The sequence below is a fragment of the Chrysemys picta genome, chromosome 1 (assembly GCF_011386835.1).
Source record: "Chrysemys picta bellii isolate R12L10 chromosome 1, ASM1138683v2, whole genome shotgun sequence".
Taxonomy (NCBI): domain Eukaryota; kingdom Metazoa; phylum Chordata; order Testudines; family Emydidae; genus Chrysemys; species Chrysemys picta.
In genome coordinates, this window is record NC_088791.1 from 42,607,355 (window position 1) to 42,674,978 (window position 67,624).

The 67,624-nt window shown below is 42.7% G+C and overlaps 1 protein-coding gene across 1 annotated transcript; it reads left to right on the plus strand.

Annotated features, from left to right (window-relative positions):
* Positions 1 to 23,576: 23,576 nt before the first annotated feature.
* LOC135981001 (uncharacterized) lies at positions 23,577 to 38,994 on the plus strand. Its single transcript, XM_065581947.1, has 3 exons — positions 23,577 to 24,514; positions 25,584 to 25,826; positions 38,915 to 38,994. The coding sequence occupies exons 1-3, from the start codon at positions 23,959 to 23,961 to the stop codon at positions 38,992 to 38,994; spliced, it is 879 nt and encodes a 292-aa protein (XP_065438019.1). The 5' UTR covers positions 23,577 to 23,958.
* The last annotated feature ends 28,630 nt before the right edge of the window (positions 38,995 to 67,624 follow it).

Here is a 67,624-nt window from a genome sequence, read left to right on the forward strand (position 1 = left end):
GGTTTGAGCATTGGCCTGCTAAACCCAGGGTTGTGAGTTCAATCCTTGAGGGGGCCATTTTAGGGATCTGGGGCAAAAATCAGTACTTGGTCCTGCTACTGAAGGCAGGGGGGCTGGACTTGATGACCTTTCAGTTCTATGAGATAATATATGGAGATATACCTATTATAACATGCATCTCTCCTTGCCTAAACCTTCTGTTACACTAACTTGCATTTTCACAAGCCTCCAAATTCTCTGATCCATGCTCCATCCCCGCTTACATTGAACCCTCACAGATCCTGCACACTTCTCTGCTTATAATTTTGAATATTATACGAATCAGCCACCTTAGGCCCACGCAATTAAACTTAATTAGTTGAATCCTTTATTTCTGAACCTCTGTCTCCAGAGAGATTTTATTTTAGAATTTAAAGCTACAGTAGCTAAAAGTGCCATTTCCCTCACATAGTCGTGGCAGTCAAACAGTAGTCTGGGAATCCTGCAAGAACTCATCCTTAAATTTCACTAGGGTTTTACCTCCTGACAAATCAGTCTCTGAATTCAAGGACAGATTGAAAGTACACCAAACTACAGTCCAATTTTTTAAGACAATGGCCATCAAATTTCACTTCACTTGGTGTTAAAGTTTATTTGCTGAAAATCTCTTGATGCTCACTCATATCCTTTCCCTCCTCTTTCTTAGCTCTCCACAGGTTTTTAAGTTCACGGTGGGTTTGACTGGAGCAGCTGCTGTATATCATGTCTAATGGGAAATCCTGCCAGCTGTTCAGGATTTTTTTCCTTGAAGCCAGCCACGGATCTCACTGCCTTAGGGAGTGTTCTAGGACTGTGCTATCTTAAGGAAATGTAGTTTCTATTTAGTGGACTGGTCACAATTTCCGGCAACCATACCTAATGCTAAGATGTTGAAATGTTGAGTTACCAGCCAGTGGATTTCTTGGTCCAGAAATGGACTCTAGGTGGAAGGATGACTGCATGGAGATAGGTTCCGGGTGTTTCTCCAAACAGCTGGCTCACTTCTACTGCCATACACTGTGGATACACTCTCAGAAGATGGGCTCTTTTTGTGTTACATCACAAATGACATCATAATACAAATCAAGTGCTGCTACATCTGAACATGCCTTCCCTCTCTAGTCTGCTTCTGCTCACTATGTTTTTACCAATGTCCTTACTGCTCCTTCATCACTTTCTCCCACTGTTAACTATCATCCAGCACCTGCTCCAGAATAGTTTCCAGTTTCCTGTCTGCCAAGTACCCTCTCTTTCCTTCCAGACCTGTTTTAACAACCATCCCCCCCACCCACCCCACGAGTATTTCCTGCCTTAGTCTCTTCATCAACAATCTAAAGTGCTGCCCTGTCTGTTATTGCATCTAATCGATTTTGGATAGTTACAGTTTCCTATTCTACATTTTTAACATGTCATGCATCATGAAAGCACCATATAAGTTATTTGTTCTAATAATCATGTTGCGATGTTTGGGTCTGCAAAACCTTGAGGTGCTTTTTGGATGGAGTTTGGACCTTCAACAGGGCTTGAATGGGTTTATATATTTTCAGAATCATTTGTCCAGTCATAGATCATTCCCCTTCACTGTCCCCACCATAATAATAGCTCTTCTAGACTCATCAGATCATTCCTTCCAGTATTGAACTCATTCAGCTCACCACTTGCATGTGGAACCTTGTGGTGCTGCCATTTTGAACCCATGTGAACATGTTTGGTATGTTTGCAGCACATTAAAACATCAGCTCTAGCCTGTGCATCATACTGTCAATGCTCTATGGCAGGGATCTCAAACTCAAATCACCACGAGGGCCACATGAGGACTAGTATATTGGCCCGAGGACCACATCACTGAAACCTTTTCATACAACGATACAAAAGTATAGTCAAAAATGAAAAAAACTGAAGAGTAATATAGTATTCTATTAAAAGTCGATGTATTAACTTTTTAAAACTGTAATGTGAAAAGTCAGTGATAATTTTGATAGTCATTTCATTTTTGGCCACTTAGCTGGCAGCGTTTTGCATCACCCAGAGCATCAATATTAGGTTTGATATCCTGAGACGAAACTGATCTCAGTGTTACTTTCAAATGTTCATCAGTGAGCCTTGACATTAACGCAGATTTGTTAATTTTCATGGAAGAGAAAAACTGTTCACATATATATGTACTTCCAAACATTGCCATTACCCTTGCGGAAGCAGAGAATAACATGGGAAATCTTTCTTGTGAAAGAAACCGATAGAATTCTGGAATTCCAACATCTGTATACTTCTGCTTCAAAATGGTATCACACTGAAGCTCCACTATCTCCATCTGCATTTCCTCTGCAACATTGTCAATTTCCACAGCAAATGGTGTGGAAAAAAGTTGAAAATGTGGTTCAAGTGCCTTGAAATCTTTAAACCGCACATCAAACTGTTTGTGTAAGTTAGAAATGATATTTACATATTCTTTCAAGGATTTGGGTTCAACTTTTCCTAAGGAATTCAGAGTCGAGAAATGGACCAAATTGCCAGCAGTCAACTGTTTCCCCCACAAAGTAAGCTTGACTTGAATGACTTAACACTGTCATACATCTGTGTTATCGCCAGTTTTCTACCCTGAAACTTCAAGTTCAGTGCATTCAGGTGATCAGTTACATCTGTTAGAAAAGCAAGGTCGCAGATCAAAGTGGAATCAGCAAGCTGTGGAACCTCCTTGTTTTTTATTTTCATGAAGGAATCAATCTCCTCCCTAAGTGCAAAAAAGAACGCTTCAAAACGTTTCCACAACTCAGCCATTGAACTTGAGTGTGATACAGAAGTCCTCCATATTCGCTGTCCATACTTGCTAGAAAAGAAGTGAACTCTCTGGGATTCAGCCCTCGTGCACGTATAAAATTAATGGTTTTAACAACTATGTCCATAACTTCCTTCATTTGTAGATTTTTACTACACAGGGTTTCTTGGTGCAAAATGCAATGTATACTGGTGAAGCTAATTCCTGGTATATTGAGGCTGTTCAGTTTGGTCTTCAATAATCCAACCACACCAACGTTTTCAGAGCACATTGATGGCGCACCGTCCGTAGCCAAAGATACGAGTTTGTTTCATGGCAGTGCAGCTTTTTCAATGCACTCTTCAGTCCTTGAAATAGGTCACATCCCGTTGTAGTACCCTTCAGTGGCATTAAGTCTAGCAATTCTTTAGTTATATTCCAAATTGCAATCCACACCTCTAATGAGCACTGCACACTGTGCGGTATCTGATATATCTGTACTCTCATCAAGAGCAATTGAAAATGCTTCTAAGTTTTTTGCCATTTGAATCAATTGTTTTTTTTGCACATTATCTGCTAAATCTGTTATTCTGCAGGCAACTGTATTGGCAGACAAGTTTATGCCTTCAAAAACTTTCTTCCTATCAGGACATAAAACTTCACTGGCCTTCACAAGACATTCTTTTACGAATAGGCCCTCTGTAAAAAGTTGCGATGATTTAGCTATCATTTCGCTTATCACAAAACTTGCGCTTACTAAATCTTCGCTAGACTTGTTAATCTCTGAAAAGAAATTTCTTTGCTTGGAAAATGCTGCTTTAAGTTGCTGAACTTTTTCCTCTCGGATTTTTCCGGTGAATGCATCATATTTTTCATGGTGCATCGTGTCGTAGTGCTGACGCACGTTATACTCCTTGGGAACAGCAATCGTTTGCTGACAAATAAGGCATTGAATTTTATCTTTTACCTCTGTGAAAAAATATAAATTCTCCCATTTGTCTTGGAAAACTCTCTTTTCTTCCAGGAGTGTTCTTTTTTTGACAAAGTCATTTCCGAGCGGTTTTAATAAAATATAAACACTCAGTAATGCACCTGACTCAAAGGACAAAACATGCAGGTACTTTTAGAATTACTTCTGTTAAAGGCCCCCCTCTGCCCCGGCCCCGCCCACTCCACCCCTTGCATGAGGCCTCACCCCTGCCCCGCCTCTTCCAACCCCTTTCCCACCCCCATTCCAACCCCTTTCCCAAAGTCCCCACCCCAACTCCACCCCTTCCCGGCCCCTATTCCAACCCCTTCTCCAAATCCCTGCCCTGGCCCTGCCTCTTCTCTGCCTTCTCCCCTGAGCGCGCGGCTTCCCACTCCTCCCCCCTCCCTCCTGGAAAGCACTAAGCATCTGGAGGTAGACAGAGGAGCGGTGACGTGGCGCTCCGGGGCGGGGAAGCTTGGCGGCTGCAGCAAATAACTCCATGGGTCACCTGCGGTCCGCGTGTTTGAGACCCCTGCTCTATGGAGTCACCCACAATATTCAGATTTCCTGGATATTTTACATATTTGTTTCTAATTCCATTTTAAAAAACTCAGCTGTGGTTACAAGGTACACTGGGGGAATCCTCCCCTCCTAGAACTCAGGTAGGTTTTTGCTTTAATTAAGCTAATTGACAGTAAGTTAAAACTCCCATCTTAATTATAATTGTAAACATTTTGTAAGAAGAAAATGCCCAAATATTAAACCCATCTCCTGATAATAGTCTTAAAGACTTTTAAAAGGTAGGAGTCTAAAGTGGAGAAGGAAATCCAGTACTAAATCCAGTTCTTTTGAATCACATACTGTATTTATTTATTAGCCCCTCCCCTCCAATGGAATAGTTTACTTGGGCAAGAAGGCTTACCTTTGCATACCTTCTAACAGTTTGTGACTCACCCACCTGTGACCCATCTTCTGCAGATTCTTCCCAAATCTGCACTGGCCTATTACCACCACTCACCTGCCACAGGGACCTGATTTTAATAAGGCCTTCACGTTCTTGGTAGCTGCTTATCTTAAACAGGAAACTTGAATCCCTTCACACCATCTCCCAGCAGCTATATGTTTCCAGAATAGCTGCATATCCCTCTTTTTTTGCACCATATCTGTCCCCACCTACTCCTCCTGCAAAGTCAGAAGCACTGAGGCCAAGCTACTAAATTTTTAAATCACAGTCTCTGGGGTTATACACAGCAGCACTGCATGCTCAGCAGCCTACTGGATTGTAATTAAGATGCAGTTTGGAACCTCGCAGGGAGGATGCTGGAGATGCTGGGTCACACAACAAGATCAATGAAAGGTTAGAAAAAGTTAACAAGGGAAGTAGGTTAAAACAGTGGGTGTCCCACAGTTCTGGACTAAGACTAATGCTTGTTCATCCCCTCTTCCAGGTTATTAACAGAGAGGTGGTCCAGTTTATGGAGGACACAGAATTATTTCGATTAAATCAAGTCTAACTAGTCAAATGTAATGAGGATTATGAGAAATTTCAGAAGGCTCTAACAAAGCTAGGAAACTGGAAGACACAATGACAGATTAAATTCACTCTAGACAGGTGCAAAGTAAGGCACTCTGGAATAATTTGAACTAATCATATACACCGATGGGTTCTATATTAACTATAAGCACTCAGGAAAAAGCATAGAAATTCATACACTGTGTAGAGGCAGTAAAGGTGTATGTGTGTATATATATGTTAGGTTGTATTAATAAAAGACTAGAGTATAATACTAAAATATTTATAATGCTATTATATAAATGTGTGGTATGTCCCTGCCTTGAATACTGAGTTCAGATTTGTTCGCCTCATCTCTTAAAGGTGACACCAATATCTGAAAATATCCATTGGAGGGCAATGAAAATAACTAAAGGCAAGAAGAGACTTGTACAGGAGAAGATTTAAAAGATTGACATTATTTAGGTAAGAGAGGAGACAAAGGGTAACCTAACCGTTATGTGAAATAGTGCACACCAGAGAGGCCAGTCAATTGCTACTATTTACCCCCTCTCTAACATAAAAACAAAGGGGCCACCTAAACGAACTAAAAAGCAACATATTTAAAACTGTTTAGAAGAAATATTGTGTTTTAGAAATGCAGAGAACCCACAGCTTCAACTGAGGGTCCAGGCCAATGTGAGCTAGAAGTGCTCATTCCCTTTGAAAAATAAGGTGCTAAGTGTCTAAGAGCTGGGCACCCAGAATTGAAGGCACCTAATATTACAGTTTGCTTTTGAAAATATGGTCCTTGGTTTCTTACCCCCCTTCCTGATTTAAGGCAAAGTTCCTCTCACTCTTAATCTCTTTCTATTTAAATGACTCTACATCCTCTTATTTTTATCTGAATGATCTTTGGCAGTGAGAATTTATGCAAAGCATTTTTATCAATCCCTTTGTGAGTTTGAAAGATTCTATTTTTCTCTGATAATTGGTTCAGGTCCCTTTAGCTATCAAGAGCCTTTTATAAATCTGGTCTCATTCTGGTTGCTCTATGAAGCATCCCCTCAAGAGCAATTATCTACCTTCTAAGATATTGCACCTAGTGATGAACACACATAGGGAGATGTAAATATTGCTTGTCAGAATAATGTCAGCTCTTGATTTATGAGTTGTTCTACCTATGCCACAACTCAAGAATTGTAGTTGCTTCCTGTAGTACAGTGCACGCTGCGGTCATGGGAAGAAATAGTAACATTCAAAACTCTTTCCTGGGACTTATATTGTGGTACTTTTGAGTAAACCTATTATGGGTTTTCTGCTTGGCATGTTTCTGCGGAGTCTAATTGAGTGTTGCATTCTTTGCTTAAAATATTCAGCTATTATTTGCTACATTTGGAGGTTACCTTGTGTGGTGAAAAAAATAACTTTAAATTGGAAATAATAGTGTTACCCACTTACCAAGTAATGCAAAGTAACCCTCATTTATGGGATGGTACCTAACATGGAAAATATGTTTGTTTCACTTACAAAGAAGACACCTGAAAGTTAGTAATTTTGTGTTCAGAGCAGGGTTTGAATAGTGTGCAGTAAATAAAGCGTAGGATCATGCGCTGAACAACGAAGAGAAAAACTATTGAATAGCTGCTCACCAATGAGCACCATTTATCCTGTGCACTGAATGAGGCAGGTGTACTGTAGAAAAAAATTGTAGAATAATGATTATATAGGGTGATTATATATAGAGAAAAATAATAGTGATTATATAATTAAAGACTATCATAATGAACATGCACAAGGAGCCAGCAGCATTTTGCCTATAAAGTTGCACAAGTAACTTTAATTCTGGCATTTCCTAAATTCTGAGTGCTTGACTTTGCAACCTTAATATTCTTTTAACATAGGAAATTATCCACAAAAACTAGGTTTTTAAAAAAGCAAGCTGGAAAAAAAATTCAGGAATCATGTATTCCATTCCAAGCTCTGGAAGGGAATGTGTTAATTGGTTACAGATTCCTCTGCCCAGCCTCTCCAACTTGTCCTTGTACCAGACCTGTCTCTTTTCTACCCCAAGTCCCCATCCCAGTCCTAGTCTCTTCACATAGCCAGTCCCAGTCACCAATCCTCAGGCTTTTCCTCCCAGTCTCAGTCCTCTTGCTCAGTCACTCCAAGTTCTCCCACACTCCAGCGCCTCATCAAATCTGTTTTCCCCCCCATCTCCTTCTCCCCATCCCCACTAGTTTCCAGTCCCAGTCTCCCTATGCTACCAGCCCTACCTATAATCCACTAAAACAGTTGTGAACAGTTTATAATTGAGTGTGTATAATGCACAACACTGCACAGTTTAGAACAGAAAATAAAAATATTATAATGGATGTTAGAGGGTGAGTTTTAGGTAGGCAAGATATAGTGTATTAATTCCTATTCCTACAAAAAGTGTAATGGGATCTTTAATTATCAAAAGTTCGAAGACCCTCAGTCTTAAGACTCATTTGAAAGGTGCCATCTCCAGCAACAGAGTTTCAGCTAGCACCCTGCTGGGGGTTTATTCAACAGGGACCCAGAAGGAAGTGTGATGCCTGTTGAATCTTGAGGCACATGGGTTTTCCTTGGAGTTCTCCCAACCAAGTAACAGTCCCAATTATTCCTAATTTATGCTGTCAGATGAGATCACAGACCGTGCAGAATGATTATTATACAAGCAACTGGATCAACTTGCAGTATTTAAACCTTTATGGGGCAAGATAAAATGACTGAGCATCTTTTCCAAAGCATAGGCATTTTTGGATGAACTGGGTGACATTATCAGTTTGCACTCTCTATAAATTTAGAGGTAAAAACTTCTTTGTGGGTGTGTGGATTTCAATTAATTTGTTTAATCAAGAAATGAGATTTCCTCTTTTCTATTACAGAAAGCGGTAAAGATTCAAATGCCATTTTTAATTTCCAATACTTTACCTCAAAAACTTTCTCAGTAGCATAAGTATCAGAGGGGTAGCCCTCTGATACTTAAAGGTGCCACAGGACCCTCTGTTGCTTTTTTCAGTAGCATAAGTTATTTTAAAATGCATTTTGTTATAAAAAAAATGAAAAGACTGAAGAGATGAGGTAAAACCACATTTTGCTTGTGATATAAACTAGCCAACCTATGATTTTTGGCTTCTTTGGCTGCCACTGACACTGCCAGTCCCACTGCATAGCTGAATTCATGGCCTAGAGAAGGTTATTTTCTGTGGCCCGCGAACTCATCACGACTCCCCCCACCCTCCCCCACCTTCCCCCAGCGGCTCCAGCTCCCCCCCGGAGCCTGCCCTGCCCCCAGTGCCCGTTGGGCCAGAGCCCTCCCCCCGAACCCCTCCTGCAGTCAAACCCCCTGCCCTGAGCCCCTTGCTGCACCCTGCACCCCGACCCCCTGTCACACCCCTCCTGCACCTCAACCCACTGCCTTGAGCCCGCTACCGCACCTCGACCCCCTGCCGTACCCTGCACCCTGACCCCCTGCCCTGAGCTCCCTGCTGCAACCCGCACCTCTCCTGCACCCCAACCCACTGCCCTGAGCCCCCTGCTGCACCCTGATCCCCTGCCCTGACCCCCTGCCGCACCCCTCTTGCACCCCAACCCCTTGCCCTGACCCCCTGCTGCACTCCTCATCCCTCCTGCACCCCCTGGGGGCAGGGAGGGGCAGAGTTGGGGTGGGGATTTCAGGGAAGGGGTTGGAATGGGTGCAGGGAAGGGGTGGGAAGAGGCGGGGCAGTGGCAGGGCTTCATGGAAGGGCTAGAGTGGGGGCGGGACCAAGGGCGGCGGGGAGGAGGTGTCAGTAATGCGGCCCTAGGTCCAATGTACTAGTCCTCATGTGGCCCTCGTGGTCATTTGAGTTTGAGACCCCTGGCCTAGAGCCTTCTCAGTATAAAGGACAATGTCAAAAATAGAAGGTACCGTTTTCTGGAATAATGACCAACTGCTTCACATGTATTTTGCTCTGTTCCATGGGGGTCTCAGTCTCCTGACTTCCAAACCAACTCTTGTACTGTTCCTCCTCCATATGAAATAATAGCCAGGTCTATATTGTATGTTGGCAGTTTTTACTCTAATGTATATCAAACATTTCCCCTTAAAATTAGAATTCATGTACTGTATTTTCTCCTTTATATTTATGATGAGGTAATGATCTTTCAGGTGCTCAGATGACAAACACTGATGTAAAATAAGCCTGATTCTTTACAGAATTATTTTTAAAAAAATTTTGGAACTTCAATTTCAGAATTTCTGATTTTACTCTGTAGTTTCTTGGATTGTTTTAATAATCATTATGTCAAAATAATGAAGGGCAATTGGGTTTCTATGTCTCTGGATTATGTTTTAAAGAGGATAATGTAGATGCTTCTTACATTTATTTTATTTGAATCCAGAGATGTTTTGAGGTCTTTATCTCAAAGATCTCAATTTTTGTTTATACTAGGCTTACAGTTGGTGTCTTGTTTCAATCATAGGTATTAAAAGATGTCAACATTTTAAAAATGATAAACCAGTAACATAAAATCCAAACAATAAATCACGCTGCTTTCAGAATGTCTAAGTGACAATACTCCACAACAGGCACTGAATTGAGGCTTGATCCGTTGAGGTGCTTAGTGTCCTCAACTGCTGTTGAATTCGTTGGGAGCCATGGGTGCTCAGACTTTGCAGAAGGCAGTCTCACAACATTTGACCCTTCCTCTAACAAATACAAATATAAATATTGGCATTTCATCCAGAGAACCATTATGATCACAGAGAGACGAGGATCACAGTTAGAATCTCTACAAAGATTTCCAACTTTGAACTCACCGTGATGACTCATTTTTCATTCCTGCCCCTACACTACTCTCAATACACTAGTGTACCTCATTTAAAATGAAAGCATTGAGCGCAGTGATGCTGGAACTGGAAACATCTTGGAATCCTTTGAAAGCCTGCTATAATTTCAATTCTCTATGTACACCGCTCATAACTGAGCCACATTCATTTTTTATATAATCTTTACCTTCGGTAAAATTCCTCCCCATGGTGATGGAAATAGCACAGCATCGTAAAGAATGTCTGATCAATATCTCAAAGCAATACCTCAAAGATCTCATCCAAGTGAAGAAAAAAAGTCTCATACTAAAGAGTCCTAATAAAAGCCTTTTAATCTCTGAAAAGCCAGGAACAAAACCCTGACAAAAGCACTTTGGTGGAGACACTGAAATTCAAAGCAGGTAGTTTTCAACATCTATTGCTAACTTTTCTTTGTGTGGAGCAGGGGGTGGGACATGTGAGTATTTAGATTACCATTATATTTCTTTCCTAGAAGTCACTCACTTTCTCTGGACACCTTCCAATTCCTTATGACCTACAGCGGTCACCATTATAGAACACTTCTAGCAGGTTTTTATGTTTTCTGATACATTAGTATGAGATTAGCTAAAAAAGAGCTGATTGGGTACTGCAAAGAGGCACTCACAAAGACTCTTAAAAACAGTATTCAACTGTTCTTTGCAAATATTTGCATGACCACAATTTTGTTTATACCGAATTGTTCGTACAAAGGAAAAGTATCCAAGAGATGCATACAAATACATATTTGTTTGTGTATTCAGACTAGCAGTATTCTCCAAGCAATCTTGAAAGGATTTAATGGATTGGGAATTGAGTAGGCGAGGAAGAAGTTTTTGGCGAAGGAACAGGAAGAACAAACAACAAAACAAGCAGCAGTGAGGAGGTGGATCAGGTGGTGCAGGAGGATGTGAGTAAGAGCAGCTCCTGGAATCAGTCGATGCTGAGCCAGGCCATATGACAGTGGATATAACTTTTGTAACTGAGGCCATGAAATAAGAAAACAGGTTGAGATTTTCAAAGGTGACTAATGGATTTAGTAACACTGCTCCTATTGACATTAATGGAGGTTGGGTGGCTAAATCCCCTAGTCAGTTTTGAAAGTCTCACACTGTACATCACAGATTATTCCAATGTGCTGTCATCAGCAAGAGCAGGTGCAGGGCATAATTGCAGGGCCCGTGAAGTGCTCTATGCCTGGAGGTCAGCAGGAGAAATCATCATTCTAGAACACCTACCTTCTGGTACCACCTGGACAGGTAGCATCCTAGGCCTATGCTGTACTGTGTTCAGATGGGCCCTCCCCAGTGGTACAGAGATCTGCTCATTACATGGAGTGGGGTGAGAAGGAGCAGCACCACCACCAGAGGATGAGGGGGAAACAATAGCAGTAGGGAGAGCTTATGGAGGCGGACCTACTTGTTGCTTTGGATGCCTATATCTCCCAGGTGTCAGCATTAACTTAGCTCGGGTTGCCTGCTTTGAGAACAAGGGAGCAGGACCTCATGAGCAGAGAGAGGGCAGTCACAGAAGGCAAATTGCTACGGGCAATGCACAAGTAGATGCTAAAAAGGGCTAGATCATGGAAGTGCATAGAGCTTGAAATGAGATTCTGGGTAGGAGTGAGGCTGCAGAGGTGGTCAGATTCTACCCCTTCATCCACACAGACTCATGGATCCTTCTGTGATGGATCCAGAAGAGCAATTGGACCCAATTATTTTTGTTTAAATAGTTGTAGCAGCTGTAGAAAGGAAGGAAAGTTCACTGCTTAGGGTGCTAGCCTGGGACTTGTAAGACCTGGGTTCAATTGCCAGCTCTGCCACAGACTTCTCATGGGCGAGTCATTTAGGGTGGGATCCACAAAGGGACCTGGGTGTTGCAAGACTGAGCATCATGGCACTTAACTTTTATATGACTAGAAAAATTACAGGAACAACTATGATCCACAAAGCCAAGTTTGACACCTAGACTCCCTATACCATGCACCTACGAACGCAGTCCACTAAAAGTCAGCATGCTAGGCAGGGAGATCCCTAAGCTAGGCAGTGTGAGATGCCAACAACAGCGGTGTGTGCTAAACCCTGCCCCCTTTGGGAGGTAGGAGGCCTACCTCTGTTTAGCAAGTCATGAACAGGAACCCAGCACCTAAGACACTTCTTGAAGGAATGAGTTTGGTGCCCACCTTGGCTAGAGGAGGTGGTCATACCCACCTTATAACCTGTTTAAGTATTTATCAATGGAACAGTCATGGGTGGGAGGGCAGGAAGGGAGTGCATGGCTCTATAGCCCAGTGGTTAGGGCTCCCAGCAAGGAGGTGGGAGACCCTGGGTTCAGCCCCCCTGCTTCAATCTTGTTCATTATTTTTCCACAGAGAAACAGCGTCAACAGGAGAGACTGGGGGAATCCCAGAGACGGATCTGAATTTCCATTATTTAGGCATATTACATCAACTGTGCCAGAGTTTCTATCACTTCGAGCAGTGCAGAAGCTGTGACAAGAAGGGCACAATAACCAGGTCTGCCACATGACACCACAGTACAAAGAAAAATGTACCGAGAGAAAGTTACTAAAACATAATGTGACCCTCCGCAAATAGTTATTTGACTACAGAGGAAGTGGTTTCAGAAATGGTACAATGTGGTGACAGGCCTTTTGGCAGGGCTGGCGCTTCCACTAAGCAACCCTAGGTGGTCGCCTAGGGTGGCAGGATGTGGGGGGCGGCATTTCGCCGCCCTCTGCGGAATTTCGGCGGCGAGGGGCTTCTTCCGCTCCGGGTCTTCAGTGGAAATTCGGCGGCGGGACCTTCACTCGCTCCGGGACCCGCCGCTGAAGTGCCCCAAAGACCCGGAGCGGAAGGACCCCCGCCGCCGAGAACGCAGCTTCAGAGGAGGAGCTGCCGCAGATTACTGTGGAGGAGAGCTGCCGCCTAGGGCGGCAAAAACCCTGGCGCCGCTCCTGCCTTTAGGGCTGAGCTTCCTAGAGAGAAAGTCTGCCTGGGGTACTATGAAGCTCTTGTTATGCACAGCCAATTGGAGTGACATAAAGTAAAGCAGAGCTCTTGAAAGCTCCTTATACACCGAGTGTTCACTGCACACCGTATGTTACTTGCAAGTTATTTTCCATTTTGGCAGAATTGTGTGCAGTGTAGAATTAATGGGACTCAAATGCTCCTTAATGGATTAATGCAAATATGTACTATGTGAAAGCAAGAATGAGGGCCCAGGCTGTGGTATCTGTGATTTCTGATTGTGTAAGAGACTCCTAATGTGAAACTGATGGTTCTGAAAACTATAGTCAGGAAAAGCAGTCATCGTATGTTATGAAGTAGCCATCAGAACATGCCAGAAACTGCCTCAAAAATCTCCATGGAAGTGGACCACTAAGCTCTGTTAAACGCTACACATTAATTTTGCAGAAAATGAACAAGTGTGCTTAGCTGTTGCTGATAATTATTTCAGATGGCCAAAAGGGGTATACACAACCAACACTTCTGCTGCTAAATTCTTGTCTACACAAGAAAACAAAATCAGCTGAAATTTGTACCTTTACTTACTTCACTGTAAGTCTGTGTGGCCATTCTTATTCCAAAATATAAACATCCACACCTACACTTGCACCAAAATAAATAGCAGATTGAGGAATGTAGGTAACTTACATGCAACAAATGCTTTCCTTCAGACATACTTTCAGATAATGGTTCTCAATTCATTTGAAGAACTCCAGAGATGACTGAGGAATAATCAGCAAAGCAGCTGGTTAGCATTGCTTATCACTCAAATAAATTAGCAAAATGCTTTAGGCAGATGCTAAAGTGTATTGGAAAAGAAGTGAAGGCAGAAAGCAACAACTTTGTGTTGTAAATACTCTGTCATGTAGGCCTACACAACAGTGTACCACTCAGAAGACTGCAGATTTGTTTTTAAATCATCACATAGAAATTTGATTTAACTGACTTAGACTAGATTCAGCAAAAGAATTGGATGAAAAACAGCACAGAGTAACTGAACCACAGAATATCCCTCGCAGGATCCTATACCCAGAGAATTTGGGTAAGAAATTACAAGGAGAAAAGGAGTGAGGAGGCGAGAAAGGTATTATCAGGAAGATATTGGGATTAGTGACATACCTGGCAGAAATTAAAAAGAAGATGAATGATTGGTCAGTATGTTCCTTCATCAAGGTAAAGGTTAAGAAAAGGGGAAAGTACTAGAAGGGAAATGCTCATGAAAACATTTTTAGTGGAAAGGAAAGTAGTTATGCTTTATAGTAGCCTGCAAAAGATAGAAGTGAAAATGTTACTGAGGAACCGGCATCTCCGCACAGATGAGGCAGCTGGGAGAGCAAGAGACTAAGCCCCATTGATTTCAATAGGAGTTAGGCAACTAAATGTCTTTGAGAATCTGGGCCCAAAGACTTGTTGAAAGTTGGCAGCATTGCCTGAGACACCCACCCTCTTAGGTTAGGTCTACACTTAAAACTGTTGCCTGTAGAGCAATGTCACATAAAGGTGTGGGTTTTTAAAACTACATTTCCACACTGGCAAAAGCTTTAGTGTATCACTAAACCTCTTCTGATACAGACTAGACCTTAGTGACTTAACTTGGCTAACAAGTTCTTAGCTGGAGTACACATTGACTGACCGCAGCTACTGCTCTGTCAGCCACTTTGGCATCACTTCTGTTTTTCAGTCTTTAATTCTCTTTTCTCCAGAAGCAGTCTGAAGAAACCCATTATATATAAGTGGGTGTAAATTGTCTCCAGCTCCTCTTCCAAAGAGGCTCCATGGCCTGGAGTCCAGGCTATTCAGGTCTTAACTAACGTTTCTTTTCCTGGGGGTCTGCTGTACACATACAAGATGCCACTGCCACAAACACCACCATTTCTCTTGTGTTTTCGTCTGTTCATCCAAGATATCCCCCACACAGAGATAGCCCTTCTCTGGGGTACTTACAGCATGCACTTCCAAATTCACTTCTACAGGAAATTCTCAACCAGGCTTTCTCCCCAGATTTGGTTCCACACAGCACTCCTCCCAGCAAGCCTTAATTTTGTCTGCTGGAGGGTTCCTCCCCATTCCTTTAAATCAGGTGGGTTAAGGAGACAGCTTCAGCAACGATTAACCCTTTCTTATCCAGCTTCAATGTCACAATTAACAGCATGGGTGTATTAAGCATCATTGTCAGACAGTACCAATGCCCTATTTATTACATTGTCCAATCAAGGAAAAGAAATATCATGTGTCCAACCACATGGCACAAATATGAAATTGCAACTATTGGATGCCGAAGTGAATAGCCATAGAAGACAGTTTACAATCAACCAATAAGCCTGGAGTTTTTACATAAAGGATTGTCCAGTAACTACAAATAATGAACAAATTCTTAAAAACAAACAAACAAACAAACAAACAAACCCACATATTCACAGATGCTTCACAAAAAGAAAAGAGAGGGCTAAATTTGTGAAATAAAAATTCTCTGTTACAAATTATTTGCCCATCTCTAGCATGAGATTATGATGATGATGAGGTCTGCAATTTTAAGCTCTTGTAGGTTATAAATATACATAGGATGGAGGGTAAGAGATTAGATGTTAAATAAGCAGGAAGGATTCCTATTTTGCAGGCTAAGTCCCTGTTGAGTATCAAATGTCACAGCATGATGTTATTTTTACTGATCTAATATAGATATATATATACATATTAATTAGAGCTGCAGCAATTTAATGGGCCATTGGTTATATGCGTCTCAATCAGCCAAAGTCCAAATGTAGGTCAAAGACCTAGAATCAAGAATGCAAAAATAATATAAGTAAATAAAAAATACTAGTGCAAGGATTTTAAGATGATAGGGTGCTTACATCTGGAGAATTAATATTTTATGTGACTGGTGCATTAGGATACACATTTTCTTTCCATCCCGTCAAAGATCAACAGAGAAGCAGGGAATGAGATGAGGTACTGGCAGGACAGTATACAGTCTAAATGCCTCTTGCCTTCAGCATATTTCCTGAGATCTGCAGGTTTAGGGAACTGAACACCCACCCTCTTCAATTAGAGGGCAAATCTTTGTGACATTTCAGTTTCCTGCTGGAAATAACATTGATATTGAGAGGAATTAGGATTTATCACCCAGTGGAAGAAGCTAAGGGGTTCCAGACTCCATTTGCATGAATTTCAAAGAATCTATGGGGCCAGGTAGCAGATTGAAATCAATTTCAATCTGCTACCTGGCCCCATAGACTCCTGGTAGCCTCTGGCTAGCATGGTCTCTGTAGGACCACAACCTTAGTTTCCCCCAGAGGAGAAAGGGGTGTCCACAGAAGAGTGGCACAAGTCAAGAGTCTGTATGAACTTAGGCTAACTTCTGCTTTTGCCCCCCCCCCTTTGCTTTATGGGGAAAAGAATCTGGAGGTACTCAGCTAGCTTCTTCACAAATACTCCACCTCCATAAAGCCTCAGCAGAGGGGTTACCTTTCGGATGGGAGGGGAAAGGGAGCATGCTGCAGGGGTGGTAGTCCTCTTTTTTCATGCCTACAGATCTGTGGTTGCAAGCACTTCTTCATGCATGGAGATGGAAGAAATCTCAGGGTCCTAAAGAGGATAATGGTGCTTAACCTGACAATGGGTTATGTGGGGCATGACAATGGCAACAAAAGCACACTTACAGTCCTACAACTAGAAGACGACAGCTGTACAGACAGCAAATGAAGTGCATGCTTATTAAAAATAGACAAATAGGAAGCAGTTTTGTGACCGTCTCCGTGCTCCCATCATGCCAGATGAATGCAAGTATTTTGTGGATATTCATTTAAATTTGGTGACCACACTGTGGTTCCCTACATTTTGGGAATGAAGAGATCATTTTAAGAGCTGACCATCTCTAGAAATACATTACAAGTGACAAAGGCATGTTGTCATTCTTTCTGGATTATGTAAAGGAACTGGGGATTTCTGCACTATTCTCCTCTCTGACCTAAACAAATGCAACCTTGCCACACTTATGTGCATTCAGAACACTGCTGCAGAAATCTTTGCCCAGCTTGTCTCTTTGACCATATCAGCCCTCTTTTTGCATCCCTCCAAGCCTCCCCTTTTTCTATCGCATCAAACAAACTATTAGTCTTTACTGTCAAGGCCTTTCATGACCTATCCCTACCCTACCTATCAACTCTTACATGGTGTCACGATGTTGACTTTCACCTCTGTGTGGCCAGTGATGGCAGCCTTCATCGGCCACTTGATACATTTTTAAACAAGCTCCTTTGTGCTTTCTCCTATGCTGCTCCTCAGAGTTGGGATGTGCTCCCCATAAACATCTGCAAAGCCATTGTTCATATCCTTCCTTTAAACTCTCCTTTGTTATTCCTGGGCATCACGACTTGACAAGGTTTAGGCAGCTGGTGTGCTGACCCCACTGCCTACCATGGTGGGCAAGAACGTATTGTCTTGTTTCCTTGTGCTCCCCCTGTCCATTGAATGCACCTGGTGTCTTGCTTATACTTAAATTGTAAGCTATTTGGGGCAGGGACTATCTTCTTTCTATGTGTTTGTACAGTACCTAACACAATTGGGGCTTGGTCCGTGACTGGAGCTCCAAGATGCTGCTGCAATACAAATAAATAATTATAATATTCTCTTGTCCGATTTTGAGTCAAGAGATGTGCTGAGCTTCAAAAAGTGACAGGCACATAGTTGAAGATGGTGCACCGCATCCTTCAAATCCTACACCTGTCAGCTGCAAAATGATAAAGGATTACATATAGATTCCTAAGAGATTTTCCTCACAGAGTTTGAGCTGCGTTGATTCTGCTGGAGGAACTCGTGTGTGCTTTACTCCATCTGTTCACCGGGTTCTTTAAAAATTTCTGATTACCCACAGAAATAGAATTTCTTTTCCTCTTCCACTACCCCCCAGAGCTCAATATTGATTTTAAGAGAGCTTTGCAGCAGTCTGCCACTGCAACAATGGAAAGGTAGTTGAATGAAGTGACAGCATTACAGATAGAGAGCAAACACCAAAAGCTTGTCAGTACTAGTATTTAGTGCAAAGCTTCAGTGTCAAGGATGTGAGTGTAAGAATTCCTAGAGCTTCTGCAGCTGTCAGGCTTCAAATTTTAAAATGCAGATTTTGATTTTAAGACACAAGCACCCAGCTAAGAGATGTTATTCCACTGCATAATAAAATATATGCTTGCTATATTTAGAAGAGTTGATGATTGTGATGCATGGAGTGAACCGATTTATAAACCAGAGTCAAAATATACATTAACTCAGATTTTGATATTAAGACATAAGCACCCAACTAAAAGATTATGTTATTCCTATGCATAATAAAATATGGCTGCTATGTTTAGAATAGCTGATAGTATGGAGTAAAGTGATCTAATATTCTTTGAAAGATTGCATCATGGATTGCGTCTGAAAACAGGCTCAGACTGCATAAAAACTCAAATTATGTTTTGTTTTATGGGCCCACTCTGAAAGTTCCATTTTGTTTATTATCTTCCTAAAGAGCACAAATCCCTTCTTCGCATCTAGGTCCCCAGTGTTCTGCAAGTACATTTTAGTATGTGTATTATTAAGTTAATAAGCTTTTACTTTGACCCCCCATCTGAACAAACCAGGCTCTGCGCTCAATTTCCTCCTGTTTTATGCTCTCTCAAAACCCACAGCATTGTGAATAAAATTATGACCTTCCTGATATGCTCCTCTAGCATTTATACCATGAAGTGTAGCAGCATTGACCAATGAGGAAGCATTTCCAGTTCTATTTCTTCTAGGGTTATTTTCTTTCAGGAAAAATAATAGGAACAATATGGTTTATCCTAGCATCAATGCACTGTGCGCTTGCATGTATAATGCCCATGAATGCTAATGTGGGTTACATATTCTGCATAGTAATATCACTATTACAAAAGGTACCTGATGGGAGCACGGATGGCTCAGGGGGTTGACAGATCTTTAGTTACAGAGATACTGGGGAAAAGGTTTCAGAGTGGTAGCCATGTTAGTCTGTATCAGCAAAAACAATGAGGAGTCCTTGTGGCACCTGAGAGACTAACAAATTTATTTGGGCATAAGCTTTCATGGGCTAAAACCCACTTCATCAGATGCATGGAGAGTTCTCAAAGTCTTGGGCAGATGTGACGGGGGGTTGTTTTGGGGTTTAAGTAAAACAAAAAGCCCATTTTATTTGAAACTATTCAGTTAAGATAAAGGATTTAGTAAATTATTTGTATTAGTATTTTCATGTATGTTAAATAAGTCTGCTTTTTCACATGCATTTTAAATACCGGTAATATTTCCAGAGAATCTGGAAAAATTTCCTGCCTTCCAGGGATAAACCCCATTCCACACAGCCTCTGTGAAGCAACCCCCTATTTTGGGGGTACCCATACACATCAATTTTAATATCAGCTGCCTCCTTTTTTTAAAAAATGAGGATTCCAAACTTTATTATGAGACACAATGTAAATGAATGGGGCAAAGAGGAAAGAAAAAATGAAAAGAAATGCTGCTTTTCAAAGAAAGAAAAGACAACACAAAAGAAAGAGAAAATTAAAAAAAATGTAGTAGGATTCAAAAGACAGATTGGACATCTATAGGGATAACAAGAATATCCAGTTACAATAGTAAGGATTTAGAAAAATAACCAAGGGTTTCATAAGGATGCAAAACCTCATATTTCAGGGCAAACACCAACATCTAACTAATAATGGGAGCTAGGAAGAAGCTTTCCCTTGGGTATGATATCCCATGACTTCCTACTACAAGGGGTTTTGCATCATCCTTTGAAGCATCTGATAGTAGCTACTTTTAGAGACAATATACTGGGCTAGATGGACCACTGCGCTGATCCCATATGGCAATTTCTATGTTACTAAATGGTATGGACATTGGTTGGATAAATCAGAGAAGGAATAAGAGAGAGAGGAGGAAATAAAGAAGATGTAGTGTCTAGGAACTAGACACCATCAATTAGATACACCTCTACCCCAATATAATGCTACCCGATATAACATGAATTCGGATATAACGCGGTAAAGCAGCGCTCCGGGGGGGGGGGCGGGGGGGGGCTGCACACGCTGGCGGATCAAAGCAAGTTCGATATAACACGATTTCACCTATAACGCGGTAAGATTTTTTGGCTCCTGAGGACAGTGTTATATCGGGGTAGAGGTGTACCATCAATTTAGGTTTGAACAGAGACTGGGAATGGCTGAGCCATTACACACATTGAGTCTATTTCCCCATGTTAAGTATCCTCACACGTTCTTGTCAAACTTTCTGTAATGGGCTATCTTGATTAGCACTACAAAAGTTTTTTCTCTTAATTAATTAGCCTCTTAGAGTTAGTAGGGCAACTCCCACCTTTTCATGTTCTCTGTATATGTATATATATATCCTTACTATATGTTCCATTCTATGCATCCGATGAAGTGGGCTGTAGCCCACGAAAGCTTATGCTCAAATAAATTTGTTAGTCTCTAAGGTGCCACAAGTACTCCTGTTCTTTTTAGGAACTAGGAAGTATCTTTTGAAGTAGTTTGTGAGCCCTCTAGTGGCTCTCAGTCTTATAGGCTTCAGAAACCAGCTAAAGCCTGCCAGAGCAGCAGTATGTATATGTAGCTAGGCCTTGCATGCTGTGTATGGTTTGTAATCATAGTTATTTGGACCCCACTGTGCACTTGCGGTTCTTTCATATCATGCAAGTTGTGTAAAGACCAAAAAGCAGAACAATTGTCAATAAGAATGTGATCCTAATCCAGGAATTCAATTAAATAGAGAGTGACGCCAGAGGCTTAGTGAAACAGAAATGCAGCCTGCAGCCATCGGGACTGTGAGTACCTGGCTCATCTAGAAAAAAATGTTCAAAAAGTGTTAAGAATGTCTGGTTGTTTGGGGAAAATGGACTTGTTTGATAGCCCAGTATAGGAGTGGAACAGTGTATAATCGCTAAAAGTGTAACTGGTGAAGAAAAAGTATGAATTTTGTGGAGCATAAAGTGACCTAAATCCTATAACCTGCTTAGCCTAACAGGTTTCAGAGCAGCAGCCGTGTTAGTCTGTATCCACAAAAGGGACAGGAGTACTGTGGCACATTAGAGACTAACAAATTTATTTGAGCATAAGCTTTGATGGGCTACAGCCCACTTCATCAGATGCATAGAATGAAACATATAGTAAGAAGATATATATGCATACAGAGAACATGAAAAAGTGGAAGTTGCCATATCAACTCTAAGAGGCTAATCTTAAGATGAGCTATTATCAGCAGGAGAAAAAAACATAATCAAGATGGCCCATTTCAGACAGTTGACAAGAAGGTGTGAGGATACTTAACATGGGGAAATAGATTCAATTTGTGTAATGACCCAGCCACTCCCAGTCTCTATTCAAGCCCAAGTTAATGGTATCTAGTTTGCAAATTAATTCCAGTTCAGCAGTTTCTCATTGGAGTCTGTTTTCGAAGCTTTTCTGTTGCAAGATTGCCACCTTTAAGTCTGTTACTGAGTGACCAGAGAGGTTGAAGTGTTCTCCTACTGGTTTTTGAATGTTATGATTCCTGATGTCAGATTTGTGTCCATTATTCTTTTGCGTAGAGACTGTCCTATGCCATCATGTGCCAACAATGCCCCTCTGCCATGTACATTGGCCAAACCGGACAGTCTCTGGAGTGGCTGGGTCATTACACAAATGGAATCTATTTCCCCATGTTAAGTATCCTCACACCTTCTTGTCAACTGTCTGAAATGGGCCATCTTGATTATCACTACAAAAGTTTTTTTTTCTCTGCTGATAATAGTTAATCTTAATTAATTAGCCTCTTAGAGTTGGTATGGCAACTTCCACCTTTTCATGTTCTCTGAATGTATATATATCTTCTTACTATATGTTCCATCCTATGCATCTGATGAAGTGGACTGTAGCCCACAAAAGCTTATGCTCAAATAAATTTGTTAGTCTCTAAGATGTCACAAGTACTTCTGTTCTCTTAGCCTAACAGTTACTATTAAACCCACAGACAAAACATTTGCTGAAATTGTGGAAATTCTACAAAGTCGCTTGCCCTCAAAGCCACGGTGATCATCTAATCCAGTGGTTTTCAACCTATTTTCCATTTGTGGACCCCTAAAGAATTTCTAATGGAGGTATGCACCCTTTTGGAAATCCAGGAGTCCATAGGTTGAAAACAACTGATCTATTCTGTTCTACATCAGTTCTTATAGATCCCTCATCACTGTAGCATTTGAGCACCTTCCAGCATCGCATTAAGCAACTTGACTAACACCTGTTACATGTGGGTCATTCTCTTTCTCATCCTCTCCCTAGAAGAAGAATTGTATGTGGAGTGGAGTGTTTTCTTTTGGTAGAGTTTTGGCTTTTCGCTTTTCATGGTTGTTTTTCTAAATGTGCACACTGCTATGTGTTTATCTTAGAGGGCATAAGGTCAAAGTGGGCCTTGCACTTGCAGGTGCAAGGTTTGTGATGGTCCTTACTTCCAGTGGGAGTTTATTCCACAGTCTTGGATCAGCCCCTTAGAATGCTCGGTCTCCTACACTGGCAAGATTTACCCTTAGAGTAGAAAGTTTCATTGTGCCTGAGAAGCTGAGCTGTCAACCACTACTCTCATTATGAAGCTTTAAGCGGTCTTTTAGACATGAGGGGCTCAGTCCATTGAGCTCCTTGAAGATAAGGTCCAAGACTTTGTACTTGACTTGATGTTCTATGAGAAACCAGTGTAGAGAGTGAAGGACAGGTTTGACATGCTCTTGATAGCCCATGAGTGTTGCTGAGGAGATACACTGCAGCATTCTGTACTAATTAGCGTTTTCCAAGGGCGAATTGCTTCATGCGCAGGTATATTTAATTGCTTGTAGCCTAATCTGTTAATTGTCCCATCTGGCCGCCATTAATCCCTTCAGGGTGAGTGTAGGGGTGAACATCCCATCACAGTAGCCCATAGAATAATAAAGGGAAAAAACAGCCAGACTTATTCATTGTTTTCTTTTGAATGTGGTTCAGTTAGAGCTTCTGTGAGAGAAGTTTCTGAGTGCATTGTCTGATAATTGCAAAATGATGAATTTCAGACCAAAGGATCAGGGGAAAGTCACTCACTTTCATCTAGTTTCATCCCATTTGAGGAATCTTAGGTATCTCATTCATAGAATCATAGAATATCAGGGTTAGAAGGGATCTCAGGAGGTCATTTAGTCCAACCCCCTGCTCAAAGCAGGACCAACCCCCAACTAAATCATTCAGAATGACTTTGCCTTGTTTTGTTTATATATTTTCATTTTCCCTTTTATTTCTCTAGCACATATTGCCTTGTGTTGTGATCCTCTCACATCTTCAGAGTAAAGCAGTGTCAGGGTCAGATAGAACTTGGATGTAAGGGAAGGGGTTCTCACACCTTGAGTCCTGGAATCCATTCAATGACCTTACAAGTGATTGTGCATTATCCATACTAGTATAACACACCTTAAGGCCTGGTCTACACTACGACTTTAATTCGGATTTATCAGCTTTAATTCGAATTTACCCTGCAACCGTCCACACAACGACGCTATTTATTTCGATGTAAAGGGCCCTTTAAATCGATTTCTGTACTCCACCCCGACGAGCGGAGTAGCGCCAAAATCGATTTCAACATTTCGAATTAGGGATAGTGTGGCCGCAATTCGATGGTATTGGCCTCCGGGAGCTATCCCACAGTGCATCATTGTGACCGCTCTGGACAGCAATCTAAACTTGGATGCACTGGCCAGGTAGACAGGAAAAGCCCCACGAACATTTGAATTTCATTTCCTGTTTGCCCAGCGTGGAGAGCACAGGTGACCACAGATAGCTCATCAGCACAGGTAACCATGCAGGCTGATAATCGAAAAAGAGCACCAGCATGGACCGTGAGGGAGGTACTGGATCTGATCGCTGTATGGGGAGAGGATTCAGTGCTTGCAGAACTTCGTTCTAAAAGACGAAATGCAAAAACTTTTGAAAAAATCTCCAAGGGCATGATGGAGAGAGGCCACAATAGGGACTCTGATCAGTGCCGCGTGAAAGTCAAGGAGCTCAGACAAGCCTATCAAAAAACAAAGGAGGCAAACGGTCGCTCCGGGTCAGAGCCGCGGACATGCCGCTTCTACGCCGAGCTGCATGCAATTCTAGGGGGGGCTGCCACCACTACCCCACCTGTGATCGTGGATTCTGGGTCGGGGATAGTCTCATCAGCGACGCCTGAGGATTCTGCCGATGGGGGAGAGGAGGAGGAGGAGGAGGAGGAGGAGGAGGATGAGCTTGCAGAGAGCACACAGCACTCCGTTCTCCCCAACAGCCAGGATCTTTTTCTCACCCTGACTGAAGTACCCTCCCAAGCCTCCCAAGCCAGTACCCAAGACTCTGACCCCATGGAAGGGACCTCAGGTGAGTTTACCTTTTAAAATATAAAACTTGTTTTAAAAGCAAACGGTTTTTAATGATTACTTTGCCCTGAGGACTTGGGATGCATTCGCGGTCAGTTCAGCTACTGGAAAAGTTTGTTAACGTGTCTGGGGATGGAGCGGAAATCCTCCAGGGACATCTCCATGAAGCTGTCCTGGAGGTACTCCAAAAGCCTTGCCACAAGGTTTCTGGGCAGTGCATCCTTATTCCGTCCTCCATGGTAGGACACTTGACCACGCCATGCTTGCAGCAAGTAATCTGGTATCATTGCCTGACAAAGCCTGGCAGCGTATGGTCCCGGTGTTTGCTGGCATTCAAGCAACATCCGTTCTTTATCTTGTTGTGTAATCCTCAGGAGAGTGATATCACTCCTGGTAACCTGGTTGAAATACGGGAACTTAATTAAGGGGACAGAGGTGGCCGTTCCTACTGGGCTGTTTGCCTGTGGCGGAAAATAAATCCTTCCCTGCAGTTAGCCAAGCGCAGATGGGAAATTGGCCCTGAGTTTTTCGCGTTTGGCTAGCAGGGATCTTCCCTGTTACCAGCCATGCGGTGGGGGGAGGGGTACCGTAATCATCCCAGAGAATTCATGGCGGGAGGGGGGCGGCGGCGGGGGGGTGGTGGTTAGTTTGGTGCCTGCAGAGATCTTCCCTGATACCAGCCACGCGGTGGGGGGGAGGGGTACAGCGATCATCCCAGAGAATTCATGGCGAGAGGGGGGGGTGGTTAGTTTGTTTTCTGCTGCTGCTGAATGTTAACAGAAAAACCGCAGCACTCTACAGGCTATGCTTGGTATGTGGGAAAGGAGGGCGCAGAAGCTGTAAGACAATGGCTTACCATGGCCGCATGCAAGCCGAATTCTGTTGCCCAGACCTGTGATCTCTAGCAGCAAAGCCACAGGCACTCAGCATTAAGAGGCAAAATGCGACCTTGCACAGAAATCACATGTGCTATGTAATGTGAATAGTGTTGGTCACTGTGAAAGAGTATAAGCATTGTTCTGCAAAATGTAGCTTTTTAAACAATTCTCTCTTTTTTCCCCTCCCTACAGCAGCTGCAAATTCCTCAAGCCTCCCTCCTCCATCCCGAAGGTTATCACAGATAAGGCGTCGTAAGAAGAGAACGCGAGATGAGATGTTTTCTGAAATTATGGAATCCAGCCGCAGTGACAGAGCTCATCTGAATGAGTGGAAGGAAACAGTTTCAAAGTATAGGAAAGAAGCTAGTGAACGTCAGGACAGGAGGGACCAACGTGAGGACATGAGGGACCAACGTGAGGACAGGAGGGACCAACGTGAGGAGAGGAGGGACCAACGTGAGGAGAGGAGAGATGCTCGAGATGAGAGGTGGCGGCAGGAAGATCAGAGGAGGCAGGATGCAACGCTGGGGCTGCTGCGTGAGCAAACAGACATGCTCCGGCATCTGGTGGAGCTTCAGGAACGGCTGCTGGAAAACAGACTGCCGCTTCAGCCCCTGTTCCACCCTCCCCCCTCCCCATGTTCCGTATCCTCCTCACCCAGACGTGTAAGAACGCCGGGGGGGAGGCTCCGTACACCTTCCCATTCCACCCCAGTAGACAGCCCAAGCAAAAGGCTGTCATTTTTTTAACCTTTTCTTAGTGGCTTTTTCCTTCCCAGCAATCCTCCTCCCAAATACCACCCGGGTTCCCTCCCTCTTTTTCTAATCTATTAATAAAGAATAAATGATTTTTAAATGATAGTGACTTTATTTGGTTTGAAAGAAAGCTGGGGGAAGGGAGAGGGTGGGTTCCTTACAGAAAATCAGTCAATAAAGGGGGCGGGTTTTCATGAAGGAGAAACAAACAGATATTTCACACTGTAGCCTGGCCAGTCATGAAACTGGTTTTTAAAGCTTCTCTGATGCACAGCACTTCCTGGTGTGCTCTTCTAATCGCCCTGGTGTCTGGCTGCGCGTAATCAGCAGCCAGGCGATTTGCCTCAGGCTCCCACCCCGCCATAAAGGTCTCCCCCTTACTTTCACAGAGATTGTGGAGCACACAGCAAGCAGAAATAACAATGGGGAGATTTCTTTGGCTGAGGTCAGAGCGAGTCAATAATGATCGCCAGCGACCTTTTAAACGGCCAAATGCACATTCTACCACCATTCTGCACTTGCTTAGCCTGTAGTTAAATGGCTCCTGACTCCTGTCCAGGCTGCCTGTGTACGGCTTCATGAGCCATGGCATTAAGGGGTAGGCTGGGTCCCCAAGAATAACTATTGGCATTTCAACATCCCCAACGGTTATTTTCTGGTCCGGAAAGTAAGTCCCTTGCTGCAGCCCTTTAAACAGAGTAGTGTTCCTGAAGACGCGAGCGTCATGAACCCTTCCCGCCCAGCCCGCGTTGATGTTGGTGAAACGTCCCTTGTGATCCACAAGTGCTTGCAGCACCATTGAAAAGTACCCCTTGCGGTTTATGTACTCGGTGGCTTGGTGCTCCGGTGCCAAGATAGGGATATGTGTTCCGTCTATCGCCCCATCACAGTTAGGGAATCCCATTGCAGCAAAACCATCCACTATAGCCTGCACATTTCCCAGAGTCACTAACTTTCGTAGCAGCACCTGAGTGATTGCTTTGGCTACTTGCATCACAGCAGCCCCCACAGTAGATTTGCCCACTCCAAATTGATTCCCGACTGACCGGTAGCTGTCTGGCGTTGCAAGCTTCCACAGGGCTATCGCCACGCGCTTCTCAACTGTGAGGGCTGCTCTCATCTTGGTATTCTGGCGTTTCAGGGCAGGGGACAGCAAGTCACAAAGTTCCATGAAAGTGCCCTTACGCATGCGAAAGTTCCGCAGCCACTGGGAATCGTCCCACACCTGCAACACTATGCGGTCCCACCAGTCTGTGCTTGTTTCCCTTGCCCAGAATCGGCGTTCCATGGATAGAATCTGCCCCATTAACAACATGATCTCCAAAGCACCGGGGCCCATGGTTTCACAGAATTCTGTATCCGTGTCCGTGTCCATGTCCATGTCAATGTCCTCATCATGCTTGTCGCTGCGCTGCCGCCGCCGCTGCCTCCTCGCCTCGTTTTTCTGGTCCTGGCTGAGCATAAACTCCACGAGAACGCGCGAGGTGTTTACAATGTTCATGACTGCTGTCTTGAGCTCAGTGGGCTCCATGCTTGCCGTGGTATGGAGTCTGCAGTGTTCACCCACCCAGGAAAAAAGACGCGAAAATGGTTGTCTGCCGTCCGTTGCTTTCATGCAGGGAGGGAGGAGGTGAGGCTGTACCCAGAACCACCTGCGACGATGTTTTTTGTCCCATCAGGCACTGGGATCTTAACCCACAATTCCAATGGGCGCGGGAGACTGCGGGAACTATGGGATAGCTATGGGATAGCTACCCACAGTGCAACGCTGCAGAAATCGACGCTAGCCCCGGTACTTGGACGCACACCACCGAATTAATGTGCTTAGTGTGGTCGCATACATTTCGACTTTATACAACCTGTTTTTCAAATCCGAATTATATAAATTCGGATTAATCCCGTAGTGTTGGAAGGGCAGTATGTGTAAAAATTCTAGAGCACTTACTAAATTTACACAAGGATCAATCCATCCACTACCATTTAATAGTGCACAGCAACATGATAAAGCAATTTGGGACAAGAGGGTAAGATTAGATTATTTTATTGAAATTGCAAGTGGGGAGAGGCTTTGGAAAACAAGAAGTAGATTCTGAAACTGGAATTTCGCCAAAACACCAATCCTAATAGGTAATAATAAACCCAACAACAATCCTAATCCTTTGCAAAAATATCATGAAGGATATTTAATAATTACAAGCACACCAAGACTAATTGTACGCCCAATCCAGACAATAGTGTATCACACCGCACAATGCCCACTCCCATGAGGGCATTGGTTCAGGACTGATTAAGAGAAAGTGCCATTGAATCATCATCAAAACACTTTTTGGAGGACACTGGATTTCCTTTGAGGTCTCCTATAATAACAGTGGCCCAGTCTATCCCTACTTAAGTGTGTGAGATCTGACAGGATCACAGTCCCAGGAGAACCTAATTCTCACCATTGCAAAGTCCATACTCTTTTCTTTCGAACAGAACTTTCTCTTGGCTTGTGCATGTTGGCTACATTCCCAAAGGGTTAGAAGATCAATGAGAAGCTCATTTGTGTGTTCAAATATCACCTGGTTCTTCTTAGACCATTCTGTCACTATTTGAATACAAAGCACAACTAGAGGTTAATTATTGCTTCCCCTCGGTGATTCATCTATAAGCTTCTCCTGGAGGAAGATCATTTTAAAGAAAAATTGTGTTTACGTTTTTTTTAAATCATTGTAGCATGGTGCGCATCAGTCTGTTGTTTGTTCTATGAAGGTACAGTGAGCAGCTGGCTTTCTGTAGTTTACCTATGACATTTCATCTTTTGAAAATGCATCAGTGAGACCTATTTCTGAGAGCATTTCCACATGGTGTGCCCCTGTGCACTGAAATCAACATTTAAAAGGCACTACTTCATTACTTTCCCTTATTTCCTGTACTGACTGAGGGAGGAGGGCAAAGAGCAGAGAGCCTGGTCACAGTCAGTAGTGGCAGACCCCATCTTGCTGCACTGAGGAAGCTATTTAGAGAACATTGCTGAAGCATGTTTATTATATCTCACTTTATAACCTATTTCAGACTATAAAACCCAAACCACAATAATGCTCAGAGCATGACAAAATCCACAAGCAATAAAAATAAGTTTTTCAGTTCAGGGGAGAGACTTTTGTGAAGGTAATTGACGGCAGATTTTGGCCCCATCGTTGTATCTCTAGTATTGGCTGTGATTTAACTCCAAATTTAAGGGACAAATATTGTCCTCAATCAGTCCATATTCTGATGTATTGCAAGATCAATGGAATAGGAGGGGTGTACGTGAGTGCAGAATGTGGTTTTTTCCATTTTTTGACATAAACTCCAAAAAATGTAGATGCAAAATGAAATTTCCGTTGCAAAATTTTCCATTTTGTCTTAAAGCCATTTTTCATCAAAACAAACAAAGAATGGCAAAAAAAATCTCCAACCAGCTTTATTCCCACATCTCTAGGCTTAGGCATGGACCTGGTGCACTGACGGCAGCAATTCCAGCTGCTGCATCATCCTGTAGGGATCTATGTGTTCTATCCCATTATTCCTACCCAGGTGCAGAGATGAAGAGACTGTTGCTAGCTAGCTCAATTCTAATACAGATCAAGGGCCTGCTGCAACTCTTTCTATGCCAGTGGCACCAACCTCACATAAATGAGCCTTTGCTGCTTCTTTTTGTATTATTAATATACACAACGCTACTTTGGAGCTGAAGGTGAGACCTGAGCATAACCCTTTTCCAGTGTGATGACTGCATGACACTACGGCCTTGGGTGTTGTTTCTGCAACAGCAAAGAGAGAATCAAGGCAGCATTAAAACCTGAGGAGGAGATTTTGAGGCTGTCCCTTCTCGATCTCCTACACAAACACATAGCCAGATACAGTGGGCCAGATTCTGATCTCAGTTACACCAGTATAAACCCAGAGTGATGCCTTTGTCTTCACTTTAAGCATTAGCTCCCTGAGTCTAGAGGGCTTCTTGCTACAAATCTTTTACCAGAAAAGGAGGGAAAATGTACTTGTAAAGATTGGCTACTGTCAGTTTTCATCTTTTCTCCCAGACTAAGCAACCTTTACCTTTTCAGTCTTGGTGTAGGGAGAATGCATTTCCAAAACACAGGCATAAATAGAGACAGATGGGGAAGATTGCAAGTGAGTCAGAATTGTTTATAAAATAATCCAAACCTATCCAAGCTGTATTTGTGAGCTTGGGTTCAATTTGACAACACCTGTCCTCTGAGTCTGTCTGGCCGCCAGCAGGACACAATCCATATTTTAAAAACTTATTTTCAGAAATAGACATTAACTCCCGGATTAATATTGCCTTCTTCCCTCTCTTGCCACACTGCATTGATGTTGCGTGTTGCCTTGGCTGCACTTCTCACCACCCACGCACCAAGAGATTAAATTCATTGGCTAGGTTCTCCCCATTAATCTATATGAGTTATCACATAGATCTAACTACCCGTTCTGCACTATTTTTCACTGTAGCTTTGGCTTGCTAGCTCAACAGTAAATCTTTAGTTCATTTCTCTACACCTCCCCTACTTGCTTGCAGTGGCAGCAGCAACCTTCGGCCTCTCAGCCCAGAAACCGCTCTCAAAATGACAAACACTTCAAGCTCAAGTAGCCCTGCGGCCATTGACATGGTATATTGAAGCAAGGTTTGGCTCGGTCTGGATACCTGTCAGACATGCACACTCTCAGCTTGTTCACCCGTAAGGAAAAAAATAGATTGCATAGTTCCAGCAAAGGACCTTCCTTATTGATCTGTGTACATCCCTAGTAGTGATTAAACATGAAACATCTTAAATTCCTACAGTGATGTCTGTTGACTCTTTTTACAATTATATTTTTTGAGAAAACAGATATACAGTATATACTCGATCATAAGCCGGTTTGTTTATAAGCCGACCCCCCCAAAATGGATAAGTAAAAATGGAAAATTTTTATGACCCATTCATAAGCTGACCCTATAATTCAGGGGTAGGCAACTTTGGCTCCCGGGCCATCAGGATAAGCCACTGGTTTGTTTACCTTGAGCGTCCGCAGGCACAGAGGTAAACCTAAGAAAACAAAGTGTCCAGGCGCGCCAGCTGCTTACCCTGACAGGCCAGGACAGCAACTGGTGGGGAAATGTTTTTGGGGGGAGAAGCTGGGGGTCAGGGGAGTAACCCCTGTGACCACTCCCGACATGACCCCACCCCTAGCCTGGGACCCCCACACTCTCCCCATCCCATTCCTTCCCACCTTATCTGGGGAGGGCCAGGGGAGGATGTCTCTGGCCTGGCTGGAGCTGCTCTGGCAGGCTGGGCAGTGCGGCCGCAGCCTGCTCCGGCGGGCCAGAGCAGGCTGCGCGGCCGCAGCATGTTCCAGCGGGCTGGGCTGGGTGGCACGGCTGCAGCGTGCTCCGGTGGCCTGGGTGGTGCAGCCACAGCCTGCTCTGGGGGGGCGGGGCCAAGCGGCACAGCTGCAGCCTGCCAGCCCCGGAGCTGCAGCTGCTTCAGAGGCTGGGGGAGCAAGCAGAGAGACTCTGGCCCCGCCTCTTCCCTTCTGGCTCTGCTGACTGTGCTGCCTCTCCTTGCTCCCTCTGTTGTGGGGAGGGGCTGTGTCCCACCTCTCCCTCTCTATACCCGTTCATAAGCCGACCCCCTTCTCTGGTGCTTCCCTTTTTTACTAAAGAAATTTGGCTTATGAATGAGTATATACGGGACTTCACTGTGTTTCAAATAACAGGAATTCCAGATCAATAGAGATTTTGATAAATTCTGTATTAAATTATAAATGAGAAAAATTAGAGAGCTAAAGTGAGGATACAAGTACAGATAGCTTTTAGGGGCTGCAGGTGAGTGGCCACCTCACAGCGCGCCCCGTGACTTCAGGGCAGCTCTGCACACAGCCCCTCACCTCAGTTTCCCTTCTTGGATCCTCAAATAAACTCCACACAGGGTTTTTTTCCCCACTTCAATCACAAGAGCCCTCCTGAGGCTCTGACTTATTAACTTAAAGTTCAAAACTAGATGCAAAAGTCTTCCCTCCAGCCAGGTACAGCCCAAACGTCCCTGGTCTGCTCAGAGTCCTTCCTACCTGAGCAAGCTACTTCCTCTGGTCTCAGGATCTCCTCTGAAGACTCACTACATCCTCCTGAGCTACCCCCTACTGCAGCCACCTCCTGCTCTTCATAGAAAATTGCCTGATTCCTCTTAGATGAGGCATATTCTGCTGTCAGGGCAACCTAAAGGCAAGCCACCCTGTTACTAATGTCATGGTCAGGAATTCCATAAAGGAATTCCATTGTAATGCTAGAGGGTACAATTAAAGCTGATCTTAATGCAGTACTGAAAATAACTTTTTAATAAATATTCAAACCTGTTAAAGAAATGCTTATTTCCAGAACAAGCCAGAGATGGGCCAAGCCCAGAATCCTGTAGCCAAAGCTCCCCAAATTCCTGCCATGGTGGATCTGGGTCTTTGAAGCTACTCTAAATTGAAGTCTCTCTTTGCTAGAGCAAAACCCAGGCAGCAAAGTTTTGCAAAATTAAAACCAATCCCAAATGTGCCTCTGTCTAAATCAAACCTCAATTTAATATCTCAGTTCAATTTTCCAGTTTAAAATAAATAGCCTGCATCGGTGACACACATCTTCACAGTTGCAGAAAGCACAAGTGAAAGGTCAGTTCCGGTAGTCATAGCTACCTATGAAAATGATAATTTGTGGTTATCAAGCATCCAAGCAGTGTATCATACCATGTTGCAATGACCAAGAAAGTATAGCAGCATTGTAACTGGGGAAATGATTAACAGTTACAGTGGTGGTCTCCAAACTGTGGGGCATGCCTCCCCACAGGGAAATGAAGAAACGCTTTGGGGGGTGCACAGCAGGACCCAGGCCAGCCCCTATAGAGGGCAGGGAAGGAGCACCACACTTCCAGCCCCATTCTGCCCCCGAGACCAGCTCTGCCTCCGGCCTCACTCCTCTCCCAACCCCGTTCAGCCCCTAGCCCTGCTCTGCCTCCAGGCCTGATGATAAATAAGTGATAAATAAGTAAACAGCAAAAGGAATAATACACTGCAGAAAAATAAAAACAAGTTTTAAAATAGGGGCTTTTTGCAATAAGATAACCATGGAGCTGACTACATTGATGTATTGGAAATTAATTTATTCAAATAAGGGTACTAGCTGTTGGAAGTTTAATTGTGGTTAGCTTGCATACACACATAGGTTTGGGCACAGGCACCAACTTTTCAAACTGCTGGGGGTGCTCGACCCCCAGCTCTGCCCCAGGCCTCGCCCCCACTCCACCTCTTCCCCCAAGACCCCACACCCACCCTGCCTCTTCCCACCCCCGCTCCACTCCCTCCCGCCCAGTTCTGCCCCCTCCTGGAGCGTGCTGCATCCCTGCTCCTCCTCCCCCCCTCCCAGCCTCCCTGCATGCCCAGAAACAGTTGTTTGCAGCGGGAGGCTCCAGGAGGTGCTGATCTGCAGGGTCTGCTGGCGGGAGGAGGTGCAGGCAGAGCTGGTAGGGAGGCTGCCAGTGGGTGCTCCGCACGGAGTCAGTGCCTATAGGCCTGGACTGAAACCGTGTCAAATATGGTCCCAGACATGTGTTGTGAAAGATGGTGTAAATTGGGTTGTCATGTCCCAGTTATGAGATACTCCACTGGCCAGGGATCAGCAACATGTCCGTACATGGACACAAGTGTCGGTGGTAAAAATGTTGAGGTCCATGGTAATTTTTCAATAAATGTTGAATGACTGAATGACATAACCCCTCCAATGTCCACCACTAAGTACGGTAATTTTGTCAAGTGTCCATCATGCAGCCTGGTGGTGCCGACCCCTGCCACTGGCTTTATTTGTCTATCTTTGTTTTCTATAATTTTCAGGAGTTTCTGAGTATAACAATCCCGAGAGATGTTCACTTAGTTATATCAGTTTATTGTAGTTGTAAGTTGCCAAGGCATGGGCAGCCTACCTAGTGGGTGGAGCAGGAACTTGCCTGGCGGCTGTGGTGGCAGTTCAGAGTAATGCCAAGTGTAGATACAGGAATCTGGTACCAGGCTTACTGGGCCCAGCTGAACTTGCTGGGTTGCCTAGCAACCAGGCTGTGAGCCAGCTGTGCTCCTGACAGTGTCATTGCATTTATTTGCATGTTTATTTGGATTTAAAGTTAAGTCTTTAAGTCTCTATCTGTGTCTCATCGATCCCATCTTAAATAATAATCTTATGTAGCTGTCTGGGTAAAGAACCTGTATTGGTGATGTGCGATTTTGCACCCTAATTAATCAGAGTCTACTTGACCCACTATGAGAATAAGAAGAAATGTTTCCAAAATGGCTGTCTGTCCCCAAGTAGCCCATAGCTCAGCCCAGCAAAATGTGAATCTGTGTAATATGTACAGCTGAGGTGGGGGTGGTGAGGAGGGAAGCAGGAACATATCCCCAATCCAACTCCTAAAAATAAGATCAGTTAGGCTCAGCCAGTTCTGTCACTTAACTGTATTTTCATACACTGCATATTTTACAAATCCGTAGGACTTTCAGGCCTGGATATGTCCTGGCAGAAGACATTCTCTTTTCAAAAATAGTTTAATCACCTTTGGGCAAAGATATCCACAAGCACAGGGACTTTCAAGCAGGATAACATAACAGGATATGTGCTGTAGAAAAAACATCACACTGTGTGCCCAATCCTTCTCCCATGGATGTCAATGGGAAAACCCCATTCAATGGGAGCAAGATTGGATGTAAACTGAAAGTATTCAAATGCAAAAGGCAATGTTTGTTTGTTTTCAACCACCTATAATCAGGTCAAGTGGGAAAGGGGTTAAGAAAAGAGGAGACTTCTGGTAAAACATGTGTTAGGGCTCAGTACAAAGTGATCAGACTATATAATCTTAAGTATTATATTAGTGCTTTCCCCCAAACATATTCTGTGGTTTCCACTCATAAAATACCCAGGTACAAAGTTATTTCTAGTTTATTAAAACCTGGAGTTTGATCTTACAACCTTAAGTCCAGCAACACCCTGTTAAAGTCAATGAGAATTTTGCCCAAATCCAGACAGCAAGATATTACCCCAATGCGGTTATTAATTATTATGTTATGCAATACATTTGCATGGTTTATGTCTTCTATTGCACTCTTGGTGCAAATACACATGGGCCACCACCCACAAGCCGAAACCTGGTGGATGACAAAGCATATCACTGCAGTCTCTCTCAACCAAGTCACATACCAACTCATCCTAAATGGTAAATAAGCCCACCAAGCAAAGAGTAAAATGAAACTTCGCTCACTCCTCAGAGACAGAAAATTCCACAATGAAAAGTTCAATACTGAGGACCTGACAATAGCCAGGGAAATCCTGAAATGTAGAAAAGCATCTGGATGCAATGGTATATCTTCAGTACAAGAGCGCAGAAGTGGCTACTTGACTTCAATTCTTGCATGGAGACAATGCAGATACCCAGGTTGTGGAAACAGGCTAAAGTGGTTGCACTAATTAAAACCCATAAAGTTCCTAACTCTGCAAAGAGTTACCAACAAATATCCTTACTCTGCTCAACCTACAAGATATATGAACAAATGAGAAAGGGTAGAATGTCTTAAAGAGCGGAAGGGCAGCTCATTGATGACCAAGCTGGTTTCCTCCCAAGATGTTCATGCTGTGGTCAAGTGCAAATAAACTCAGTACATCAAAGATGCTTTTGAAAGCTACAAAATTACGGGCTGTGGTTTATTGATCTATCAGCTGTTTATGACACTGTGAACGATCATGAATTTCTATTGAAACTGGTAACAACTTTGAAAAATGGCAAGATGGTCCAGATCATCTCCTCTCTGTTCAAGAATCAGTTGTCAAGATGGATGGTCAGAAAAGTCAATTACATGTTAAATGGAATGGGTTGCCTCATGGTTCAGTGCTGTCACACTTGCTATTTAAGGTCTATACAGATGACCAATCAGAATTCCCTTACGTGCGAAGATTCATTTATGCAGATGATCTTTGCATTGCCACCCAATCAGAAAGATTTGAGGACATTGTACACACGCTAACTCAGGGGTCGGCAACCTTTCAGAAGTGGTGTGCCGAGTCTTCATTTATTCACTTTAATTTAAGGTTTCACGTGCCGGTAATACATTTTAATGTTTTTTAGAAGGTCTCTCTCTATAAGTCTATATATTATATAACTAAACTATTGTTGTATTGTAAAATAAACAAGGTTTTCAAAATGTTTAAGAAGCTTCATTTAAAATTAAATTAAAATGTTGATCTTATGCCACCGGCCCAGTCAGCCCGCTGTAGGTCTGGGGTTCTGTTCACCTAGGCCGGCAGCGGGCTGAGCGGGGCCTGCGGCCAGGACCCCGGCTGGCAAGGGTTCGGCAGTCAGAACCCCAGACTGGCAGCAGGCTGTGCAGGGCTGGCGGCCGGGACCCCAGACTGGTAGTGGGCTGAGCGGCTCAGCCCGCTGCCGCTCAGGGTTTCCATCCGCCGGCTCCTGCCAGCAGGGATCCCAGCTGCCGGACCCGCTCAGCCCACTGCTGGTCTGGGGTCCTGGCCCTGCCCACATACAGTGGGTACCTACCTGCTCCCTGGTTCTGGCCCATTCTCTTCCTCTCTCTCTGCACTGAGCTGAGGGTGGGAGTGCACTGAGCACAGGGCTGGGGGTTAAGGAGCAGGCTGGGGGTTGATGTGTAAGGTCTGGCCAGGAGCTAGAATGAGGGAGGGGGCTCAGGGCTGGGGCAGGAGGTTTGGGTGTGGAGCGCTTACCTGGGCAGCTCCCTTTTGGTGCGAGGGATGCAGGTGGGAATGTGTAGGGGGGTGCAGGAGCTCCCGTTTGGTGCTCAGGGTGGGGGTGGGGATGTGGGGGGTGCAAGAGTCAGGATGTGGGGGGTGCATGGGGTATGGGGGGGGCTGGGTAAGGGGGGTGCAAGAGTCAGGGCAGAGGGCTGGGGGCATGTGAGAGGGGTGCAGGTGTCAGGGCATAGGGTGTGGGGCCTGGGTATGTGTGGGGGTGCCAGAGTCAGGGCTGGGGTCGTGGGGGGGATGAAGGAGTCAAGCAGAGGGCTGGGTGTGTGTGAGGGGGGTACAAGGCTCAGGGCGGGCCTGGGATGTGTGCGGGGCTGCAGGACTCAGGGCAGAGGGCTGTGTGTGTGTGAGGGGAGGGGTCAAAGCAGAGGGCTGGGTGTGTGTGGGGGGGTCAGGGCAGAGGGCTGGGGTCGTGGGGTGCTCACGGCAGAGGGCTGGAGAGGATATGCCCCTATTCCACCACCCCCTTCCCCAAGGCCCTGGCCCCGCTTCTTCTCTGCCTCTCCCGGGAGCAGTGAGCACGCTGACTCCACTCCTCCCCCAGCCCCTCCCTCGCAAGGGCCATCAGCTGATCGGCCAGCAGGGAGGGAGGGACGGAGAGGAGGAGGAGGGGCAGGAACCCAGCACACTGTGGGAAGAGGCAGGGGAGCTGGCAGGACCAAGCTTCTGGCCCCTGCTCCCTGCCCCTTGCCCCCACGGGAGGAGGGCGGAGGCGGATTTCATAATATACCTTTGGGTCTGCATGCCAAGGGAGGTGGACACCTGACTGCTGGGACAAGTCTCTTAAGCTGAGTCTTCCCAGAGCTGATCTCAGTGTCTGTGTAGTTCTGCAGTTGGGTGTGGCCCTTCCTGTGTGTGTGCTGGAGGAGGCTTAAGAGCCTGGCTCATTAAGACAGGTAAAAAGGGGGCCCATGCTAGCAGAACTGGTGGGCTCAGTGGTATCTCAGCACATCAGGTGGCATCTTAAAAGGGGGCAACCCATCACAACCTGGTTTCTTCAGAACAACTCCCTTCAAGAACTGACCTCAAACAAAAACACTGGGGTACTCTAAATCAAGCTGAGGTGGCAAAGACTGGTGACAGTATGAGTAATGACCCCAAACGTGAATGTGAAGAAGCTAGGCAAACATTTGAACACTGGCTGATGCAGTGTCCTCTATCGACATCCTGTACTCCTGAGGAATTATTTGAGACAAGTGATAACACCAGATCTTGGTTGTGGGTTTGGAGTGATAAGCTTTGATGATGATGATTTGCATGGTGCTTCACAGACATTTAAAATACAACAGGTCTCTTACCCAAGGAATTTACAAATTAAAGGACCAATCCCTGTAAGATGAGAGGTGTGCTCAGCTCCCACTGTAGTTACTTAGCACCTCACTATATTTGGACCTAATGCTAATGGTCTCCCTCATAGGATGGAAAATCTAGACTGGGTTGGCCAAAGCTCCCGGCACTGACCCAGCATCAATCCTTAAAGTTCTCACTTAGGCCCAGTCTCACTGACTTCAGATAGAGATAAAACTAGAGAAGACTTCACATTTTGTCTCCTCGGGCATATTTATGCATGAAGATAAAACAAGCAGCAGATTAAATTTCAGCTTTGAAGATGCAATGAGATTTTCTTGCCAGCACTATGTCAGGAAAACACTAAAAAAATTAAGAATTATTACATTGATTACAATTATTACATCGTCCATCTATATTGTTTCAACATCTGGCCAACCTGGAGAGTGGAAATATATATGATGTTTATATATATACATATATATTCAAAACATCAGCACTACTGAAGAAAAATACCAATTGTAAAGCATTCCTTTGTGACAGGGATAATGATGCCTTGGACGTGAAATGTAATTAAAACTTTGTACTTCTTATTTTATCAAGTGCTTTACATGTATATAATCTGTATTTTAATGTGAAGCCTAAGTTCTTTTTCTCTGTTGAAGGCTGCCATGTATTGTATCCAGCTACAGATGCAGATATAGAATTCTGTGGTTTGTCACTTGTTTCATTCTATGGTGCTTGATGCTACCCTCCATTCCAAGCACTTTTTCACTTTTTCTTCTCTGACATACATGTAGAAAAGAAAAGAAAAGAAAAGAAAAGAAAAGAAAAGAAAAGAAAAGAAAAGAAAAGAAAAGAACATTTCACTGGAACAACATACTGCACACACAGTTCTTCCTCTGGGGAAAGGAAGGGAGAGAGAATGAACCACAGATGGTAGTCATGTTACTTAATGTACAACTGGAAGATGCCGAGCTACTATGATGATGATGATGACAGCAGTATAAGAAACTATATTGTATAGAATAGAACCTAATTTATGTTTTAAATAACAAATCAGTGATGCCTCCTAGGTTTTTTTAAAAACTTTGTAATTTCTACCCACTATACCTAAAAATATTTGATAACTACTTGTATGTCTTGCTTGCATATTGTCCTATATGAACTGCAATATCGAGTAGCACCACAAGTTTCATCTAAATTACAACTTGCCCAACAAAGTATGATTGATTTCTTTTTAATGGCACTGCAAATGGCAATATTTACATCATTTTTGATATCCGATCTCATTTCAGCACTACACGGAGACAGATAAATAGCATTTTATGTCCATTACCATGAACATAGTTTGTTTACGATTTGCTTATTCTTGACAGCTCAGATTTACATAATCTGAATAGCAAATAAATTTTAGTGAAAATATAACATTTATGTTCTTCAGTAGTTCAATTTCCAGACTTGGGTTTGGCTCAGAAATTAAAATATTGAGGGTGTGGGGAAAATTAGAAGTCACCGATCCTGCTACGGACTTCAGTGGAAGCAGATTTGGGCTCTTCATGTTAGTAATGATTAAACACAAAGCAGAGGAGGACGACTGTCCATCATCATTCATGTTCCTTCATGGTTATTTCAACAGTGTTATGGAGATTGGGGGTCATATGGTTAGAGAGTGGGACTGAGCATCAGGGCTCTTGGGTTTTCTTTGTTATTTCATTACGAATGACTTAGGATATGTCTACAGTGGAACTGGATGGAATAAATTCCACTGGATGGAATAAATTCCATCTCAAAGAGACATACTCGCTAACTCTGATCAAGATATTGCACTAAAAATAGAAGTGTAGCTGCAGTGTAACAAGCAGCAGGAGGCGCTAGTCAGCCTGAATATAATGATAGGTACATACTTAGGATGACTAGCCCCTCCCACCATTTGCACCACCATGGCTACACTTCTATTTTTAGTGGACTGGTCAATTAGAGCTAATATGAGTATGTCTCCTCAAATGGAATTTATACCTTCCATCTCCTGTATACACATACTCTAAGTCCACTAATTTGGGGTGCCTCAGACATTCCCTAGCAAAATGACTGACTTTATCTAAAGGAAGGAGGCAATAGTTTGCCAGAGAAATTGACATTTAGCAGAATTACTCTAGTGCTCTAAGCAGTGCCTTAGTTTTCACACTTGAAAAATATAAATATTAGCTAGTCAGGAAGTAACAAGGATTGGATTTAGTCTGCGATTCCACGCTATACTTATACATTTTGAGCCCCTAAGCAGGATGTGTTGTTGGAGTTGCCTCAAATCCAGAAGTGACAAAATCAGAACCCCAGGACTAGCATGCAAGTGCAACTTTTCAGAAATCTACAATTCTGGTTTCAGTGACATTATCTTTGCTTTCATCACAGAAACATGAAAGAAGAGATCTCAAGGCTATTTGCAGGGGCACAGTAAGGAAGGAGAAGGGGACTTTCAGAAAATATGAATGAACTTTGGGTCCAGATTTCTGAAACTTTATCCAAACTGAGCCTTAAATCTTTTGAGCTTCGCCCATTCCATTTAGGATGATTCTTAATTAAATTGCATGTCAACAGGGGCAGCTGACTGACCACAGAAATAGGAAAGCAATTTGCATTACAACAGGCAATATATACAAATATAATACTGTTTGCTTTTGCTATAACATTTGGGCAAAAGGATGGTTGAGACACCTTGGGCAGGAAAGCAAAAGGCCCAGATGCAAAATAGGAAACAACTGAATAGGCTCCATGGTAATTTGTCATGATATGTGTTGTTAATTTAAAATAGACCTGGATGGGCAAACATATCACTAAACATACCACAGAGGGGTAGCTGTGTTAGTCTGTATCCACAAAAACAATGAGGAGTCTGGTGGCACTTTAAAGATTAACAGATTTATTTGGGCATAAGCTTTCGTGGGTAAAAAAACCCACTTCTTCAGATGCATGGAATGAAAATTACAGATACAGGCACAAATAAATAAATAAAAAAATATATGGTTCACTCACGAAGAAATATAAGATTTTGTATAACCTGTATAGCATGTTATAAAGGAGACATATTGCAATATCACCATTCTTTACTGATTACCATTGGTAGAGTACTAAACATTTATATAGCAGTTTGAGTCTTCAATATACTCTAGACACACTAGCTAAATCAATCTTCACAGCGCTCTTACAAGGAAAGTAAGAAAACAGCATTATACTGAACAAGCAGAGTAAAGAATTGATCAAATCATACTCATTGGGAGTTTACTTAAGAAAATCAAAAACAAGAAAACTCGGTTTCTTCATTTGTCTTTTTCTATAATGTTTCTCTCTTGGTGCCTGATTTGAGGGCCTTGCTCTGATGAGATTCTAGGTGCCTAATGTGCATTTTCATTCACCTGACCCTGATGGGATTTAGCTAGGATTGTTACAAATGTTTGCTATTGAATTAATGCCAGAGAATCAGTAGATTCAAAGACTCCTACACATTTTCTCAACCACTGTGTCAGAGCTACCCAGGAGCAAAGCATCTTATGCCACCAGCCCCTTGCTAGTCTTGTAACAGTCCGTTGAAATTCAGCTCAGAAATGGCCACCTGGACTTTTAACTCCACTACAGAATAAAATGGTATGTCACATGCTTCAACCAAAGTGCAGTCAAGTTGTGAGACCCTGACCTAGGCCTTAGTGCTGTTGTGGCAGGACCAGGGAACTCTTCTCCTACCCCAGTTCCACTCAGTACTCTTCTTTAGGAGAAGCAGGCAAGCCTTCTTATCTTTCTTTGTGGGTCCTGATTGGCTATTGCCTCCTTCCTGGCCCTTCTAGTTGCTGGAGAATCAAGTTTTGTTGGTTCTGCCAGTACAAGAACCTGAGTAGCCTCTTTAGGTAATGTTTGGAGGTATAAACTCACTGTCCCTCTTCCCCAGGTGACACATTTCCTTTGGCCACATGTATCAATATCTCCAACAGGGGACAGAGAAGGTCTGATACACCCTGTCACACACTGGTTCAGTTATTGGTATCTAAACACTTAATCCAGTATAGTCCCACTTAAACGTAAGGACGATCTTGCCTATACTAAATAGATTCTAGTTCAAGGTAGAGAGGTCGAGGGGATAGGGCACTGGATTAGTAGTCAGGAAATCTTGGTTCTGTTCTCAGCTCTGCCACTGATTTGTTGTGTGACTTTGGAGAAGTCGCTTCACGTCTCCGTGTCTCCTCTTCCCCTCAGGCTTTTACTGTCTTTTCTAGGGGAAATTGAGTGTTATTTCCAGAGTCATGTCAAAACTCATGGAATTCAGCTACCCAATAATTGGCAATTGACAAAAAGGGAGGAGTCACTGGAACAGACCCATCCTTGGGCAATCTTCTTCAACTGGAGAAAACATGAAGCTGCCAAAGCCCCTCTTTAATTTTCCACAGCCCCTCGACTGTTCCATCTGGTGTAGCTAAACAATTTCATATACTGAAAGCAACCAAACTAAATAACTCTTTTTGTTATGAGATGGAGCCTGACACAGTCTCAAATTCCTACATGGGGAATAAACCACTCTCTGATATGTTGTAAGTTAGAACAGAGCTCTAGCTTCTGCTGTAAGAAGTTATGTTAAATTCAATCAAGAAATAGAGTGCAATAATTGGTCATGCATCCTGCTGAAGAGCACCACTTGTATAATGAAGAAAAGAAAAGGGGAAGGAAGCACAACCTAATGCATCCTCTGCTTTCCTTTTGCTAATCACATCTATTATTATGAAGAATCAGCAGTGTGAGAAGTAAACATATTGAGATAAACCCCTATGGATTAACTGGCTTTGCTTTCTTGTTGTGTCCCTTTAAGTACCAGCCTTCCCCAAAGCTATCCCAAGGTTGGTCATCTCTGACTAAGTGCCTCTTCTCTGCATAACCAGTAGTTTCACAGTTAATTCCCTTTTTCTCTATTTTCTTCTTCCATGACTGAACACTGATAAGTAATATTGTCAAAACATTTAATTAGCAGTATTTCTCAAAATAGAAGAATCAGGTTCAATACAGAAATAAAGGCATCTTTATTTTAAAAGTACTACAGAGTAATAGTTTTTTGCAAACATTAGCCTCTTTAGTTAAGCTCCTAGCTAAACGGTCCAAGAAAGATTAATGAATTAAAAATAAATAAATAAAAATAACGAGTAATTTAATGTAGTGCAACATAAGAAGTACTTGCATTCTGGGTCAGCCAGTTTTGGGCAAACAGCAATCTTCAAGGTTATTATTATTTCAATAGGTTTGTGACCATTTATGATGGGGTGTCCAGCCCACACAGGGCCTGAAGGGGATAAGGTAGCTAGGTGGGCCAATTAACTGCCCAGACTGCACCGGGAGGAACAGCCAGGGAGCAGGGATTAATTAGGTGATGCTCAGCTGGACAGGAACAGGAGGCGCCTGTATACAACTCAGGAGCTGAGATCAGCTGGGGGCTACAGGGGAGTAGTCTGCAGTCACTTCCTGGGAGAAGGGAGGTGTGTTTGGAGCTATAGAGGGAAGTACCATACTGGGAAGAGGGAGTTTGGGCTGGTAAACCCAGAGAATAGGAAGAGCTGGAAAGGCTCATGGGGGAAACAATAAGGTATATAGAATAATGTAGACCTTGACTGCTGAAGAGAGGGCCCCTGAGCTGGAATCTGGCATCAAGGGTGGGCCTGCATTCCCTTACCAGGCACTGAGAAAGTAGCACAGACCAGGCTGTGGAGAGTGGACAGCCTGAAACAGTTTGCCTGAAAAGACGTTGATAGCTTGGAAGGGGAGAACCATAGTGACCTGGCCGGAGAGCCAAGCCATGAAGAGGAAGCTGCAGCTCCTGAAGAAAGAGCTTGCAAGGGGAGAGTGGGATGATGGGTGGAGACACCACCAGAGGAGGGTGTGGCACCTGGAAGGAGGTAATCCCCAGACTGACCACGATGAGGCACCCTAGCAGTAAGTGGACCCTGTGATATTGTTAAGCATATCTGTGTTGCTGCATTTTCCAAACTTCAAAAAGAAGAAATTATTTGGATACGGAATATTTAGTTAGACACAATCAGGTTTATTTTTTATTTTGACTTGTGGAGCTCCTCTGTGCTAACCCCTGATGCTTTTGTTTGCTTGTAACCTTTAAGCTGAACCCCCAAGACAGCTAGTTTTGGTACTTAATTTTTGGAATTGCTCTTTTAAAATTTAGCAAAAGCCTTAGTTGCAGATGTATTTTCTTTCTTTTTGTTTTTAATAACATTTACCTTTTTTAAGAACAGGATTGGATTTTTGGTGTCCTAAGAGATTTGGGCATGTTGTTTGATTAGTTGGTGGCAACAGCTAATTTCCTTTGTTTTCTTTCTCAGCTCTTCCCTGGGGGAGGGGTGGGGGGGAGAGGAGTGTGAAAGGGCTTGAGGGTACCCCACAGGGAGGAATTCCCAAGTGCTGCTTCCTGGGTCCAAGGGTTTTGGGGTTTTTTGCATTTGGACGGTGACAGCATTTACCAAGCCAAGGTCAGAGAAAAGTTGTAACCTTGGGAGTTTAATACAAGCCTGGAGTGGCAAATATTAATTTTGAGAATCCTTGCGGGCCCTCACCTTCTGCACTCGGAGTGACAGAGTGGGGATTCAGCCTTGACAGCTTGATAAGAAGGGATTTAAACAGGGGTCTCTCACCTCTCAGGTGAGTGCTCTAGCCATTGGACTATTCAAAATATGCATTGGGGCGAGAGAGAGAGATATTCTATGCTCATTTTGACCTTTTCTGCTTTTCAGCATATTCACATTTATGCACTTATAAAATACTGCGATTCACCTGAAAATGGGACTACATTGTTTAGGGTGGAAAGCATTCTCATAGTATCAAAGAAAATTTTTTATGTTTCTGTGAATGTTTTAATTTTTTTTTAAACAACAAAACAAACCTAGCGGATTGCTATATGCTAAAACAATTAGCACTCTAAGGAGTTTAATGTAGCAGGTTGAGCAAAACATTTTTAGATCATTTATTAGAAGCATACATCAAAAATGTATTTTGTTAGTGTTTCAAAGCAGCATTTAGCCCAGCTATTCCAAAAATTATAAAATCAGCCTGGACTGACTCTTTTCTTGGACCCTTTTCTGCTGCATAATCAGACCTTGAAACTTGGCCAAACTCCACACAGTCTTCAGTGATTGATCGTATTAAGGTCCAATATTTCTTATCCATTACAAATATTGCTGTTCAATTTTATTGCAGGATGAAATCCAAAAGTCTAAATCAGGCTATATTATATGATAAATATTAAAATATTTCTGAATCCAATCCTGCGATCTTTACTCATTTAAACCTCACCAAAGTAACTGGGACAAATTCTGTTCTCATTTACATTAGGTAAATCAGGAGTACTTCCCTGGAAGTGAATGGGCCAGATTTGCCCAGGTTGGTGAGGCAAGGATTCAACATAGAGGAAAGTAGGTAGTGGTACTGGTGAAATTTTCCATCGAGCGCAGGTAGTTTTAGTTCATGGCAAGGATGTCATAGGAAGGGATTAACAGGTTCAGCAGTTACCATAGTCACTTTTCCCATTCCCTGGCCAAAGCTGGACTTCCTTGGAAAGGTGCTGTAGCTTCTTATCCTGGCAGACATTTTGGCTCATGGACCCTTGAAAATTTACATTGGCTGAAGCTGGTGAAAAGTAGATCCAGTGGACTTATTCCAGACAGATATCAATGTAACAGAACAGCGGGCCCAATTTCCTTTTTATATGCACTACTTTAAATGAGGAGTCCGTGGAAATACACTGATGTAATGTCTGTTAGCGAGGTCAGAATTAGGCCCTCAGCTGCCAGAATTGCTTGATAAACTTTAGTCACTGGATAGTGGGAGGAGAGTGTTAGTATCACAGGGGACTATTGCTTTCTGAGAACTGTTATGGAGGTTAAGTGGAGTAACCTCTTGATTGAGGGAGAATCTGAGAGGATCCAAAGTAGATGCCAAAGCCATCTTGTCCAAAGGTGATCTCAAAATTGTAGGCCTGTGCAAGCTTTGTGTTCAGTACATTTTACTCACAGCATAGGGTAATGTTTCATTCACAGCAAAGTTTGTAACTTTATGTTTACTGAGATAAGTTTCTAAAAGAACTCACCATTGTCAAATGCGCTCTTCTGCTGTTCATTATTTTCCCTCTTGGTACACGCAGTGACTGCCTCATTATGCACATGAAGGGTACGTAAGTCAAAACATGGGCAAAATCAGCATAAACAAGTTCTCCCTCTTCAATTCCTTATGTTGATGCTTATTCTGTAAACACCGAAAACTGGCAGCTTCTAAGAAGTATGATGCATAAAGTAAGCTGCCTGTAAAAGAAATTCTCATTAGAGGGTTTTCTTTATTTGCAATGGTGGCACCACAAAAGTACAAGAAATGAGAACTTGCCATGCCAACCACAACACCACCATATAGAGCACGTATATTACTTCAGTCAGATACTTATCACATCATTCTTATGGGGAGATTTTCATAGGCTTTCCTCTAACCTCAAATACCCCTTGGCTCACCATAATTTTCACCCAGTAGGCAGTGCTTCTATATCCTGGGGACATTTCCCAAAATCTGGGAATTTTTGAGTAAAATGTTTCAACTTAGGAAATTGGGAATTTTCATTCAAAACCTAAATAATCCTGGGAAATTTTCATAAAAAGTAAAATATTTGTGCTTCTTTTATATTTCCCTCAAAATGCGTTCTTCCATTGGTGAATATTTGTCACATGATTTTCATAATCGGGCTGTGCTGCTCTCCTATTGTTGGTGCTTCAAAGTACTATATCATGACGGCACAAGTGAAGTGACAAGTGCGCACATGCACTCACAACAAACCAACCTCAGCAACAGCTGGCTGGCGGGTAATGAGGAGATGGTTATCAAATTTATCTTCTAGGTAAGGTTTCTTCCAATAATTAAATATATTGCAATACTTACTGATTATGATTAGTTTCTTGATCTGTCATTAAATCTCTAAAATTTTGTATTTCGTGCTTGCAATTGCACAGAGAACGTGGACCAGAGCATTCGGCTGTTCATAAATTTGTAACAGCACCTTCCTCTAGGCAAATATTAAATATCTTTGCCTACTGTATTAGGTAATAATATATAATTGTTCCCTTCTTTGATTTAAATATAAATTGAAATATACATTATACTAATTATCGCATTCCATTATTTCAGAGATCTCTTTCCATTTTTTATCTTTCATAAAAAATGAATAAAGAGACCGGTAAGGCTGGTGAGAAGAGGAAGTAGGAGTAGACAAAGATCTGTCCACGTCGAAATGAAAACAACGAGATAGCACCCCCGACAGAATATTGAAGGCTCGGGTGAACTTCCACCAAAAGAGAAGCTATCTACTTTCAAGAAAGCCTTTCAAGACTCGTGACTTCAAGAAGGTAAATACAACGACTGGCTGCAGAAAGTAGAAAACAATTGTTTTTTAGCTTATTGCAAATGTTGTGATGTAAAAATCCAGGCAGGTACTAGTGAGTTAAATAAGCATGCTAATGGTAAAAAACATAAACAAAAGGTTGAGACAGTATCTAATACAAAGAAAATTGATGATATGTTTAATAAACAAGATTGTGAAATTAAAAAAGCACAAAAATTTGAAGAGCAGGTTAAAAAATGCAGAGATTAGAATGGCCTGTTACTTTGCTGAACACAATGTCAGTATTCAATCTGTAGAACACTTGACTGAAGTACACCCCTACCCCAATATAACGCGACCCAATGTAACATGAATTCGGATATAATGCGGTAAAGCAGCACTCAGGGGAGGGACTGCGCACTCGGGTTGATCAAATCAAGTTCGATATAACGCGGTTTCACCTATAACACGGTAAGGTTTTTTGGCTCCCAAGGACAGCGTTATATCGGGGTAGAGGTGTAGTTAAAAAATGTTTCCCTGATTCCAAAATTACTGAGGCTGTAACATTAAAGAAAGATAAATGTACTGCTATAATTAGCAATGTTTTGGTACAAACTGAGACTGAGGAACTTGTAGAAAAATTGAAAGTTAATGAATTTAGATTATTCAGGTCAATTCATGTTTGCAAATATATCTGAACTAGCTAAAAAGGTTTTCACATTACCACATTCAAATGCAGCATGTGAAAGAATTTTTTCCATGGTAACTGACATAAAAACCAAAAAAAGAAACTGTATGACAACCAAAACACTCAATTCTAGTGTAGTTATAAGATCAGCTTTGAAAGCAAAGCAAGAGAAATGTTCTAATTTTGTAATTACTATTAAGCACTTGTATTTACATTGTAAAAATATGTACAGTAAAAATGACAGTGATAAAACTAGTAAAAATATTAACGATGGTAATGATGTTCCTAGTGACGAGTCAGAAAATGGATAAAACTCAGAGATTATAATAAGGAAAATTATATAAAAGAGTGTTATTTGTTCTGTTTGCTTTTTTTAATCTTATTTTATAATCATATGTTTACTTTTTATTTTTTCAAAGTAACTTTGATGTACAGTACACTGCAGGGCACATGCTGTGCTTATTAATACTTTTGTATTGTATACTTTAGTGAAATTTGTGTAAAATACATTGTTTTCTATCATTTCAATTCTACTCCTCATGTGTTAAATATTTCATTTACTGTATAAGTAACAAGTTTCAAATTGAAAAACATGTCTATACATATAAAAATTATAATACATGTAAAATATCTCAAACGAATAAGAATAATTTGGATTATAAAATATATTATATAGTTATTAAAAACACACATTACTTTCCTTTGAGATTTTGAAATAAAAAACTTTATCTGGGAATTTTTCACCAGTTTTGGGAAATTTTTAGCACTAGGTTGGGAAAAGTTGGCATCACGATATAGAAGCACTACCAGTAGGTTTTGTTCTGGGGATGTCTATGAGAACAATTCCTCTCTCCTGAGAGCAGGTCTTCTGTTTTGGAGCAACTGAGTCTTCTGCTTCATCATCAGAGGATCCAAACTCCTGCCCATAGTGACCAGGTGACTTGCTTCCTCTCACTCTCCACCAGTGTTACAAGTGGGTCCCACAGGGATGCAGCAATCTTTCCAATAGTCCCACTGAACTCTAAGTAAAAATGCAAAAGCCCTCTCTTATTTGCCCACAATTTGCTCTCAAAAGTGTATGACAAGATTGTAGAGTCCCAGAGGAAGAGCCTTCCTCTTGTCAGTTTAGATAAACTCCCATGGGAAGGAATCTTAGACAGTCTGGGATTTTACAGTCATTTAAAGCCATACATTGTGGAGAAACCACAGTGCATCCTTAAATCTGCATAAGAAACAATGTCGTTCTTAAGAAGTTGCTGGTTACCAGTAACATCAATCTGACGCCTGGGAGGCTAAGTGGAGCCATTCTCCATACACGAGCAAACCACCTGTCATACCTTCCAAAGAGTGTGGGGGGAGGACAGCCTCCTTGACCAAAGATATTCCATCCTCTCTATTCTTTTGCAGCATGCTGGGCACCTAAAAATGTCAATTATTTTTTTTTGAAAATTGAAGTATTTCGACAAGGATTATACATGGGAAGTGGTGGACTCTCCCCTTGAAACTGGATGCCTGTATGGAAGATATGCTTTAGTCAAACACATTTATGAGCGCAATGCAGGGGTTAGTGAGTGAGATTGCAACGGCCCATGTTATACAAAAGTTTAGACTAAATGATCTAATAAACTCTTGTGGCCTTAAAATCTACTAATTTATGAATGAACATCTAAGTACCAATTAGCTGATCCATCCAGCCTCCATATTTCAGTTTGTGAGGTTGATTTGTCTACAAGGAGGAGCAGTCTTGTGCCCCTCCCCTTAATATTTTATTTGGTAATACATCCATGCCCATTCTAATCAAGATTACCCAAAATGGGATTTCCCCTGCCTGCAGCTGTTACTGGCAGACTTACCACATGTGTAGAGCAGTGAAAACATCATCACCTCATGCTCAAACAACTCCACTGGTTTCCCATTCATTTCAGAGTCCATTTCAGAATTCCCTTCCATAGACCCAGGGCCGCCGAGAGTGGGTGCGGGCCCCAATGAAAAAAAATTTTCGGGCCCCCCCCAGCAAGGGTGGACCGGCTAAAAATCTTTACATGGGATTTGTATTGATGTGCAAAAAAAACCCAAATATGCCCTGCCTGGTATACAAATGAAATATGGAATAGGAAAAGAAAACATTTATTCTTAAAGAACATATAAAAAAATGTAAAGAACATTTATAAAAAACTTAAATTAAAATCACATATGCAACATAGTCGGGCCCCCTTCTGGACCACAGGGCCCCGGTAATTTGTACCGGCTTCCCCCACCTCTCGTCAGCCCTGCATAGACCTGCTTCAGCTGACCTTGCAGACTTGATTCCTCTCTTTTACCCTCTCCACCCCCTCAAATGCTTTAGTCTTTCATGCAACCTTACCAGTTTTACAAGGAAAACCTTCTACAGCTAGAACAACCTTCCTGCAACTCTCTACATCACCTCAACTCAAATTCTTAGCCAAAAAAAATAATCTTTTCCCTATATTCCTTAAATGTTCACTCTTCAAATTATTTTTCACTGTTATTACACTCAACTCAAGTGTCTTAGGATGCAGTTCACATGCAAGATTATATATAATTTAAATTACACTATATCCTGAATACTTCCAGTGCTTTCCTTAGTGCAATAGCCAGAATGAACAGAAGAAATTTAATATAATATTGTAGTGCTGCAGATAGACAAAAAGGTTAGTGACAGTGAGTCAGCAGGGGTCTAAATTTTGCAATCTGTCTAGGGCAAGTCTGGAAAAGCTGAGCTGGCTGTGAGCACAACCATTAGCAGTAGGGCTGCCACCACATTACATTCACTCTTTCTGTGTCTGGGAGGACAGGTATACTTCCTAATTCCAGGGCAGTGATAAAACAAATCTTTGTAGAAAATGAAAACCTTCATGATCTGGAGAGGTAATTTAACTGGGAAGAATCCAAGGGAATGAAAAGTACAAAGAGAATTTACTCTGAGAGGTGGAAATAGAGCTATCTAAGCAATGACCCGCTTTCATACAGGGAAACTGCTGTATAAAAAGTTTTTTAGAAATATTCAAAGAAATATATACTCACACACACACTACACTGCACACAAACTATGTTAAAAAAAACAAGTCATGCACTGAAAGATCAGGAAATGCCAGAATTAAGATTGCTTGTGAAACCTTAATTCATCCCATTGTGCTTATGCTCTATGGTAGGGTCTTTAATTATGTGATCACAAACTATTTTTTACAGGACCCCGGCCTGATTTAGTGCACAGGATAGGACTGCTGTGGGGCTCAATCAGGGATGATTAGTTGAGGAGGCTGTTTGTAGGTCCCTACCTCATTGTTGAAGAAGTTGGAAGGTGTGTAGTGAATAAGGCCATGGATTGCAGGGTGGGGGAAGGACAGTTTTGTGCAATTGAATGTGGTCCTGGAAAATAGGATTCTATCCTTTCTTTTGCTTCAGAATTCCTATGTGATGCTGGGCAAATCAATTACACCAAACTTTTCACATGAATTGTGTGTTTCTCGTTTTCTGGTGCCAACTTGAGACCCTAGGTTCTGATTTGAAGAAGTGCTAAGCACTCACAGCTGCAACTGAAGTTAGTTGGAGCTGTACTTTGAAGCTATAACAAGCTATAAAATGCTAAGAACTCTTTAAAAAAATCAGGCCCTCGGTGTCTCAAATTGAGCACTCAAATTTAGTGGCTACTATTGACCTTACTATGTCTGTGCCTCAGCTCCCCATCTGTAAAATGGGAATAATAACATCCCTCTGAGATGAGGGGGTGGTATGTAGATTAGTATCTGAATGCTTCACAAACATTAATTATAGTGATGAGCACCATAGAAAAGACTATGAAGAAAATGATAATTCTTTCTTCTGAGGCAGGGTTTCTATAGTGTGCAATAATTAGGGGAAGAAGCCACAAATTGTTCAATGAGGATAAACCAGATTATTAAATAGTTGCTCACTAAGTGAGCACCATCCATCCTGTGCACAAATAAGGCATGGCTGCTTTGGGAAAAAATAGAATGTGACCAAATAATAAAAGACTATATCATAATGCATATGCACAATGGAGCCAAGTTAAGGTTGCACAAGATATCCTTAATTCTGACATTTCCTAACATTTGAGTGCTTGATTTTGTAACCTTAATAAGATTCTTTTAACATAGTTTTTTTGTAACAGATTCCATCATGTTACATGATACTGAGATCCACATGGTTCATAAGCAGGTTTGAACCCTTTGGATCCATCCCACAGACCTCTGCTGCTTCCTCTAATGAAGTAACTAATAGCAGGGGATATAGGGGAATAGACACACATTTTTGCCAGTGAGTTTCAAATATTTGCTGACAGCAGAGGAATGGTGAGGATCAAGAATCATGGTTCCATTCCAGGCTCTGTAGAGGGAGTGTGCAGTAGTGGGCACAGACCATTCTGCCTGTACCTCCCAAGCATGGCCCCGTCTGTCCAGTACCTTACAACCTGTCCCCATCCCAATCCAGTTTCTACCCCACCCAGCTCCTCATCCTAGTCTGATTTTCAGTCTCCAGACTCTCCACACCTCTGACTCCTCATCCCAGTCCCAGTCTCCTTGTCCAACCAGTCAAAATGAGCCCTTGGGGTTCCCTCTCCAAAGCCCAGTCTTACCACCACCACTAGTCCCAGTCCTCTTAGCCAGCTAGTCCCAGTACTTCCCCACCCAATTCCTTGCCTCCCCCCCATCTCCTTGCACCCCAGCCCCTTGACAGATCAGTCTTCTCTCTCCCCTCCACCACCACCACCCCCGGTTTCCAGTCTACTTGTCCAGCTAGACCCGGTTTCCCCACTCTGCCAGCTCCTCATCCAATTTCTGTTTCTACCCCCAAAAAAACTGTCTGTCAGACCCTCCTTCCCCCATTTCCCTCACTGGAACCCAGTCTCATTCCTCTCCTCCCACAACCCAGTCACAGCTTCTCTTCCTACTATCCCCTCCGATTACAGTCTCATCAGATTCCTTGTCCCAATCTACTCCTTTCCCTTTCCCCTGGTCCAGTTTTTAGCCCCTTTGCATTCAGTTAAGGAAGCTTCCTCCTGTGTACTCCCTGGGTGCCAGCAGGGGGGCATTAATAGAACACGAGAGACAAGTTGCCGGCTCTCAGTTCCGGTGCCCGGCCTGGACTGGCCCAGAACAGACGGTAGCAGTAATTACAGCAAAAGTCTGACTCCACCCCATAGCTCTGGAGCACACTCAGTCATTCTGTGGGAAGAGTGCATTATACACACACAATTCATTCATTACAATGCACAAACTAACAATCTATAAACACCAAGTTCCAGAAAGGGTAAACATCACTTTCTTCTTGGGGGATTCATTTTTTTTTATTTAAGGTTTAAAGGAGCTACTGTTTGAGTTTTGAATTCCCAGTGCTATCATGTTAGGTGAGCTGCTCTTCCTATTTAGGGTGACCAGACAGCAAGGGTGAAAAATCAGGACAGAGTGGGGGGTAATAGGAGCCTATATAAGACAAAGCCTCAAATATCGGGACTGTCTCTATAAAATCAGGACATCTGGTCACCCTATTCCTATTACAAATGTCCAGTTTTGCCAAAAGAGTGGGGCGTGCCCCCCGAGGGGGGCGTGGAGGAATGTTCAGGGGGGCGAGTGGTGATGGTAGGTGCTGGGACTCGCCCACTCAGCCCCAGGCGACTCAGGTGACCCCTGTGCAGGAGCAGGGGGGCTCAGCGGCAATGCCAGGCAGCTTGGGCTAGACCTGCACAGTGTCCCGTTTTCCCCATTTCTAAGGTTTCATTGTGTAGTTGGTGAAGTCTCAATAATTATATTGGTGGTGACTGAATGGTTATTACGTGATTTTAATCACTGAGAGGGCAATCAATCACTGTTCCCCTGGAGCTATTATTGTGCAAAGTGCTTTTTAGTGCTCATTTTTCTTAATTTTCTTTTTTTGAGGAAGGGAAATGGATTGGATTAAGTTTTTCCACTAGTGATATAAACCGATTCCCCCGCCCCCGCCCAGTTTTATGTTTTGCTTTAGGGCTAAATTCTAGTTGTCTCTCACAACAGAGCAGAGCAATTGAGATCAGCAAGACTTCCACTATGAGTAAGGTGACTAGAACTTGGCTGTAGTTTTGTATGTGTTTGGTAAAAGCTTGGTTTTTCATGAGCAGTTTTTTTTGTTTTGTGTGGGGTAGAGCATCAGTGCTAGGTTTGCTGTGGAAGGGAGGGCTGAAAACAGCTTCAAATTTTAAAACCTAGAGAGTATCCATTGCCCATTAGGTCCCCACCCCGTTTAGCAAGGGGGCTGTGTCCCAAGAGAAGAGACAGCTCTTGTGGGCCCCCATGGAGCTCCGACTGCCCAAGAAGGCAGGAGGGAAAGCTATGAATATCCCGGCTTTCCCAACACACCGTGAAGATGGGTAGGGGTGCAGAGAAGAGAGAATGTCTCCCAACAACTTGCCCACACAGCACTTTTAGGCCCTGCACCTGGCCTTACTGCTGCACTTCCAGGCCCGTCTTTCCCTTCAGCCTGCCAATAGCCTCAGGAGGGGACAAGCTGTTTCTCCTGCAACCTGCCTGCTAGCAAGAGGAGGAGGCAGCCCATTTCTCCTGACACGACCTGCAACCTGCTTTCCTTGCAGCCAGCTTACACTGGATGCTGGACTTTGGATCAGAGACCAGACCTGCTTGCATCTGAACCCAGGGGTTTCAATCTTTAAAGACTGTCAGCACCATTTCAGAAGGGAGTGGACGGCAATCACCAAGGAAGACCTGCTTACCCATGTCAGGCTCCAGACTGATCAGTCAGAAAAGGAACCTGAGTGAGTACCCTGTATTATAGGTAGGCAGTTAGTTAGGGTTAATGTTGCACACTGTATCTGCACAAGGACTTTCATCTGCCTGGATCATTAAGACCTGAACTGCCAGTTTCCATTATAATAAAGTGTGTTTCTAACAGCATCTCCTTACAATCCTGCAACATGTCTCCATGAGCACCAGCTGGGTGGACAGGCAGAACTGAAGGGGGAGACACTTTTGGTTAGGAATACTGGGGAGTATGTGGTCACGTGACCTAGTGTGATTGCCAGCATAGCTTTTAGTAATAGAAAAGGATTGTTGATATCTCCATCATTTTAATCTTTTAATATTTGTATTGGTTATATAATTTTATTTAATCAAATGTTTATATAAAGTTCATGGTTATCGTTTTTACACTGTTTGTTTGTGTAAGTCTGAATGATTTGTGAGTTCAAGTCTGGTAGCCATGGCCTTAGTGTGGTTAATCCTATGTCTCACTGAAGGCACCGCCAAGTAGCTTTATCCTTTAGCACACCAGGAGGAGTGGGGCACCTACCAGCAGCACCGTGAAAGGAGCCCAGGCAACAGAAACTTTGTAGCCATCCAAAGATTGTGAGGTACCCCTCTCCTGCTGGCACATCATATAGGTATTAAGCCAGCACTAAAAGGCAGGTTACACCCAATTACTCATATGCATGTAATGGTACCATGAGTAGAAAGATTAGAAGACAGAACTTCACCAGGGAGCATATGCAGACTATTTTGAAGCAGTTCTCTCTGTGTGAAATCATAGGCCTGATTCTGCTCTCGCTCACACTGATAAAACTCAGGAGTAACTCTACAGAAGTCAATGGAGTAATCCTGGTGTAAGTCTGGTGTAAACAAGAGGACAGTCTGGCCCAACTAGCTCTCTCTAGTGCACTGTTACCTGTGTGGAAGTTGATTTTGTTGCCACATACTTTCTAAAACCCCAATCCTGCGAAGACTTACACAGGTGCTTAACTTTAAGCCTGAGTTCAATGGGCCCAGTCATATACTTGACATTTTGTATTTGCATAAACTTTTCCAGGAACAGGGACTAAGCTTTTCAGTCCATGAGGTCATTCAGATTCATGTGACTCACCATTGCAGTGTTGCATAGCTGGCTTGCAATACACACCCAAGCCACATAGTCTGTGCTGAACTACTGATCACTACTGTAGTTAAGTATTTCCGATATTCACTGTCATTTAAGAGTGTGTAGCATGTGCACCAGCAACCTGGTATGGAAAAAAATCCATTAAATTCAAATGATCTGCATGCATATGACTGAATCAGAATAGAGCTCTGTAGGTCAACAATGCAACAATCTATTAACTGGGTGATTGCTGCAGATTTAGGCATGGTGTTTGCATTAATTAAATCTATTTAAACTCACCATAAGGTCTTTTAAAAAAAAAAGCTTCATTAGCCAGCCATTTTCATGCATTTCATCCATCAGTATTCCTAGTGTGGCTAGGAAGCAAGTAATCATATGCCATCTGCAACTCCACAGAACATGTGACAATACTAGAAAAACGATTCTAAATGTCATAAAATATTCTTTATATATTTGGTGGATCACACCTAGTATGAAGATATGAGATACTGAATTCTGTTTATGTAAATGAATCCCCTCTTTGTTATAATTTAAATGGCATGCAATTAAGTCAGTTCTTTATAAGAAACAAAATCTGCCTTGAGACTGAAATAGATGAAAGGTCAATTTGGATTAGGTGTCTCACTGACATATAATCATTTTAACTTCATCTCTCACCATAGAGAATACTTTGACAGAGAGGCCACTGAAAAGGTCTAGTAAAGATTTTGTAGATCTTTGAAGTAATAAAGACAGTGTTGGCATGAACCAAGATTCTTGAGATTCAGTCTTTGTCAGTACTACTCTTCCTTTGTATATGATATCTGTTTTAAAACCTACCTACAGCAGAAGTTACAGTTATTGTGGTTCATTTCTTGTAGTTAATAGAATAGAAAAAATATAAAGAATTGGAATAAATGTGCAGAAAAATATTGTGTGTATGCTTTTCTTTCTGAATTAACAAAACATTCCTTTGTTGAGGATATCACATATACCAGGGTGGGCAAACTTTTTGGCCCAAGGGCCACATCTGGATATGGAAATTGTATGGCGGGCCATGAATGCTCATGAAATTGGGGGTTGGGGTGCGGGAGGGGGTGAGGGCTCTGGCTGGGGGTGCGGGCTCTGGGGTGGGGCCAGAAATGGGGAGTTCAGGGTCCGGGAGGCGGCTCTGGGCTGGGGCAGGGTGTTGAGGTATGGGGGGGAGGAGGAGGGCTGCATCTGGGGATAAGGGGTAGGTGGTGCAGGAGAGTGCTTCGGGATGGGACTGAGGGGTTCGGAGGGTGGGAGGGGGATCAGAGTTGGGGTGCAGGAGGGGGTCGGAGTGCAGGCTCCAGGCTGCGCTTACCTCAAGCAGCTCCCAGCAGCAGCGGCATGTCCCCCCTCTGGCTCCTACATGGAGGCACGGCCATACAGCTCTGTGTGCTGCCCTGTCCGCAGGCGCCACCCCCGCCCCCGCAATTCCCGGTCAATGGAAGCTGAGGGGGCAGGGCTTGGGGTGGCGGCAGTGTGCGGAACCCCTTGGCTGTCCCTATGCTTAGGAGCTGGAAGGGGGACATGCCACTGCTTTTGGGAGCCGTGTGGACTGGGGCTAGCCCTGGACCCCGCTCCCCAGTGGAAGCTTGAGGGCCAGATTAAAACATCTGGAGGGACGGATGACCCCTGACATATACTGTGCTGGCATATAGTTTTTCATTTATACTTTTACCAGCTATAACTTCAGAGTTCTTCCTGTTACTTCTCATGGATTCTTGACACTCAACTGTTCTTATTCTCCATATTAGCTCACAAAGAAATAGCATGAGAAAAAGTGCAGCAACTTAACCTGTAGAAAATTATTACTTTTCAATGCAAATCTGAATCAGTTCAAACTGTCATCATGATTAATATTTTCATCCTTCTCTTGTTCTCCTAAAGATTCCCTCTTCTCCTGTTGTCTTAGAACCAGCATTCATTTTTCTTAATGTGGCCTCATTTCTAGGTTTATTTTTACCCTTTTTACTCTCTTTACATTTCACCCTTTTGTTTTTTTCGGTCATTCTCTCGCCTCCCCTTTTCTTTTCTTACATCCCCTTTCACCTCACCCTCCTGCTCTCTGATCCCCTCTCATCTACCTTTATGATTGTATTTTCTAGCTTACTCTTCACAATCTCTTCTCAGGACTTTCAGTCCCTTTGTTTCCCACCACCATCCATCATTTAGATTTAAAATGGTATAAAATGAGTTAATATACTCCCATGATCTAAGACATACTCAAGACTAGAAATGAGCCAGAACAAGAGCCCTTTATCTAAAAGACGCCCTCTGACAAATGTTGATAATAGAGATAAAACAAAATGAAATCTGAAAGTCCAGAGCCTGACTTTTAGTTTTGAAAAATCAAACTCAGTGTTTCTATCATTGTAGATAAGGCTCAACGCTAAAGTATTTTTCTGAAGCTGTTATTCAAACACATTTTGGTGGTTTGGTTAAACTGAACCACAGATCCAACCAAGGAGGTTTTGAAAAACCAAAACAAATGTCAGGCCAGCCTCACGCACAGTGCAAGAATGTATTGTAATCTGAATTAACTAATGAAAAATTTCCTAATCCTACTTTTTAATAATGACTGGTTATAATATTTATATCAGAATGATGTATCACAGTTTTGGACGTAGCTGCAGTGCTTAATTTGTAATGAAAGAGGTTCTGGGGCTCAAGCAAGTAGGAGCTTGGGCTCAAGCAATTTTTTTACATTCGTAACTGCTGCAGCAAGTCCAGAGGTGCCGGGGCTATGAACTACCAAGCCTAGAGGTGCCGGGCCTCAGCCCTGGCAATCCCTGCCACAAATTAATCCCTTTTATGATTTACTTTTTTAATGTACTACTCTTCATTTTCTTAAACATATCTGAATATTTAAAACAAGAAACTTAGTAGTTTGCCAATTGCTCCCCAGTCTTTAAATCCATCAATTATTTCACCATAATGAAAAATGTGCCAGCATACTACAGTAAATCTAAAACTCCTTATTTATATTGATTTTTTTAAAATACCTAGTTTTGTAATAATCTATATCTGCTTGGTACCCAAAATGTGTGACGTGGGAAATCAGTTCTTGAAAACATTAATTCTGAAAAAACCTTGCTGCTAGATAGAAATGTTGTTTCATTAGAATTCAGCACAGCTACCAATCACCACAGCATACAAGAGAGAGAGAAAAAAATCCAAGAATAGCATAGGGAAGAATAGGGGACAATAAAAAAAAACTTCTATCAGTGTGCTGTGCACTTTGTACTATTGACTTTTACTTTGTCTCTATGGAATCCTCTTCCTAACAAATCCTAAGTCTAGCAAACAGCATGTGGTATGTTCTACAGCTGGATTGTCTATGGCACCCATATGTCACAACTTTGCACATCTGGCAGACAGTTATGGAGCTTATTTGCTTGCTAGTTAGCTGGAAGACAGGTTTTAACTTGAAGGGATAATCTACAGATGTTTTAGCATGAAGAGGGATGTGCTACACTTGCCATGAGCACATGTTACTCTTGCTGCCTCCCACTTCAATCTTATTCCCCAAAGTGGGGTAGATGTAAAGATTTAACTGAAAAAATCTGACATGTTCAGCACTAGCTAATGAGGGTCATTCTGACTGGAATCTTCTGGTCCTTCTGCCAGTTTCCTCCAACTGGATTGTAGATGGAGGAAAAGGCAGGAAGTGAAATGTTTTTGCCAGAAGTCCAGCCGAAACCAGTTTCTTAAATCTCACAGTATTAAAGGATTTTTCCTGACACTAGAACAACAAATCCTTGGACTATTTCCATGATGAAATAACTCCCCCATGTTCAAGGAAGATATTCTGTTTTATGAAATCATTATGTAACCGTTACAACCCCCACATCATGCATCAACAGAACAGTTTGAACCCAGAAACATTCAAGGCTGCAGCATAAATCTGCATAACTACTATTGTATGGGAATCTAGGATCATTTGAAAGAGCCTGAACCAGCAGAAGATGATAATATTGCCTCTGATTCTTTTTTAAATCATCATAGAGATTGAAGGATGAATATTAGGTCTTTAGTCCATGCCCTTCCGATGCAGAATGGTCCCCCTACAGTGTATTTTTAATGTTTTAACCAGCTTAGTTATGAATTAATTGAATGATGAGGTCTTTTCCATGCTCCTAGGCCTCACTATTAGGAAACATATCCAGACAAGTTTTCCCTCATTCTATTTCTCCCCATGCTCTTAGTTTCCAACAAAGTGGCTGTCCATGTGCATTTCCTACCAATATTGTCACTTAAACTCTAGGAAAATCCCAAGTTAAGGACTAGGGAGAGCCAGAAAACAAGAATTCTGTTTCACAAAGTCCCTGCTTGGCCTGATTCACAGCAAATACTTAAAGATGGGTCTCCCACATCCTAACTCACAAGGCTATAGACTCAGTCTCTTGTGCTCTCCCATTGGAGCTGTTCTATTTTGTATAAAAAATTAAATATTCATCAGGACAGAGAGAGACTGACTTGTCTAAAATGTGAGAAACCCAGGTTGAATTGCCTACTCTGCCTGATTCAAATTAGGTGAGTGCCTGATCATGTGAGCTAATGGCTATTCTGGGCCCTTTCTCTGGGCCATCCTGGATCTGAGTAACCTTTCCAATAAAAGTTTTGTCAAAACGGATACATTTCTGTGACCCAGTGCCCTCTTGGTGCCCTGGGACAGAAGGCACAGAGGTGTATAAGGGTTACAGAGATCTCCTGGGTCTGGCATTTACATACTAGTTTACCAAAGAGTGTCATGTAAGGACTCTACTGAAAGCCTGTGTCACACAAGTCCTCATAATCATTGCAAAACATATGTATGGATAATACATTAGGAGTTATGTGTATATATGCTGAAAATTATGTTCTTAAGGTCTGTTACTTGGGGCTCGCCACCAGAAGGTAAACACATTTCTTTCAGGCAGGAGACTCTTTTCTGCATGTCTGCTAATCAAGTGATAGCAAAGTCTCCAGGGGAGATTCTTGGCAGGAAAAAACAAATAGCATGGTTGCCCTCTTTACAAGTGAAGACAATGGATCAAGTGAATGATATGTGGGGGTGGAGAGGTACACCCAGTTATCCCTCACCATGGGACAAGCTGGTAGCTATCTTGTCTTATGAATGATGGATTACAGCCAGTCTGGCTGTTTGACTCTGGGAGAGAAATCTATGAGACAGGAATGTCTCATTAGTAAAGTTTAGGCTCTAGACAGCGTGTTATGATTTTATTTGGTACATAACCTTTTGTTTCCATTGATTCTACTTGCTTCTTCTCAAATCTCTGTTCTTTATTAAATAAACTTCTTGTTTTTACTATAAACATATATAGAATCAGAGAACCACTGGGTTAGAAGAGACTGCAAAGGTCATCTAGTCTAACCCCTGCCAACATGCAAGATTTGTTGTGTCTAAACTATCCAAGACAGATGACTACCCAGACTTTTTTTGAAAACCTCTAGTGAAGGAGCTAAGTGCTGTGTGTTGGACTGAGTGGTGAGTAAGATAGTGTGTACTATTCCTTTGGGAGTAGTGGATCTGTGAGTGCCCTGTGGAACATGGGCTCGACGCTCCAGGGTGATGCTCAGAGTGTTCGGATGTTAGAGTGTGCCTGTCATTAACTGGTACTGAGGGAGCGGGGCCTGCGGAGGCCTGCGGAGGCCTGGAAGGCAGTGCTTATGTTGCCAGAGGCTGCTGGTGGTGGGGAACTGGCCCATGGCATGCACAGACAAGGCTTCCTCATGCTAAGGGCAGGCAGAAGCAAAGTGCCTCACAACCCTGGGTGCCCCAGGAAGCATCATAGATTCATAGATTCCACTTCAGATTCAAGGTGTCTGCATTTTCTGATGAAAAACATTTCACTGAAAAATTCCCAACCCACTCTAGTAAGGACATCATGAACATCCAGGCCAAACTCAATTCACATGCCTTAGCACCCAGACTTCACAATACCCAAAATGTACACTTCTGAAACACACTTTTCAGTTCCAGCATAGAGTTACTAACAATCAACACATCCAAATTCTTTTGAAATTACAATGAAAGTCTCATCATTCACTCTAACCTCAGATTGTTATTTAAGGTATTTAATAAAACATCACAGATTTTTAATCTGTCAGTTAAGAATTAGGGTTGTTTGTTTATGGTGCAGTGGGGCATAGAGGTTTGACCAAGGGCATGGAACCCTAGTGGAATATATTGAGAGGAGTACAGGATTCTGTTGGGAGACATGCTGCTTAGCCACCACTGCTCCAGGCCAAGTTGCAACATACTCACTGAGAGACTAAACCAGTGGTATTCAACCTGTGGTCTGTAGACCCCTGGGGGTCCCCAGGCTATGTCTCAGGGGTCTGGAAAAGTTTGCCGTTACCATAGAATAGTTGTCTTCAACCTGTGGTTCATGGACCCCTGGGGTTCTGCAGGCTATGTCTAAGGTTTCTGAAGGGGTCTGCACCTGTATTAAAAAATTGTTAGGAGTCTGCACATGAAAAAAGGTTGAAGACAACTGGACTACACTGTTAAATGCCTGAGACTATGGGAGTCTCACTACTCTTGTGGACAGTGGAGAAGCACAGGTAAAGCTCTGGGAGGTGCAAGCTGGAAGATCCAGGGGGAGCCAGGGCTCCTTCAAATATCAGGATGTCTGTACAGGTGAAGAGCAGAGACTAACTGGGGAGGGTCTTAGGAAGCTGGCTCAGCTCTGCCCTCAGCCAGCCTCTCTTCCCCTATACAGCTCCCCCAGGCAGCTTCCACTTCCCAGCTGTCGTCCCCAGCAGATCGAGCTGAATCGAGCTGGAGTAGCTGAGCTGAGGAGAAAGTCCGCATACAGGGTTGGACAAAGAACCTTGAGCTGGTGAAAGCTGCTCAGAACAGAAAGCTCAGTGGGGTCTGCAAGAAGGGGAGAGATGCAGTTATGGGACCTCAGGAACAGCTCATAGCTGCAAGGAGGAAAAGCCAATGTATATGGCTTGCTCTACAAGAGCGGGCTAGTGCTACAAGCTGTAGCAGGCACTTGCCTGCAACTCTTACTAGGCCTCTTGCCCTTCACACAGAAGCCAGGACACAGGGCTGCATTTTACTTCTGGATATGTGGAACAGACAGGTCATAGTTTCTTAGAATTTTCCACTTCAGATTTATCAGCTTGTTATTTGAGCACAATACCTTATTTGGCTAATGTTGTGGCTCTATATCAAAGCTTGCTATGGCACCTAGAAGCCTTTGGAGCTTAAAGAAAGGAAAATAGTTATTCTAGCAGTTGACATTTTCTGGATAAATAATAATTTATGAGTAGCTAAATTTGTCAGCCTTTAGACTGGAGATGTAAAAGTATCTGCTGCCCTAAATGGAGTATTAAAAACAGATTTTGTGACAATGGATTTCAGTTTTGTGTCTCAACATTTAATAGCTGGAATTATCACGACACAGCTTTCCTGATGGAAATCATATGAAGCTCTGCTCCCATAAATAATAGTTACTTCTGATATTTTTACTACTCAGCTGTTTCCTGTGAAAATGCCAAGGGAGTCCCAGATCGGAGTCCCAGATCAAAGTCCCTTGGTCCTGGAGCCAGCAGACAACTAAAGAGGGAAAAACTATTAACCAGGATGGAAAAGGGGATCAAGTAGACTTAAAATTAACCACTTCCTGTCTTCTTAAGTCACACCTTCATGGTCTTTTCTCCAGGCTGACAAATGGCTTAGCATCTTATTTTTCAAATTATTTTATTGTCATTATGCTGTAAGTGTTCTCAGGGCTGTACAAAATCCATTTAAAGAAGGTCCTTGCTCTTAAGCACATTCGACCTAACTCGGGCAAATACTATTAAATGAGATGATAGTTCCAGAACAACAGGGATTTATGGGAAAGAAAAGTAAGGACAGTGTAACAGAGTATATATAGCTCTCCGAGGAGACCCATTTCTCAGGCATGGCCCCAGTCCAGTGCAGTCCAAAACAAGGGCATTCTGGGGGATGTAGTCTAGAAGGACTTGTGGGAGGTGTAGTGTAGGGAATATATATGACTGAGATCAGGTGTTTGCAGGACTACATATACTCTTATACTCAGTTCAAGAGAGACCAAGAACAAGTCAAGATCTAAAGTAGGGGTGTTTTGTCAAAGAACTATAGCTGTAGACTGATCCCTGCCTGAGCTATAGATTCTCTTAAAGGGCCAGTGTAACATCCCCCTCTCATCCCCCAACCCCCATTGCAGAGGTTTATTTTTATTGCTTTCCCGAGTTCCCCCTATTTTGGTTTTTTTGATATGCGAGGCCCCAGAGCAGTGATACTCGAACTGAGGCTCACAAGCCACAAGCAGTTATGTAGTGTGTCTCCTGCGGCTCTTTGCAGCACATGATGTTAAAACACCATGTGATTTAATTATTAACCAATCTAAGTTATTAGCCAATCAGGATGCTTTTACTATGTTATTATCCAATTAAGTTGTCAACTTGCACTAAGTTATTAACTTATTTGCTGTGAAAATTACATATAATGATATAGCACTCTAGTAAATGAAACAATGAATTCACACTACTGTGGCTCTTTTGGGTAATGTTGATCGCTAATTTGGCTCCTGAATGGCTGAGGTCTGAGTATCACTGCCCCAGAGTGAATAAGGGTACTTCAGCTGAAGCCCCAAATAGAATGGGATTATTACCTTAATTGTTTGACACATAGTACTGTTATCTGCTATATAACCCAACAAGTCATTTACTTTTTTCTGGAACAGCATCACATTGATGACTCATTCAATTTATCATCTGTTATAAACAATGAGGTCTTTCCCTTCCGTGGCACTACCTCATCACTTATCCCCTATTCTGTATCTATCAGTTCTGATGGCACTCCCATGTGTGTGGTTTTTTTTTCTGGGAGACTGCTAACTATTTGTCCATTGCAATTTGGAGAAATTGACGATCTTGTGTCTTAAGGGGTGGAAGAAAATAATTATCTCAGTTCATCTTGGCTCTCTGAATATAGTGCCTTTTCCAAAGGGTTTTCTGGTCTCATTTTGTTCCTCTGCCTTATCTGAAACTGGAACACTTGAGTGGGATGATTGTGTATACATTAACCCGCTCATTAAAGTCTCCATCAAGTGCTCACTGAAGTCAACAGGAGCCCATCCACTGATTTTAATGGGCATTGGATCAGGCCGGACACTGTCAGCATAAAAAACCTGGTGAAAGGGGAGAGGGAGAAAGGGACACTTTTTCATGTATGCCTCCTAGCTCATAAGCTGCCACAAAAAAAAAAAACGGTGAAGAATAGCATTTTAAGGCTAAAGTTTCAGCACCCTGCACAGGAAATTAAATGCTCACCTCCAATTATCGTTAGCAAGAGTTGTGCATCTAATCCATCACACGTGCCACTGATGTACCCCTACAGTATTCTTTGTCTTCAATGGGTTTTTTTATTATAGATTTTTCAAAAATGTTGTCTATATGTTTTTTCTTTTCTCAAAGTGGTTGCACTCAGGTCCCACTCTAAAAATGGAATATAAAATGAATGAGGCAAGTAATGCTGCTGCGGCTGACTGGATGGATTTACTGTCATATTTGTGTCTAAGACAAGAACTCCAGACATGGCTACAAACACCAAGTGTATCTAGTCCTTTCATTTTAAAACATTATTTCTTATTCATATTACAGTTGTACCTAGACACCCCAGTATGAAAATCAGAACCCCTTGTGCTAGGCACTATACACTCCTTGACCCCCTGAACAGACAAGCTAGACCAAGGGTGGGAGATGAAACAGAAATGTAAAACAACTTGCCCGAAGTCACACAGGAAGTCAGTGGCAGACCAGAGAATAGAATCCAGGTTGCCCAACTCCCACTCCAGGACCTTATCCACTAAACTATGTTGCCTCTCACCTTTGTTTCAAAATTCTTGTTTACTTTTAAAATTTGTTAAACAAATTACATACCAAGTACAAGCAGTACACTCAGTGCCTTTACACACACCTCCCTCTAGTGTTAAAAGGGAGCAAGTGACAACCCTATAGCAAGCAGTTAACATTTTATCTTTACAGTTGACTCCAATAAAATCCAGTGAAATCCAATATTCTGTCCTCAGTGGAATAGCATCCAAATACATAGTGCTGCAAGTATAATATTAAAATGTTAGCGTCCCATCAGTTACTTCCTATCTGAGCTATTTCAGGTCCTGAGGAGAAACACCCTGACCAAGTTAGAAGATTCAGCAATATAATATATTCATTAAACACTGCCAGGGATTTGTGCTATGTAGCTATGTATTAATGTTGGACCCCACTTTAAATAATCAATAGCTAACACAGCACTGCTGACATGAAGAGATTCCTAATATAGAATATTTTAATGTCTGGATATCTACGAAGGATGGAGCTACAAGGCAAAACCTCCAATCATCATAATGTTGTGAGCCAAATTTAGAGGACAAATTTTGTAAATATCTTGTCTCTACCTATGACCAATTAGGTTATTGAGTTGTGTTAAATCTTGATTTTGGTTAAAGGCTGAAATTGTCCAGGGTGAGTAAGAAGTGGAAGTATGTCACTGTAACTGTAAACATGATGTGTAGAATTGTAAAAGAAAGCACGCAACAGAGTCAAACAAATTATGTCAACAGAGTTTGTTTGAGCTAAAAGAACGGTGGTTTATGGGCTTTCAAGGCTTCTGATGGGTTTGCAAAGTTGTTATAGCAACGAGACTAGAATCTTCTTCATATGAAACAACATGTCCACAAATGTGCCACTGGATATTTGATTTGATTGGACATAGCTGTCATTCCTTTTCTACTTAGGAAATATATGGTAATTTACTAGCATTGCAGGAGCTATCACCAGTGCTACCCTGATCAACATCATTGCACACTGGGAACCTGGGAACTTATTGCCTGTTGGGTCTTTTTGGTTAATCCCAAAAACGTTCTAACCCAACTAGTTTAAAAATATAAATTAAACCACCATCTCCACATGTGCATGCTAAGCAACTCCTGAAATGTGACACTAATGTTCCTGTTATTCTCCATTCTGTGTCAATTTCTACCCTACATTATTCATCCTACCTCTTTTCTATTTATTTTTTCAGCTTATCTTAATTCTCTGTGGTTTTACAGCTCACATAGCCATTTGCACCTGTGCAAAGTGAGTGGAAATGCTACCATTGTGCCTGACTAGGTTCCCCCCATCCACTTTACATAGGTTTAGGTGACTACATCAGGTCCAAGGCAATAGAGATTAAGGTCCACTATGTCCTGTACTTTACTGCAGCAAGTTTAATGAGCTAAACACAATGCTTCAGCTGCTCAATTTCAGCGAAAGTTTGCCAGGACCCTGGGTAACTAATAAAGGCCAAGACCGTGCAGCTCACTGTGCACAGGTGCAGTGTTTGCATCACTGAGG

Coding starts and splice junctions, on each gene's coding strand:
- LOC135981001 (XM_065581947.1), top strand. CDS start 23,959: ATGCAGGCTGATAATCGAAAAAGAGCACCAGCATGGACCGTGAGGGAG. Junction 24,515..25,583: donor CCCCATGGAAGGGACCTCAG/GTGAGTTTACCT, acceptor CCCTCCCTACAG/CAGCTGCAAATTCCTCAAGC. Junction 25,827..38,914: donor TGAGGACAGGAGGGACCAAC/GTGAGGAGAGGA, acceptor TCTCTGTTGAAG/GCTGCCATGTATTGTATCCA.